The sequence below is a fragment of the Mercurialis annua genome, linkage group LG1-X (genome assembly GCF_937616625.2).
Source record: "Mercurialis annua linkage group LG1-X, ddMerAnnu1.2, whole genome shotgun sequence".
In the NCBI taxonomy this organism is placed as follows: Eukaryota; Viridiplantae; Streptophyta; class Magnoliopsida; order Malpighiales; family Euphorbiaceae; genus Mercurialis; species Mercurialis annua.
Genome location: NC_065570.1, coordinates 43,427,963 through 43,500,051, shown reverse-complemented (window position 1 = coordinate 43,500,051; position 72,089 = coordinate 43,427,963). Strand labels below are relative to the sequence as shown.

At 34.3% G+C, this 72,089-nt stretch overlaps 5 protein-coding genes across 5 annotated transcripts; 2 read left to right on the top strand and 3 right to left on the bottom strand.

The window, feature by feature from the left end:
• Window positions 1-30,467: 30,467 nt before the first annotated feature.
• LOC126669997 (uncharacterized) lies at window positions 30,468-33,583 on the bottom strand. The gene is made up of 3 exons (XM_050363652.2): window positions 33,347-33,583; window positions 31,397-33,037; window positions 30,468-30,921 (listed from the first exon to the last, which is right to left on the bottom strand). Exons 2-3 carry the CDS (start codon window positions 32,081-32,083, stop codon window positions 30,469-30,471), a joined length of 1,140 nt encoding a protein of 379 aa, XP_050219609.1. The 5' UTR covers window positions 32,084-33,037; window positions 33,347-33,583; the 3' UTR covers window position 30,468.
• A 7,559-nt stretch (window positions 33,584-41,142) lies between these two features.
• On the bottom strand, window positions 41,143-50,315 carry LOC126669986 (CMP-sialic acid transporter 2). Its single transcript, XM_050363642.1, has 15 exons — window positions 50,068-50,315; window positions 49,429-49,776; window positions 49,249-49,305; window positions 48,563-48,640; window positions 48,002-48,046; window positions 46,814-46,873; window positions 45,005-45,127; window positions 44,776-44,853; window positions 44,251-44,320; window positions 42,965-43,072; window positions 42,660-42,793; window positions 42,483-42,562; window positions 41,893-41,938; window positions 41,724-41,803; window positions 41,143-41,644 (listed from the first exon to the last, which is right to left on the bottom strand). The coding sequence occupies exons 2-14, from the start codon at window positions 49,711-49,713 to the stop codon at window positions 41,753-41,755; spliced, it is 1,215 nt and encodes a 404-aa protein (XP_050219599.1). The 5' UTR covers window positions 49,714-49,776; window positions 50,068-50,315; the 3' UTR covers window positions 41,143-41,644; window positions 41,724-41,752.
• A 1,996-nt stretch (window positions 50,316-52,311) lies between these two features.
• LOC126670515 (uncharacterized) lies at window positions 52,312-53,490 on the top strand. Its single transcript, XM_050364269.1, has one exon. It carries the CDS (start codon window positions 52,312-52,314, stop codon window positions 53,488-53,490), a length of 1,179 nt encoding a protein of 392 aa, XP_050220226.1.
• Window positions 53,491-63,769: 10,279 nt separating this feature from the next.
• Window positions 63,770-65,338, top strand: LOC126670008 (probable glutathione peroxidase 2). Its single transcript, XM_050363661.2, has 6 exons — window positions 63,770-64,002; window positions 64,265-64,341; window positions 64,492-64,553; window positions 64,634-64,752; window positions 64,840-65,007; window positions 65,090-65,338. Exons 1-6 carry the CDS (start codon window positions 63,877-63,879, stop codon window positions 65,120-65,122), a joined length of 585 nt encoding a protein of 194 aa, XP_050219618.1. The 5' UTR covers window positions 63,770-63,876; the 3' UTR covers window positions 65,123-65,338.
• A 950-nt stretch (window positions 65,339-66,288) lies between these two features.
• Window positions 66,289-69,198, bottom strand: LOC126669976 (rust resistance kinase Lr10-like). The gene is made up of 4 exons (XM_050363635.2): window positions 68,305-69,198; window positions 68,116-68,157; window positions 67,731-67,760; window positions 66,289-67,638 (listed from the first exon to the last, which is right to left on the bottom strand). The coding sequence occupies exons 1-4, from the start codon at window positions 69,128-69,130 to the stop codon at window positions 66,518-66,520; spliced, it is 2,019 nt and encodes a 672-aa protein (XP_050219592.1). The 5' UTR covers window positions 69,131-69,198; the 3' UTR covers window positions 66,289-66,517.
• Window positions 69,199-72,089: the final 2,891 nt, after the last annotated feature.

Below are 72,089 nucleotides of genomic sequence, written 5' to 3'. Positions count from 1 at the left end.
GGATAGAGGATGATGGTATAAATGAGTTGGGTTTGAAAATATGTATTTGTAGGGGGGGGGGGAGAGAATAGACCCAGCTAGGTCTGTTCATCGTCGGTGATGAACATACCCTGCTGGGTCTGTTCTCCGGCGTGATGGCGTGGCGGTTTTCGGTGTCGGCGGCGTGACAGGTTTTAATTATTTTAATTTAAAAAAATAAAAATAATTTTATATTTAAAATAATTATTTAATTTTTTTTTAAATTATTTAATAATATATTTAATTGATTTGTATTTAATAAAAAATTATTATTGACTTTTGAAATTTTAAGGAAGATGGTTCTTTTGTTTTAATTATATCATTGAGGACTATTTAGAATATTTGTTAACATTTAAAGTATTTAAAAAGGCTAATTTGATGCTTGAGGGTGTAATTAAAACCAAAAAGTATGGATTTCGATGATTGAGGGTGCAATTGAAACCGAAAAGTCATAATTTAGGTAAATTTGGTGATTTTGCAATGTGAGTGTGCAAATAGATTGGGGGTAAAAGGTGTGGTTTTTTTTAAGAGGATTAGCCTAAATTTTTCAATGGTTTTCTCACAGTATACTAAAAACAAATTTAATGTAATTGTTTTAAAAAAAAAATTGTTTAAATGCACAATTTAAGTTTACTAACGATTTTTAACGATATTATTAAAAATTAATTTATTATAAGCTTACCAACGGCTTACTCATAGTTTACTAATGGTATACTAAAACTAAATCTGTTATCACTTTTTAAAAAGGCTTAAGGTCTGAAAAACTACCGATCTTTTAATTTTTTTTCAATTGCACCCTCACCTTGTAATTTTTTCAATAACACCCTATTTCGTATTTTCGGCTTTCAATAGCACCCGACCTTGTAAAACAGTCAATTTTACCCTATTTTGTATTTTTGACTTTCAATAGCACCATAAATCATCAAATTAAACTCATTTATTGAGGACTTATTTGAATTTTTTTTAAGTTAAAAGACTTGTTTAAAAGTGTTCAAGTAGAAAAAAGTACGATTTCACCTTTAAATTTAGTTTTTTTGAAAATTTTCATCCTTATAATAATCAAATCATCTAATTTTTTTAATTTAGAGTGCTATTGAAAGCAAAAAATACAAAATAGGGTGCTATTGAAAAAATTACAAGGTGAGGGTGCTATTGAAAAAAATTTGAAAGGTCGGTAGTTTTTCAGACCTTAAACCCTTCTAAAAATGCAGATTGTTTACAAGCACAGTTTAAATTTACAAAAGGTTTACTAATAATTTACTAATGAAATAGTCAGAATTAATTTATTATAAATTTATCAATGGTTTACTAACGATATAATACTAAAAATCAATTTATTATAAAACAATTTAAAAATATTGTTTGTTCAAATGCACACTATAAATTTACCAATGGCTTTCTCACTATTACCAAACGGCTTCACGATTTACTAATGATATACTTAAAATAAATTTATTGGTATACTCTTAGTATACTATTGATAAACCAACACAAAACTATTATATATACACCAATTTTTCAGTTAAAAAAAAATACACCAATTTTCAATCAAGCAATTAGTCGAACAGGTGGTGTGCTTAAACAGAACTAATACTTTGAGCTATTTCAAAAATAATTCCTCTAATTAATCCCACAACAACCCATAGCTTCCTTAGGAATGAGATGATCTTCTTCTCCAAAATTGAGTGCAGATGTTTCCAACAGTTTATTCACCTCTATCTATAATTTCTTCAATATTTCACATCTTTTTGTGCCATCAGCCATAAATTATATATTAGATAATTTAAAAAATTACAATCTGAACTTGTACATATCAACTAGTTTAGAAAAAATGTGGAAGGAGATTAGAAATCAAAAATTTAAGGTTCAATTTTTATCCTTTGATTAACAATCAATTTTTTTTATGGCAGCGGAGATCTTCATCGTCGACAGCAGAGGCTCTGCGTCGACGATGGTGATTTTTTCGGCAGCGACAACAACCTTTGATCCAGTAGCAGGCCGTTCAGCAGCGGGGACAAGGACGTTATGGTCACGGCGACCTTTGGCTTTATCTTCTCTGGCACAACGTTGATACAGGCGGCGGAAAACGACGAGAACTTTGAAAGAAGGCAGCAGCGGCTAAAATTGGTTGCTGATGATAAGCAACCCTAGCTAAACATAGAGAAAGGAATTATAGGAGTTTAAAGAATAAAATGAAAATTGAGTGAACAGAAAATATGGCTAAATTAAAAAGAAAAGCAGATAGGTATAATTGAGAGAAAAAGTTATTATTAAAAAGAGGAAGCGTAAACCGTATTTATCAATTTTGAAACGCTTCACCGTATTTTTGAGAATAAGATTGTCTAACCCAGTATTTTGTGTAATTTACTCTAGTTACAGAGGTGGAGTTTGAACCCACAACCTCTCAATGTACTTGGAGGTGCTTTAGCCCAATCCAGCTTGGCGCGAAGCAATGGAGCAAGAACACACCACTTTTCTAAAAAAACAACACTTAGTATCTTGTTTCTTATGACCCTTCCATGAACATTTGTCACGACCCAAAACTATTGAGCCGCAACCGGCGCTAGGGAACGGGAGTGGTAGCTCCGGAACCCGTAGCAAGCCTAAAATCACAATTTATTTTTCGCAAATATAATATAAAATAAACAATATCAAACAACGAAAGCGAATGTACATATAATTATACATTTACACTAACTGTATCAAAACCTCGCGGGCTCTAGTTACCGTACCTTGTACGAACTGGCCTCGCGGTACTATATACATCAGTTAGTGTTTCAAACATCTCACCGGCACCTGGGGTCGTGGATCATATACTAAACACGTAGCCTATCAAAATGTATATAAAACAATAACAGCAGTTAATATATACAATCAAAATGAACTGCTGACTAGGCTACTATACTACTGACACAGGACCACTACTGCAGCACTCACAGAAGTCAGAAACTAACATATACAGCTGACTTCTGGACTTCAAAATTGGCCTCTAGCTAAGTCCACAAGCTAAGCACCTGAAAGACATCAAAGGTGAGGGGTCAGTATTTGGGAAAATACTGAGTGAGTTTGCATTTACTAACGGTATTATTATAGAAGTATAGCATCGCATTTTAAATCAACATTAATACAAAAATACATATGAACAAGTACTCGATCCTTTCGAAACTAAAATCCTGAAACATAACGTAACTCACTATTTTTCAAATCATACTGATTCCAATAGTCTGACCCGGGAGCGTTCACGTTCAACCACGTCAGTCAGAACATATCTCTTAATCCCAAAGAGGTGGGTCCAACCCACTGGTAGGTCCAACCTACTAGATACGGGGCTCAGGTTACACTGCAACCGAGTTCACTCTCGTATCGCATCCATATCATAGCTTTCATAATCAAACCATGCATGCATCTCAAATCATATCTTATAGTCAGACACGCTAGACTGACTCAATTACTGGTGATCACACAGCCTATTGACACCCAATAGGTAGCTAGTTTTGTTGGATCGTATACTAGGTTCTCGTACATAAAACTTAATCAAAACATGTAGCATATCAACAATTCATATATATATATATATATAGTGCGATGCATATAAACAGTATATATATATATATAATATGATGTCAAAATAATATTAATCGATAATACACGAAAGTAAAGTGCAACTCACAGTGACCGCTATCCAATCAATAACGAAGTCAATATGATAATATGCCCATGCTAGACCACGTCGGCTGACCCCACCGTTTGCTGACACGTCTGATACATATAGATCAAATACACGTTTAACACATAAACGTGAACCTTATAAACCTAAAACCCTAGGTTATAGATTTAAGTTATCCCCCTTTTGTTTCGTATTCGTTTCTCTTGATTTTGATAACTTCTTAATCGGATTCTTACTTAATCTATGAACTTATCTTGACTATTTATTATGTTAATTTTCATTTATATAATGTTTTATATCTATATCAAAACATTTTACTGAGTTTCACACTCAAATCAAGCTATCGGAGGTCCTTTTTCACTCCCGGAAGTCCCACGGAGATCCGGGTCGAGTTAGGGCACGTCGTATCACCTTGGCACGTCGTGCCCTTCAATTTTTATGAAGGGCACGTCGTGCCCTTCATGGTGCACGTCGTGCGCCTGCACGACGTGCTGAAGTGCAGCACGTCGTGCACCGACGTGTGCAGCGTGTTCCGGCGCCTCTGAGCCATTTCCGGGGCTCCAGAACTCCAAAAACTCATACCACTCCATACCCAATTCATTTAATCACTTATCTTATCATTTTGCAACTTAAAAACGTCAAATTCATGCTTAAATCATAACCACACTAAAACAGCCAACTAAACTCGATTTTTGCACCAATTTTCGAGATATTTACCTTGATTTGATTCCCAAGGATGATAGAGTTTTCAATTCTGAAGAAATCGCCACTTGAATCGCTTGAATCGGACGTCGAACGGAGAAACGGCGGCGAAACGATCGTGATCGACGATTTTTAACTTCTGGAGCTTTCTTTTCTTCCTCTGGTTCATTCCTTATTCAAATGGTAATCTCTTATATTGAATGGCTAAAAGTCCGATTTAGTCCTTTCTTTCTTTCCTTGCTACAATTTATCTTTCAAACTTTTCTTTCTTACGATTTAGTCCATAACTAAATCGTTAAACTCTTTTATTATGACTTATACGTATTACTTATATCCGATAAATAATACGATATGAACACTTTCCCGTCAAACTTATAAATTTCCATTTTTGAGACGTAGTGGCTAAATTACCACTTTGGTCCCTGAACTTCATTTTGGGCTTTCCTTGACATTTTTCCTTTTAATTCCAATTCTAACTTTAGAATTGAAATATAACCTTGATTTCCGCATAACTAATTTCCCAAAACCGACCTACTAAAACTTATTTATCTTAATTTTATCGGATAACTTTCCGATGTCGCCACTCTGGCGACTCAAAATTGGACACGTGGTCCAATTAGCTAATTAATTATTTTGGGGTATTACATTCTTCCCCCCTTATAAAAATTCGTCCTCGAATTTTCATAAAACTTGTTGGGATCTTAAAATTGTCCTTAAACTTTCCTTGACGTCCATTACTACGTGTCAGACGTAGTTTCTTCTTTTACTTTAAATCTTACCTCTCACTAATAGTTATGACTTCGTACTTATTGTTAATCGATTATCTATCTTGTTCATAGTAGCTTCTTGCTGTTACATAGTTGAGAATCTTCTCATTGCTACTTTCGTTTCATTTGTTGTTTTCTCTGAGATAGAATAACCTTGGACGTATCCTTGATGTCGTAGTCCTTGCGTCATTTCTATCTGATTGTTACTAATCATTGTCTAACATTTTCTCGTTCCATCATTTCATTCCCAGTAGCCATAGGGTTGCTACTTGTCTTCTTTATACATGAATAGTCACGACGTGTTGACTCCATCTTTAATAACGTACTTACTTTATTCACACTCCTATGAGTATTTTCCTTTCGTAATCGCAATATACAACTTTTAATCTTTACTACATCTAACGATATCATCCTTCTTTCTTACTGATTATCGTCGTTTCTTACTTCTTTCTACCGTTATCTGACTTCTCACTCCTGATTAACTAATCTCTTTCAACTTGTACTCTGTCTAGCACAGTTATTATCTCTTAACATAGCTAAACTTGATACATCCTTCACTATCTTCCATTTCTTATTCTTTCGCCTCTTTAAGCTATCATAAACTTCATGTCGTTCTATTGGTCGTGATCCTTTGTTCTTTATCATTATCTTAGACACGTAATTCACGTTACTTCTGATCGTATGGCTTGTACAGTCTCCCTTGTTCACTAATATTACTCATATTTTTACCCCCTTCACTTTCACCTAATTGTTTCTTTGGAGTTTACCTTAAATCTCTTATTGACTTTTCATTCAATGATGTTCTTCCTTTACGTCACAGTTCCTTATTCAAGATGACCTCATAAGAATCTCACATATTCCTTTAATATTAAAATCTTCTAAAAATCATTTTTATTGTATAAACAACTCCCCTTTTTCATCTTACACTTTTACTTCTTGCTTTCAAGAAGTTTCACAACCTTATTGTTAGTATTGAGAATATAGTTGACTTATAACTTCTGAAATTAATAACAAATTTCAAATTTGTTATCTTATGCACCTTATGTTTCCTTAATACTTATAACATAGTTTTAATTGTCTTAAGGAACTTAACCTTTTCTGTATTAATATCGACTTTCGTTCTTATAACATCATGACTTCCTATATGTAGTATTCTCTTATCTTCCCAATAGCAGTGAAGTGTCGTCTTGCTCTTTACTTACTGTATTCATTACGTTTTTCCTGTTATTTATAATAGTTCTGGTATTGCTACTCTCTTCTGATAATCCTTCTGACACTTCTCTAAAAATTTTCATGTCTCTAATCATCTCGAAATATTTTGAGGGTATATGAGATTTCTCATCACATTTTCTTTCATAATATCTACAATTCTTATACGTGTGTCTTTTCCTTATTTTAGAATTTCGCAGCTCGCCTTTTCTCCTTTCTGTTAATACAACTTATAACTCTTAATGTTGATATTAGTAACTTTACTTAATATCAGTTATATAACATCATAATCTCTTTCGATCTATCTAACTTAAACCTTCACTTTCTGCAAAATCATCTGTTTCGTTGTTTTGTATCTCTTTTTCTTTCTACTTCGGTATCTTGGAACATTGGCATTGATAAGGTTGTATACCCTTTAAATATCACTTGATGTTCATCATTCATATTATCATCTTCTCGTCCTTCATACTTTTAATCTCTTTCCTCCAATTATGACTTTGGACTGCTACTTCATCTATCTCCACATAAGAATAATCATTATATTTATCATTCTTATGTATTCGTTACGTTTCTTTCATCTAACACGACTCTCTGTCATTTCATCCTTTATTCTACTATAAGGATGAATATTGTATCCTTAAGTATTGCCAGTGCATCGCAGTTTAGCTGCGTATGCTCTCCAGTGATACTTCCTTATTCACATTCTTCTTTAGCTCCACTAGCTTCGTTGCAATAATTATTAACATGGATTTATTTTGTTATTGGAGTTTCTTTTACAATTCTCATTCTTACTTATTAAGAATCTTTTACTATTTGTCGCAGGGCTTTACATCAGAGTTTACTTACTGAATAAAACGATTTTTAAAACTTCTTTTGGCTGCGCAGCTCTTTTTAAACCACTTTTCATAAATCATTTAAAATTGTTAGTACAATTGTTGCTCAGAGTGATGACATCTCTCATCACCAAAGAGTTACTCAAAATCGCAGTTTCTTTTTCCATTACAAAGATATGATGCATGATCTAAAATTTTGAAAATCATTCTTCTATGCATTTCTATCGTGATTATGCAACGTTATATGCGATATCTGAGCACAACTGTACTTTAAATATCATAAAAACTTTCAAAATTTTCATAAAATCGTAAGTCTTACTCTAGATGATACGCTCTGCGACTATTAACGGCTTTCTTTATACTTATTGGGTATACTTCAAATTTTTATATTGCTGTCATTTACAGACTGTTCTTCTGTTACATTCCTTCTCTCTCCATATCCCTGATAACTCAATTAAGTTCAAAATTTTCTATTACTGTAATCACCACATCCACTTCTGCAACACTCTAAACTACGTCATATACAGACGCAGATACCGATGTTTCACATCGACTTCCTGTAAGTAATCCATCTCTTTCTTCAATTCAAAAACGTAATATAGGAATTACGTTTGCGATAATTATATGATGTGATGTTTATCATATTATTGTTTCTGTAAGTTATATTTATATATATATTTTCTTTCATTAGGCACGTATTTAATAACAACGCTTCCTATAGGTTCTCACTTTCTGAGGTATTATCCTAAAGGCAAAACCTATTACTGATATTCTACTATGCAATGCAGCAATTATATAAACACAATAATGCAAACACATAAACACAATTACTTAAAGCACGTAAATCACTAATACCTGGAGGTGCCTGGTGTGGAACGTTAGGTTCCCTAATAACTACGCCTGTGTGTCGGCCCCTAACTGTTCTACCTGAGTTTCGTCCACCTCTTTGCACAAAATAAGGGTTGGTTGTGATTCTGGAGGACGTACTGACCTAATCTGGGTGGTACTCACGTCTAAAGTAATAAGGTCGTATCGGATCACCCGACCATTCATGCTCTGTTTCAATCCTACGGGCCATTGTAGTAAGCGTGCTGAAATGTTCATCCACGTGCTCATACAGCTCATCAAACTGAGGTCCTAAACCCCTGACATATCTACGATTAATGGTCCTATTGTCTTCGTTCAGATTAGGGACTCCCTCTGCCATCCGCAGAAAATCAGTAGAGTACGCTCCTACAGTTAACATCCCTCTAGAAAAAGAACGCATCTGCCTCCTAACCTGATTTAGGGCTATCTGCGCCTGACCGTTAGCTATGTCCGCATCTTCTCTCAAATTGCGATACCTCCGCACACTTGACCAGAAATAGTCACCTCTGTATTCCTCAACATCTAACTCATCTAACTCCTCTTCTTCATACTCTTCTTCCTGAGGATTTTCCTCTTCTGCTTCTTCCTCTAATTCTTCTTCTGGATCCTCCTCAGGGTCTTCTTCAGGATCTTCTTCAAGATCCTCTTCCGGATCTTCCTCCGGTTCCTCTTCCTCTTCTTCGCTGTATTCAATCTCCGGCGAATGTTCTCTAACTCTGTTTCTGGAAGAACTACCTATCTCCGACACAGACATAAAACCATTTTGATATATTTCTGGTGATGTTCCATTATCTGCGTGGAATCCATTCTGATGGACCCCAGATGGTTCGCCCACTTCATTATGAAAACCGTTTTGAAATATAGGAGGCGCTTCCTCCCGTTCTTCCGCAGCATGCGACTGAGCTCCGTTTTGCCCAGACATGCTGAAAAGAAACAATTTCGAGCGTAAGCGACCATCTGAGCCCATTTCACACGCAATTCCAAAATCAGCTTATATAATGCTGTAAACATCTAGCATTTAATCCAACTGCACGTAATTCGCAAGCAGATAATCACTTAACAATTTCAGCGCGAGTAGCAAATACTTAACCCTCTCAATTATTCATAATTTGCAAACATGTAACCACTTTCTATATCTTAACACAAGCAACACATATTTATTTGCCTTAATCGTCTGTATGAACAGATACTATTCACTTACTAACTTAATAGTCCTGGTTCGCGCGCGTAATGCCACGTACTACTAATGCACACATAACACAATTACAGACAACCACGGTCTGACTCTTGCTGCAGTAGTTCCTAGGTATACTTACTGACAAATACTCCGAGTCAAACAAACAATCTGACAACTCTAGCAGTGGTATCTGGACCAAACTGCTCTCAAACAAGCATTGAAACAACCTTGCAGTGGTAACTGGACCAAACTGCTCTGATACCAACATTGTCACGACCCAAAACTATTGAGCCGCAACCGGCGCTAGGGAACGGGAGTGGTAGCTCCGGAACCCGTAGCAAGCCTAAAATCACAATTTATTTTTTGCAAATATAATATAAAATAAACAATATCAAACAACGAAAGCGAATGTACATATAATTATACATTTACACTAACTGTATCAAAACCTCGCGGGCTCTAGTTACCGTACCTTGTACGAACTGGCCTCGCGGTACTATATACATCAGTTAGTGTTTCAAACATCTCACCGGCACCTGGGGCCGTGGATCATATACTAAACACGTAGCCTATCAAAATGTATATAAAACAATAACAGCAGTTAATATATACAATCAAAATGAACTGCTGACTAGGCTACTATACTACTGACACAGGACCACTACTGCAGCACTCACAGAAGTCAGAAACTAACATATACAGCTGACTTCTGGACTTCAAAATTGGCCTCTAGCTAAGTCCACAAGCTAAGCACCTGAAAGACATCAAAGGTGAGGGGTCAGTATTTGGGAAAATACTGAGTGAGTTTGCATTTACTAACGGTATTATTATAGAAGTATAGCATCGCATTTTAAATCAACATTAATACAAAAATACATATGAACAAGTACTCGATCCTTTCAAAACTAAAATCCTGAAACATAACGTAACTCACTATTTTTCAAATCATACTGATTCCAATAGTCTGACCCGGGAGCGTTCACGTTCAACCACGTCAGTCAGAACATATCTCTTAATCCCAAAGAGGTGGGTCCAACCCACTGGTAGGTCCAACCTACTAGATACGGGGCTCAGGTTACACTGCAACCGAGTTCACTCTCGTATCGCATCCATATCATAGCTTTCATAATCAAACCATGCATGCATCTCAAATCATATCTTATAGTCAGACACGCTAGACTGACTCAATTACTGGTGATCACACAGCCTATTGACACCCAATAGGTAGCTAGTTTCGTTGGATCGTATACTAGGTTCTCGTACATAAAACTTAATCAAAACATGTAGCATATCAACAATTCATATATATATATAGTGCGATGCATATAAACAGTATATATATATATATAATATGATGTCAAAATAATATTAATCGATAATACACGAAAGTAAAGTGCAACTCACAGTGACCGCTATCCAATCAATAACGAAGTCAATATGATAATATGCCCATGCTAGACCACGTCGGCTGACCCCACCGTTTGCTGACACGTCTGATACATATAGATCAAATACATGTTTAACACATAAACGTGAACCTTATAAACCTAAAACCCTAGGTTATAGATTTAAGTTATCCCCCTTTTGTTTCGTATTCGTTTCTCTTGATTTTGATAACTTCTTAATCGGATTCTTACTTAATCGATGAACTTATCTTGACTATTTATTATGTTAATTTTCATTTATATAATGTTTTATATCTATATCAAAACATTTTACTGAGTTTCACACTCAAATCAAGCTATCGGAGGTCCTTTTTCACTCCCGGAAGTCCCACGGAGATCCGGGTCGAGTTAGGGCACGTCGTGTCACCTTGGCACGTCGTGCCCTTCAATTTTTGTGAAGGGCACGTCGTGCCCTTCATGGTGCACGTCGTGCACCCCCTTGGTGCACGTCGTGCACCCTTGTGGTGCACGTCGTGCGCCTGCACGACGTGCTGAAGTGCAGCACGTCGTGCACCGACGTGTGCAGCGTGTTCCGGCGCCTCTGAGCCATTTCCGGGGCTCCAAAACTCCAAAAACTCATACCACTCCATACCCAATTCATTTAATCACTTATCTTATCATTTTGCAACTTAAAAACGTCAAATTCATGCTTAAATCATAACCACACTAAAACAGCCAACTAAACTCGATTTTTGCACCAATTTTCGAGATATTTACCTTGATTTGATTCCCAAGGATGATAGAGCTTTCAATTCTGAAGAAATCGCCGCTTGAATCGCTTGAATCGGACGTCGAACGGAGAAACGGCGGCGAAACGATCGTGATCGACGATTTTTAACTTCTGGAGCTTTCTTTTCTTCCTCTGGTTCATTCCTTATTCAAATGGTAATCTCTTATATTGAATGGCTAAAAGTCCGATTTAGTCCTTTCTTTCTTTCCTTGCTACAATTTATCTTTCAAACTTTTCTTTCTTACGATTTAGTCCATAACTAAATCGTTAAACTCTTTTATTATGACTTATACGTATTACTTATATCCGATAAATAATACGAAGCTCGATATTAACACTTTCCCGTCAAACTTATAAATTTCCATTTTTGAGACGTAGTGGCTAAATTACCACTTTGGTCCCTGAACTTCATTTTGGGCTTTCCTTGACATTTTTCCTTTTAATTCCAATTCTAACTTTAGAATTGAAATATAACCTTGATTTCCGCATAACTAATTTCCCAAAACCGACCTACTAAAACTTATTTATCTTAATTTTATCGGATAACTTTCCGATGTCGCCACTCTGACGACTCAAAATTGGACACGTGGTCCAATTAGCTAATTAATTATTTTGGGGTATTACAACATTATTGGTTACAAATGAGTTTATCAAGTTAAACATAATTCTATTGACTCTTTGGATGGGTTTAGAGCACGCCTTGTTGCAAAAGGCTTTCATCAGTCTCCCAAAGTTAATTTTGGTCATACATTCGGTCCACTGATTAAATCAAGCATGGGTAGATTATGTTCTTTTCCATTATTGTTTCAAATAGACGGATGTATTGACTACTTGATGTTTCTAATGCTTTTTCACATTGAATGTTAGAAGAAATAGTGTATATGGAACAACCTCCATGATTCATTCATCCTCATTTACCTCGGCATGTGTGCAAACTTCTTCTCTCTTTTATTATCATCATGTGTACAGATTGTTAACTGTCTCATATATGTGAATGATATAATCTTGATAAGTCAACAAATCTACTCTTGTGAGTCTTTTTATTCAACTTTGGAGTCTAAACTTACACTCAAGGATATTTGATTGCTTGATTATTTCTTAGAAGGGAAGCAAAATGGTCGAAAAGTAGACTAATGTTAATGCAAAAATAGAGCACTTATTGAAATAATTAAAGAAGTACACTTGTATATAAAGGCTTGATTTCTTAAAAAAACCACACCTTGCATTTTTTTTCGTTTATACCCTGACCTTATAAAAACACCATTTGTACCCAATTTTGAGTTTTTATGTTTCATCTCTATCCAAACGCATTAAATTATACTCTTTTCATTTGAAAAAGAGTTTAAATAAATCCTTCATTTTTAACTTATATACTAATTAGATATTAATGTTATTAATAGTAAAAAATACCATCTTCTTCAAAAAATAAAAAATAATAATAATTTTTTATTATTTTTTATTATTTTATAAAATTTAAAAAATTAGTTAATTATTTGGATGTATTTGATTATTTTTTAAGTTTAAGGATTTATTTGTATTTTTAAAAATAAAAAAGGTATGTTTTAAACTCTTTTCCTAATGAAAAGAGTACAATTTAATGCTTTTAGATAGGGATGAAACATAAAAATCCAAAATTGGGTACAAATGGTGTTTTTACAAAATCAGGGTATAAACGAAGAAAAAGTGTAAGGTGGAGTTTTTTTAAGGAATTAAGTCTTATATAAAAGAATTGCTCTTTGTATAATGGCCTAATTACTTAAAAAAACCACCTTATAATATTTTTCCGTTTATACCTCATCTAGGAAAAAGTTCATTTGTACTTTTTTTTTTATTTTTCATTTTCGTCTCTATCCTAAAGAGTAGAGGTGGCCACGGTTCATAACCCGGCGGTTCCGGTTCGGAACCGTCGGGTCACGGTTCAAGAAAAAGTGGAACCGGCCCGGAACCGTCTGAGAGACGGTTCCATGACGGTTCGGAACCGGACGGTTCCGGTTCCGGTTTAGGACGGTTTAGAAAAAAAAATAAAAATAAAATTAAAATTTAATTACTAAAAAATATAATTTAACAATAAACTAACTCACGGAGATAGTATTATAAGAAAATAAATAATTTAAAAAAAAAAAAATACTAACAAAAAATTAAACTAAAACAAATATAACATATATTTTATTACAAAAGTAAATATATTATATGATAAAGATATAATATATATATTAAATATATAATATATATTTTTTTATCAACGAGTTCGACACTTAAACCGCCGGTTCCGACCCGGAACCGCCGGTTCACGGTTCAACAAATCTGGAACCGGCCCGGAACCGCCCTTTGTACGGTTCCGGGCCGGTTTTAGTCCGGTTCCGGGCCGGGTTTGACCGGGCCGGTTCCGGGCCGTTTCACGGGCTGACCCGGCCCATGGCCACCTCTACTAAAGAGCTAATTTGACCTCTTTCCATTTAGAAAAATATTCAAAATGATCCATTATATTTAACTTAAATTCTAATTAAACATTAATATTATTAATTATTTATAATGTTTTCATCATTTAATTTATTTAATTGTCAAAAATTTAAATTTTAGGGTAGAGATGAAAACGAAAATTTAAGAAAATGGTACAAATGAATTTTTTTCTAGGTGAGGGTATAAACGAAAAAATGTTATAAGGTGGGGTTTTTTTTAAATAATTAAATTTGTATAATTAAGTAATTACTGGACATTTGGCTATAATTGCTCTTTGAATATTGGGTATATTAGGCAAGCAATGCACATGGTTTTGCCTTATATATAGTCCCCGGGTAAATATCTTTTTCACCAATGTACCAATAATAGCTAATATGATTAATACAACTACAATGTCAATATGATATGATCAATAAAGGTTTCAGAAGAAACTCATATTCATAGTACGACATTTATATATATTCTTTTAAACACATAAATTTATTTATTTATCACATTTTGTACTCATTTTTTTTTGTACTCATTAATCATATTAAATGAAAGCTTTCATTTATATTTCAAGAAAAAAAAATTAGAAAATTGACTACAAATTTAATATCGGGCATTTCATACCAAAATATGTTTAGAACTTTTAAGGACTAATTACCCAATATACCTAAATTTGGCCAGGTTTACTTTTATACTGACCCAACTTATTGTTTACTTTTCACACCACCCAAAATAAGAATTATAACCTAATTGCTTTAAATTATAACTTTCTTACCTTTTTTACTTTTTTCCCTTTGATTTTGGCAGTTTCTTCTTCTTTTTCTCCGTGATTCTCGTTCTGCTCCTCCACGATCTCTGCGATCAAAGTTCTGGTGCTCCACGTTCTTACTCGCTTTCTTCCATTATCACATTCGTGTAAGTTTTCATCTCCATTATCTCATACATTTAAGTTATCTTCTTCATTATCTCCATTTTTTTTGTTTTTTCACTTATAAAAAGCCGTAAGTTTCCTTTATTTGTTTATTTTCGTTTAATTTGACTATATTAGGTACTTGCATTGTATTTTATTAAACGAATTTGATTTTGTTTGTAATTTAAGGTAACTGTGTTTTTGTTATTGATTTGATTATTATTTGTATGTTTTCTAGGTTTTCAATGTTATTTGAAATCAGTTATTAAAAATGTTTTTGTGTAATTATGCTTCTATTTCTAAAGTTTTGACATTATGTAAAATGACTTAGAGTTTGTTGTTGCTTTGTTAATGTTTTTCCAATTTGTTGCTTGTATTGAAATTTTTACTCTCTGTTTTGTAGTCTGATTTTGTTGTATTCTGTTTATCTTGTAGTTATTTGTTTTTTTGTTTGTGATTTTCAGGTTTTGTTAATATTTTGTTGAAATGGGTAAAAAGAGGGCTGGTCGTAAACCGGAAAGTAGCAGTTCAGTGCTCGATTCTGGTTCTGATACGTCGGACCGTGAAACTGTTGGCGATGAAGCCATATCCCGGCATCCTGATGATGTTGTTCCTGCTGCTGAAACTACTGGAGCAGTCGAGTCCTCACATGTTGACAATAGTGAAATGGATTTGTCGCGGAAAATTCCCAATGTTGATGTGAATGAGACTGTTGTGCAGCCTAGTGTATTAGACATTGCTAGGGAAGCAGTGGAGTCGCTTCGAAGATCTCCTAGACCAACGCTAACAAAAGCTATGATAATTGAAAGTCGGCTGAAAAGTGTTGCGGTTGCGAATGTTAAACAAACTCCTGAAGCAGAAGGTGTTCAATCTGATTCACAACAAACTGTTGAACCATTAGTGAATCCGACTGGGCGATCTTCGAAGCGTTCAAAGAAGGGTGGAGCTTCTTCTATCGCTGCTGAAATGGCTAAGCTGAAGGCGTCGTATGCTGGCAAAAAAACAGTTAAGCATGTTTCATTTGAAACTGCGAAGAATGATAGCCATGTGGAAGAAGCGGCTGCTCCTGTTAAAGAAGTAAAAAAGAAACCTCTCGTTGCTGCGAAGCGGAAAGTGGTATTTGAATCAACGGCTGATGATAAGGGCGCTGATAAAATTGCTAAGGTATGAACTATGTAACTTGTTTATTTTATGTCGATTTTCAGTATTGATATTGTTTTTGTTTGGTTGAATGTATTTTTATTTTTATTTTGTTTATTTAATTGCGTATGAATTTTCTGTCACAGAAATCTCCTAAATCGCCTATTAAGAAGAAAACTGTTAAGAGTACCGCCGGTGCTAAGAGAAAAGCTTCTGCTGAACCTTCTGAACTTGAAGAAGTATTGGTCGAGACAACGATTAAGGTATTGTGTACTTGATTTTATGTGTTTACTGCCTTTTTTTGTTATGTTTCTTATCTGTTGATGTTTGTGTTTTTTCCTTGTCTTTTGATGTATGTGTTTTGTGTCTTTATTTGTTTATGTGTAATACCCCGTGTTTTTCCGGCTAGTTCCGATGAACTTTCCAATATACCTGGATTTGTTTGAGTTGGTTTGACTTCTCGAAAGCATGGTTTGAAGGTTCATGACCTCTTGAATGATGTTTTATGATGTTTTGAGTGTGGTTTGGGTCATCGGATCGATTCTGAGCTTAAAGTTAAATTTCATATTTTTCCTTCTTGGGCAGAAAAGTTAGCGGTCGCCAACTTTAGTTAGCGGTCGCCAACTACTTTGCGGTCGCGAACTATTGTTCGCGGTCGCCAACTTGCACTGTACAGTTCGCCGTTTTTCTATAAATACCACCTTATTCGACCTAAATCAATTTTGAACTTTTCTTAAAACCCTATTGCGGCTGTCACTCTCAGATTATCATCTCCTATTGATTCCTCAACCTATTTTCTTCAAGTGTAAGTATTTTAATCAACTATTTCAACATTTAATCCCTTAAAACTCATTCAATCGACTTCTTATTAATTATTCTCTATTATATGTTGCTATAGGCTGAATTGAGTTATTATTTTTCTGGGTTTTCTCTATTGGATCATTATTAATCTATTTCAAGAGGTTGGTGGTTCTAATCCTTTGCTTTGAATTGTAGAGATTGTTAGATATTGGTTTACTTTATTACTTTGGGTGATATAGCATGTTGTATATTCTGTTTTGACTTGATTGAAATCTGAGATTTCATACTTTGGGTGTTGTTGTTGTTAATTGTTGATGTTCTTACTTGATTAGCTTGGAATCATTGTTTAGACTAAGGGCTATGTGATTTGGTATGTGGTTATGAATTAAATTATGTTTCTCTTTCTATAAAAATCTGGAAATACGTATATAAATTGGTAATAGGTGGCTAGTTAAGAATCTTACATTGGGTGACTTGAGATCATTGGCTAGACTTAAGTGTGGTACTAAATTGTAGGTTTCTATAAGTAATCCGATGTTTTAAAGGCATATAAATGTGGCTGGAAATTATCTTTTCAAAAGGGTTATTTTGATAGTTCTAATACGTTGGGCTAATTGATTGAATTGGAAATTGTTGCACAAATCGTTTATAAGTTAAGATAAGTTACCATTGTTTTGATAGTGGATTAAAAAGGTAATTTCAAATCTGAATTGGTTAGTTTATAAGTGTTCATAATCATTGTTGTATCTATTTAAAGTGATTTAACACGTTGTGTTTATTTGGGTAATCTTTTGCCAAGTGTTGGCTTAAGTGTTGGCGTGTTGTTACAATTGGATTGTTAGTGATGTTAAGTGTTGAGTTCCTTTGTTTCAAGTTAATATTATTATAAAGATATTCCGGATTTTTAAATTTGGTTTATACATTGGTTTTGGGTGGGTTAGACTTTGGTCGCCTGACATGTGGGAAGAAATTGAGCATAGTGATGACTCAGTTGACTCACTACTTTGGAATCACTTATTTGAAATAAAGTTGATTTGGGTTTTTGCCCACTCCGGTTTATGTTTTAAAGGTCGGGAACTTAACTTAACATGACTTGTTGTTGGCTTGTTATTTTATTGAGTATTGTGTTTATTTTGATGGGCTTTACCTTGACTTGTCGTTTGTGCTAGTCCTATGTGGTGTCTAGTACTCCTTAGAGTTAGGGTATGTTTTTAATTATTATTTATACCTTGTTTAGACCCGTCGACCGTTCGTACTTTAGAGACGAACCATGATTCGATTGCTTGCGAGGTTGTCACGTGGATTAGCAAGCAGTGAGTTTGTACTTACTATTTACCGCTTTATTAAGTAAATTGTTATTTTAATATATAAATATATAATGTATATGTATATTTCGAACTGTTTTTCCATTATGGCTTTTAGTTGGAACATGCTACCTAATGGGCATCATTAGGACTGCGTGCGCACCGGTATAGATCTGGGTAAGGTATATATGGAAATGTGGCAACTCGGTGTGAGCATAGCTCTCGGGACCAGGTAGAGTAACTCGGTGTAGCTCAGCTCTCGGGACTCTGGTATAAGTGTGGTCAGTGGTAACTCGGTGTAGCTCAGCTCTCGGGACCAGACCTATTGGATTGTGATATTTATTAGAATTGTGGATTAGGGTTCCAACTATTATCCGTAATATCGTTATTAAATGTTTTAAACGGTTTTAAAGGTTTTCCACTTAATAAATGTAGATAGTGGTATAAACTCATCTCAGTATATCTGACCCCGTTGTTTTCCCAATTTTCCCCAGGGTTATGATCTGAGAGAGTCTGGTGATCTCCGCATTTACTTTTCCTCGGAGGTTCCATTTATTTTAATAAAACTGTAAAACTGTTTTATTCTTAGACCGCAGTAGTAACTAGACGTCTTTATTGTTATTATATCTTTGTCGGATTGGTTCGACTGGTTTTATTGCTTTGGCATGTTATATCATTTACTTGGGTTTATGATAAATCTATTTTAGACTCGGAATTGGATAAGCTTGTTATATTAACTGATGAATATTATAACTGCTAGATTTAGGCTGAAGTCTCGATTGCCCCCGAGCATTGGTTTTCTGCAGGTATAATTGAATTGTATGTTTAAGGAAGGCTAGCTACGGGTTTCGGTACTACATTACCCATACCCTAGCGCCGGTCGCGATTCATGAAAATGGGTCGTGACAAACTTGGTATCAGAGCTTTGGTTTCAAACCAAGGCCTTATGCATGTTATGTGTTTATTATTTTGGCATGATAAGTTGATGTCGTGTCTTAGGAACTACTGCGGAATTAGGATTCGTGTCTTGTCTTTTTAAAACGTCATCATTTGTTTTCAAATTTTCAGCCTACATCCTATAGGTGGTGTCTGTCAGTCTTTATTTGGTATTGATGCTATGATTGTCAATTAATTTCACTTGGATGTTACTTGCTGTGATTTATTATGTTGAGGTTATTTCACTTGGGTGATTTTACTATTGCTTTCGATTTCTCGGGAAATCATAGGCTGGTAAATTTTTCTAAAACTCGTACTTAGGTATGATGTTGTTTGATATATTTTGGCTTTATGCCACTAATGAATTAATAACGATGGATTATTTCGTAGTACATTTTGGCTTTGGCCGTAATTGTTGGGTGCTATATACGCTAGTACATATGAGGATACATTTGGGCGTTAGTCTTGTTTCCTAATAAAAAAATTTTGGATTAAACTTTAAAACATGTTTTATGGTCATATATGGTCTGACCACATGTTCTTTAAGGGTGTTTTTTTTTATTAAGAAAAGTAATTTTGCTTAAATTGTGTTTTGACACAAAATCATAAGAGAAGTTTGATATTAAATTCTTAAAAAGTTTGATTTTTGGTTGAGTTACCAGTAAAAAGAAATTCTTGTGTTTTGAAATATTATGTTTGGTCTGGTGTTAACAAGCAATTATTTCAAAATGATATTTTATGAGATGAACCATTGTTTTAAGAATTTAACGTTGAACTTATTTTATCATGTTGTAGTATGCCAGCATTTTAAATTTTTGGGATTTACAGAATAGATGTTTGAAATCAAAGATTTCTCACTTGAGTTTTAAATTACCGTTTAGCGGTTGGTTTAAGTTGAGTTTCCAAATTTGAAAGGCTGGAAATTTTATTAAAATACTTTTCCGGATTTACAAATATTTTAAATACGTTTTATAAACAGTTGTTTTGGGTTTGACTTGGGTCACCCAAATTTAGGAGTTGAGCTTGGTAGTTGTAATGACTCGGCTAGCTCGATGATTTTTATAGTTTGAGATACTTGGGTATCCGTTTAAAAGCAACTAATAAATAAGAAGAGACTTTTACAGACAGTGATTTTGTTTTAGCCGTGGGGCTCAACAAATATTTGGAAGTTTTCATATTCGACTTTAAATTTCAAAACGAATTTTAAAGCATACTATTAAAGGATGATAAAATTACATGATGATTTTGTAATGAGATTTTAAAGAAATGTTGTGGCATGTCCCGATTTGTCTTTTAAATATGTTTGGGTTAATTGTGTTCAATGGCATGCTTGGGTGAATTGTGGTTCATAGAATTCGTAATCTGTTGGTAATAAAATTTGTTGTATAACTCGCTTGTCTGTTGGACTAAGTTGATTGTTTTGTTTTGTCTCTTCGTGCGGAGTAGCACGTGGGATGATTTATTTCATGCGGTTATAGTAGATACCTGATTTTTAGTTTGATTGTGGGTTAAACTTTGTTCAGACCCCGTGTTGATGTAGTATCAACTAAGGATAAGTTGAGTTTGCTATTTTGTTATATTGAAACGAAATCTTTGGATTTCGATATCGAGGAAGATGAGGGAAATATTCCCTTGGATTGGTTGATGATTTCTGATTGTCTTAGAACGGATATTGGAAACTCTGAACCGAGAAGATAGATCGGTGTATTAATACACTGGTGTTTCCATCAAGTCGGATGATGCGATGCGGGAGCTAGCGGTAATTTTTTTTGGGAGGAACGTATTGATGTGTTATTTCCTTGGGAATGAGTTTCAATTAGGGTTGAGGTTAGTTGGATAATTATACGGAAGAGTTGAAATGAAATTTTAGGTTAAATTGTTATAGCATCGAATGTTGCTAGGTTCAAGTTAGAAATTTTGAGGAATACTTTGAGGTTATCGAGTGCACATCTCACAGAGTGTAACGTCTAGCAAAGGTTTGATTGTGAAATGAATTTCAAAGGTTGATTTGCTAAAATATTTAAAATATTTTAACACGTAATTGTGCCCAGACATATCATGAACATGCATTTTGAATGTCACGAATAGGATTGCATTGAACACTGAGTATGTTCACTAAATAAAAGATAAATTAATAATTGATACATGCATAATAGTACATGCATCACATGCATAGAAATGATTAGGGTTAGATGCAACTCTTTGGGGATGAGAGATGTCATCACCCTGGCGCACAATTATGTAAAATGGATTTTTCGATAAAGTGTTTTGAGAAATATGTTTTGAAACGAGCTCGCGAGTCACACTGTGATAAATGTGTTTGTAAAGTTGTCGAATTTCAAATAATTTTGAAACTGTTACCGAAATGTAGCTAGACAAATACTCTGTGATGATGGTTGTGAATTTTGGACGATTACTTAGTTAGGAATCGATCTGCGTCTTCAGAACTCTTGTGCTTCTTAAAAAGTAATGATGGCTTGAGGTTTGCGCTCGAGATTTGAATTGTGCTAAAAAGCGGAATAGAGTAATTTAGAATAGAAATCTTTCGTGATAATTTCCAATTTGTGATTTAAGGATTTGTGGTTTAAGGATGTTGGTTATGCTCATGTGTGTATATACACTACGTTTTTAAAGGAAACTTTATCTTTTCAGATTTGAAATTGTCCAAGTATTTTGGTATATGAATTTAAAGGTATTTTCATAAATAAGGAGATTTGTATTGTTAAATTTTACTCTTCTGAGTAAAGGAAGGATTTTTATCAAATTAGTTTCAAAAGAAATGGTAATTTTGTGGGCTTAACGATTTCTTCAAATTGTGTTTTTATTTACAAATTAAGATTTGTAAGTGACAATAAAATTTTATTGTTTTAAAAAAAATCAATGTATATTTTCAATATGAAGGATGTTTCCACGGTTTGTGTATTTTGGAAATGGGGATAATTTGATTTTAGCAAGTTTGGATTAAAGAGGACATAAATTTTGTCAATTTACTGTTTTATAAATTTACAAACGCATTGAAAAGTAAAGGGAAAATTTCAAATTCAAAATGCGAATATTTTGAAAATTTTCAAGGGTTTATAAACCGATGGATTTTCAACGGTAAAGGTATTTCGATATTGAATGCAAAAGGAGGTGTAAGACGTCAAGTTTTTTTTTAAAAGAGAAGTGGAAAATTTGTATATAAACTGTTTTGTATTAAAAGATTTTATACCCCCAAGGGTTGGTTTTGAGCATAACTAACAATCCGGCCGTAGTAAACTGGTCGCGATTCATGAAAATGGGTCGTGACAAATTTTTATAGTCAATTGATTAAATAATTTTGAGAATTTGAGTTCAATTTGGTTATATGAGATAGTTGATTTGAGAATCGGGAATCGCGGTTAACAGGTTCGACAACCATGATTGGTTGATCGATTTTGTTAATTGATGGAATTATTGTAATGTCTTGTTATCGTCTGGGTCAGTGGTTGAACCCTTGGTGAGAGAAGCAAAATATTTTTTTAAGTTGTGAGGTGTAGTCGAGGATCATTGTAATTGATATTGTTTATTATTAATCTGGAGTTTCTATTATTATGAGTTAAATTCACGTTTTCTTGGGAAAAACGGTATGCGTCTTGTGTTTTTATGATTCACAAGTTAATGGTATTATCGAGTTGGTATTAATCATTAGGATTGGATGATTAGTATAGTATTTGATGAGGAACTGAAATATTATTTGAAGTTTACTGGGTTTTGTTATTGATTATTTCGATGTCGAGATGTTATAAGTGAAAGTAAGTAAGTGTTTTAGAACGATAGATTTTTATCAGCTATGTTTGCAGTATCCTTGTTTTGTTTGAGGCAAAAGAGCTTGCAATTGTAGAACTATAGACGAGTTAAGGGCTTGATCTTGTATTTTGATATTAAGGATTTTATAATTATTAATATTCGAGGTGGTTTTGGAAGCCATTCCGGTAAAGAGCATTTGTGACTATTAGTTAGAAAATTGTGGATTATTCAACTGTGTTGATCGAGCAATCGTTGGAGCACCTAGTTGTTAGACTCAGAATTTTGCGCATACGTGTGTTGTAACCGTTTAAAGTGCGAATCAGTATCAGATTTAAAATTCGAGGTCGAATTTTCCATAGGTTGTGGAGAATGTAATACCCCATATGTTTTTGGCGTGTTTCGTCTTGTGTTGACTTTCTCTGGGTGGAAAATTTGATTAGAGTTATCATCGAAAGAGATTTGAGATTTGTTCTTGATTATCCTAAGTATTTCAATCGAGCTTTATGTGGGAGAGTTTGTATTCCTTCGTTTGATTTCACCTAGAAAGGGCGATATCATTTTATGTTAAGTGGAAGTTAGTACTAAGGCTTTTGCGACCTTTTAAGATTGTTTGGTTATGAAAGTTGTGGTTTTGCGTTATCGTTCGAGGAACAACCTGTTGAGTTTTGCTTACGCAAGTGCGTTGGTCGTTAAGCACAGAGTACTAATGATTTTAGTCGGGTTGGTTTTTGATTAAAGATTATTCTTAAAAGATCGGGTTCGTTGCAGTGTTGTTGATTATTGTTCTTGTTACGTTGGGTATCTTGTTGATACGTTTTCATATCAGTCTTGTGCATTTGTTCAGCTAGACGTGTAGTTTTATGCTATGTTGTTCGACAGTTATATTTGTTTTAAAAATCGAGGACGATTTTGTTTTAAGTTGGGGAGAATGTAATACCCCGTGTTTTTCCGGCTAGTTCCGATGAACTTTCCAATATACCTGGATTTGTTTGAGTTGGTTTGACTTCTCGAAAGCATGGTTTGAAGGTTCATGACCTCTTGAATGATGTTTTATGATGTTTTGAGTGTGGTTTGGGTCATCGGATCGATTCTGAGCTTAAAGTTAAATTTCATATTTTTCCTTCTTGGGCAGAAAAGTTAGCGGTCGCCAACTTTAGTTAGCGGTCGCCAACTACTTTGCGGTCGCGAACTATAGTTCGCGGTCGCCAACTTGCACTGTACAGTTCGCCGTTTTTCTATAAATACCACCTTATTCGACCTAAATCAATTTTGAACTTTTCTTAAAACCCTATTGCGGCTGTCACTCTCAGATTATCATCTCCTATTGATTCCTCAACCTATTTTCTTCAAGTGTAAGTATTTTAATCAACTATTTCAACATTTAATCCCTTAAAACTCATTCAATCGACTTCTTATTAATTATTCTCTATTATATGTTGCTATAGGCTGAATTGAGTTATTATTTTTCTGGGTTTTCTCTATTGGATCATTATTAATCTATTTCAAGAGGTTGGTGGTTCTAATCCTTTGCTTTGAATTGTAGAGATTGTTAGATATTGGTTTACTTTATTACTTTGGGTGATATAGCATGTTGTATATTCTGTTTTGACTTGATTGAAATCTGAGATTTCATACTTTGGGTGTTGTTGTTGTTAATTGTTGATGTTCTTACTTGATTAGCTTGGAATCATTGTTTAGACTAAGGGCTATGTGATTTGGTATGTGGTTATGAATTAAATTATGTTTCTCTTTCTATAAAAATCTGGAAATACGTATATAAATTGGTAATAGGTGGCTAGTTAAGAATCTTACATTGGGTGACTTGAGATCATTGGCTAGACTTAAGTGTGGTACTAAATTGTAGGTTTCTATAAGTAATCCGATGTTTTAAAGGCATATAAATGTGGCTGGAAATTATCTTTTCAAAAGGGTTATTTTGATAGTTCTAATACGTTGGGCTAATTGATTGAATTGGAAATTGTTGCACAAATCGTTTATAAGTTAAGATAAGTTACCATTGTTTTGATAGTGGATTAAAAAGGTAATTTCAAATCTGAATTGGTTAGTTTATAAGTGTTCATAATCATTGTTGTATCTATTTAAAGTGATTTAACACGTTGTGTTTATTTGGGTAATCTTTTGCCAAGTGTTGGCTTAAGTGTTGGCGTGTTGTTACAATTGGATTGTTAGTGATGTTAAGTGTTGAGTTCCTTTGTTTCAAGTTAATATTATTATAAAGATATTCCGGATTTTTAAATTTGGTTTATACATTGGTTTTGGGTGGGTTAGACTTTGGTCGCCTGACATGTGGGAAGAAATTGAGCATAGTGATGACTCAGTTGACTCACTACTTTGGAATCACTTATTTGAAATAAAGTTGATTTGGGTTTTTGCCCACTCCGGTTTATGTTTTAAAGGTCGGGAACTTAACTTAACATGACTTGTTGTTGGCTTGTTATTTTATTGAGTATTGTGTTTATTTTGATGGGCTTTACCTTGACTTGTCGTTTGTGCTAGTCCTATGTGGTGTCTAGTACTCCTTAGAGTTAGGGTATGTTTTTAATTATTATTTATACCTTGTTTAGACCCGTCGACCGTTCGTACTTCAGAGACGAACCATGATTCGATTGCTTGCGAGGTTGTCACGTGGATTAGCAAGCAGTGAGTTTGTACTTACTATTTACCGCTTTATTAAGTAAATTGTTATTTTAATATATAAATATATAATGTATATGTATATTTCGAACTGTTTTTCCATTATGGCTTTTAGTTGGAACATGCTACCTAATGGGCATCATTAGGACTGCGTGCGCACCGGTATAGATCTGGGTAAGGTATATATGGAAATGTGGCAACTCGGTGTGAGCATAGCTCTCGGGACCAGGTAGAGTAACTCGGTGTAGCTCAGCTCTCGGGACTCTGGTATAAGTGTGGTCAGTGGTAACTCGGTGTAGCTCAGCTCTCGGGACCAGACCTATTGGATTGTGATATTTATTAGAATTGTGGATTAGGGTTCCAACTATTATCCGTAATATCGTTATTAAATGTTTTAAACGGTTTTAAAGGTTTTCCACTTAATAAATGTAGATAGTGGTATAAACTCATCTCAGTATATCTGACCCCGTTGTTTTCCCAATTTTCCCCAGGGTTATGATCTGAGAGAGTCTGGTGATCTCCGCATTTACTTTTCCTCGGAGGTTCCATTTATTTTAATAAAACTGTAAAACTGTTTTATTCTTAGACCGCAGTAGTAACTAGACGTCTTTATTGTTATTATATCTTTGTCGGATTGGTTCGACTGGTTTTATTGCTTTGGCATGTTATATCATTTACTTGGGTTTATGATAAATCTATTTTAGACTCGGAATTGGATAAGCTTGTTATATTAACTGATGAATATTATAACTGCTAGATTTAGGCTGAAGTCTCGATTGCCCCCGAGCATTGGTTTTCTGCAGGTATAATTGAATTGTATGTTTAAGGAAGGCTAGCTACGGGTTTCGGTACTACATTACCCATACCCTAGCGCCGGTCGCGATTCATGAAAATGGGTCGTGACATTATGTTTCTATATGCTTTATTACTTTTTGTTTTTATACTTGTTGACAAGTGGTTGATATGTTGTTGATTTTAACAGTCAGCTAAGACTAGATCAGCTTCTGCTTCTTCAAAGAAGAAACCTTCCACTGCAGCTCATGAACCTGAAATGGTTTTGAATAATTCTTCGAAAGAGGTATTATACCTTTCTTTTGTTTTGTAATGTTATCTTACTTTCATTTGTTTTAAGTTGGAATTAAAAAAATGAATTACTTATATATATGTTGATTTGTTGTTTATATAATGTTGATTTTATGTTGCTTTCTTTTCAAATTTGAAATTTAAAAAATTTCATGCATTGGTTGTATTTATGTTGCCATTGTGTTTATATCTTGTTGACATTGTTTATTTTAAGATTTATTTAGAAAAAGTCACAATGTAAATATTATGTTCATTGCTTGAATGTGTTTTGTTTAATATTTTGTTCATTTTATCTGCTAATTTTGTCAATAGATGTGGTCTCTTCGTTGGAAACTTGAAGAGATTCCTACGACAAGGGTTGATCATTGCATGAAACATAAAGTTGTTGATAAATTGAAGAACCACTTGACTGATTCGCAGCTGGAAATGTTTCGAGCGACTTGTTTTGGTTTTGTCCTGGATATGCCTTCGTGTAATTTTCAAGGTCAGGTTGTATATTCTCTGTTGGCAAGGCAGTTTAATAATGCTGGAGAAAATGAGATGTGTTTTGCTGTTGGCCAATTAAAAGTTCGATTCAGCATTGAGGAGTTTGCTATATTGACCGGTCTAAACTGTACGGGTGAAATTCAGAAGGTCGGGTTTGAAGATGGTGCCAATCATTTCGCTGAAAAGTATTTTGGTGGTTTGTCGAAGCTGAATAGGCAGTCTGTGGCTTAGTGTTTTGTGTGCAAGCGGTGGTAGTCCGATGAAGACGCTGTAAAAATTGCATTTTTGTATGTATTGGAACTTTATTTCCTGTGTGCACTTGACTCAAATCTCATTGAAGCTCATCACTTGGATGTTATAGCTTCGGAAGACTACAACTCTTACCCGTGGGGTAAAGAAATTTTCTATTACACGCTGAAGTCTTTTAAAAGTAAGGATCTTACGAAGAAGTTCAAGAATGAAGGGTACTGTAGATTGCTCGATTTTCCAATTATTCTACAGTTTTTGTTCTATGAGTCTTTTCCTACTGTTAATGGCAAGATATGCACTCTTGTCGGTAATAAAGTGCCGAGATGCTTGAATTGGAGTTCAAGTATTACCCCTATAGTGGATGATCTGCAAAGTAATTTTTATAATCAAGGATCAGAGGTATTTCATTTTACTAATATTTTAATTTTATTTAGTTTCCATTCTTGTTTTTATCATTTTCTAAGATTCTTGCATTCTTAAATATTTAAATGCAGCTACGGTTTGAAAGAATTTTGCCTATTGCTGAAGAAAAGAGGATTTTAATGCTGGATGGTTTTTTCTCTGGAAAGAGGAAGGCGAGTAGGCGAAATGTTCAGAGTTCTGTTGATGAGGAGGTTCCTGTTTTCAATGATGCAGCAGTTTCTTCTTTGTTGTCTGCATCAACAAACAATCAACAGGAAATCAACAACATGTCTAAGAGGGTTGTTAATGTTGAAAAGCAACTTAAAGTTGTTATTTCTGATATGTCTGCTATGAAGAAGGAAATAAAGACATATCATGTTGATATGGAGAAGGGTATGGCTGAAATTGGAGGTGTTTTGAAGGATCTTGTCAGCAAAATGGAACGTCATTTTGCAAAATCAAAAAATATTACGGTATAATTATATAATTTGTTTATTTTGTTTTTATACATTCTCTTAGTTTTGAAATTGATGTGTTTATATATCTTTGTTATTGTGTAGCGTAGCGACGATAAAGGTGATGATGGTGATGCACGTGACCTGTCTGGTTCTTCGTCAGAAAGTGAGGACGATAACAAGAAAAATGATTATGAGCTTAAGAAGGCTGAAGCGACTTCTGTTGTGTCGATTGTTGATGGGAAAACTAAGGATGTGTCTGCTCAAGATTGTGGAGCAAATGCCGAAAAAGCTGATGAAGATACTGGTATGGCTGATGCAAATCCAACTCAATTTTTGGATTCAGATGAACTGTTTAGTGATTCTGTGATTGCTACATTGGACGAAACAGTTGCGTCCGTTTATAAGAGTCGTGATATTGCTGCTTTAATTGAAGCTGGTTGCAAACCTGGTAATGTTTTATATATTTTATGTTTTTTTTTATTTGAAATTGTTAACATTCTTTGTTACCCTGTTTGTTATACTTTTTATTTAATTTTGTAAAAAAGAATCTGAAATCAACATCCAATCAACATTTAGCTTATGTTATTATTTTGTATTTACACATGTCATGGATATGATATCAACATAGTTTCAACACCATAGCAACATGCATTATGTCTGTTGACTTTTTTTTCTTATTTATTGTAGATGGGATTGCATTGTCTTTTAATGACGCTCTTTGCCCTTCCTCAATAGTGATTACACTGGTTCAGATGCGTTTAGAGATGTTGAAATTTTTAACTGGATTGAGAAAGGGTGGAATAGTAAACTCTGGTAATTGACGTTTATTATTCTTGTTTGTAATATACTAGTTTTGCATCTTAATATATTGATTGTTTTAATATTTTTTATGTTCTATGGTTGCCTTACCGGTAAATATTCTGTAATCAATCCTCATTTGGAAGTTGGCGGTGATGTACTTATAAAAAAGATTTTTTTCCATACTTTGAATTTTTGCGGTGGCGAACTGTCTACTTCCGTAAGTGTATTGTTATTGTTTTAGTTTTATTTTTGTTGCTTTGTTTTGCTGTGTTGTACTTATACTTCCTTTAATATGTTTTTGAATGTAACAGCATATCGATGTTATTTTTTACTACTTGAGGAAGAGGATTAAATTGATGAAAGAGAAGAAATTTAATTTTTCAACTACGGACAGCTGTTTCAGCCAGGTTTTAGTGTCAGAATATCAATCTTGGAAGGCATCTGGTTCACCAAATGTATTTGAAGTTGGGGCTGGAAACACCCTTTTTGTATACTTTTACGGTAAGTCTTGGAAAGATGTTGATGAACTTCTTTTCCCTTTGCTCGTTTTAGATCCAAATCATTGGATACTTGTGCGGGTAAATTTTGAAGAATGTAAGGTGTATGTTTACAACTCTTACAAGACCGAGAAGATTGAAAAGAATATAAAACTTGTAATAGGAGCTTTTACAGAGTATCTTCCTGTGTTTTTGAAACAAACCAAGTTCTATGAGTTGAGGAAGGAATCTGTATCATTTGCGCCATCTTCGAGCTACGACAGCAGATACAGTTCATTGTCTTTTCACAATGTTTCTGATTTGCCAACTCAAGTTAAGAGGTTAGTATTATTTATTCTGTTTATCTATAAGTTTGTATTTCATGTTCTTTTTGTGCCTTTTTAATTTCTTCTTAATTTTGTAGTGATTGCGGGGCGTTTATTTGCTTGTTTGCTGAGCGTTTGATTGATGGCAAGCGTATTCCTTCATCATTTTCTGTAGAAGAAATGAAATTGTATCGAAACCGGCTTTGTCATGGCCTGATTACATATGGGAGATGGAAGTTGGAAACCAATTACATAAGTGAGGGTGAAGGAACAGTGAAGCTTCGAAGAGAACTGAACAAGGATCCTGCTTTGAAATAGTTAGTTGAATTTGTGAATTCTTGTGTTGGTTTTAGTGTTTTTAGTTTGTTATTGTTTTTACGGATGATTTTTATTTTTATTTGAATTACTGATGTTATTTTTCATATTATTTTGAGGACAGGAATGTTAATTTGTTTATCTAATTCAGTTTATTTGAATTTGTTGTATTTCTGTTCTTCATTATAAGTATATTCAGATTATATCAACAACTTATCTACAACATATCAACATAATGTCAACACAGGATGTTGATTTATTGATAATGTTTGTAAAATGAGAACAGTTATTTATTTAATTTACAATTTATCAACATATTAACAACAACATGTAAACAGATTATCAATATAAAAGTATGACCAAGTAAAGTTTTTGTTAATCATTTGAAATATCAACATGATATTAACAATAAGTCAACATGTATTTATAAAATTGAAAATTGCAATCAGATTACTGAATATGTTATGAAACATATGAAATTCAATGACAGTACTTTTACTTGATACAAATAAGACTATTTTTAATCTCAATCATCTTTTGCATGTTTTTTTTATTGTGTCCCACCTTCTTGCAAACCGCGCATTTGTTTTTTAACCTTTTTTCATTTCCCGCCAATATGCGTTTCTTCTTCGGTCTGCCAGACTTTGTTCTTGATTCAGGAGGCAACACGATTACATCATTAACTTCTTGAGGTGTATTCCATGTTGACTTATTTGTCATTGGATAGACAGTGCTGCCATATGTGTTGATGTATGTCTCCTTCATGTAGTACTTAGAACAATATAACAAGGGATCTTTGTTGTATTTCCTAATCACAGCAATTGCATGTGCACAAGGTATTTTATCTGTTTGAAATCTTCTGCAACAGCATGTTCCTTTTTCCAAATCCACTGAGAAGGGAGTTTTTGTTTTTGTGACAGTGTATAAATTGTCAGCTGCAGGTGTGACCTGATAATATAGAATTAAATTAGGAAATCAATTTTTACCCAATCCCATCAACAACATATCAACAACATGTAAACCATATATCAACAATCTTTGTGTAATGTCATTTAAGAAACTTATGTTCCCGTTTTCTCATCAACACAATATCAACAACATGTCAACCATATACCAATAATGTTTGAGTAATGCCATTTAAGAATTTAATTTTCACTCAAGTCAAATACAATAATATCAACAACATGTAAACCCTATATCAACAATGTTTGTGTAATATCATTTAAGAAATTTATGTTCCCTTTTGCTCATCAACACAATATCAACAACATGTCAACCATATACCAATAATGTTTGAGTAATGCCATTAAAGAATTTAATTTTCACTCAATTCAAATAAAATAATATCAACAAATAACATAATGTCAACACCATGGCAACAACATATCAACAACCAAAATCAGTTACATAAAAAAGTTTTTACCGTCAGATGCAGAGATCGAATGTAGTTTTCATTCAATATTTCTTCAGCAACCCTTGTCATATCTGTCTTTAATGATCTTGCACAATTTCTGTTTGCATGAGACCATTTTTGCACAAGGGAACGTAAAAACTCGAGCATTGTCGTTATGGGCAGTTCTCTTGCAGCTATGTTTGTTGCATTTAAAGACTCGGCAATGTTGGAAGTCATTGTTGAATACCTATTACTTGAGGAATGGAGTGTCGTCCATTTTTTAAAACCAATATCAGTGAGGTACTCTCTTATCTTTGGGTCATATTTGTCAAGTTCTTCCATGTGCTTGTTGAACTGCTCAAGTGTGTATGCTTTTGCTGCCCCAAAAAAGTGTTCTCTTATTTCACCTTTTGCTCTTTTATATCTTGCCTTGACATTGTTGAAGAGATGGTAAGTACAGATGCCATGATTTGCTTCCGGGTAAATTTTTTCGATTGCATTTTCAATACTCTTATGTCTATCGGAAATTATGCACATGCCCTCTCTCATGCCGAATGTTTCTCTAATTTTCTTAAAAAACCATTCCCATGAATCATCATTTTCAGAATCTACGACACAAAATGCAAGAGGAAAAATCTTGTTGGCTGCATCTTGTGTTGCTGCCGTTAAAAGAGTTCCTCCATACGCTACTTTTAGGAACGTACCGTCCACTACCATTACAGGCTTGCAGAAACCCCAACCTTTAATTGAAGCATTTAATGATATTAAAACATACAGAAATCTTTTTTCTATTGTTTCGAGTTCAGCAACAGAACCTGGATTTGTCGTTTTGAGCGCGTGGAGATAGGAAGGCAACAATTGTTATGATTCTGCCGGATGTCCCCTCGTAAGCTCCAATCCTTTTTCTTTTGACCTCCACGTTGTTTGGTAAGCTAAGTCAACTCCATATTCATTCTTCATGTCTCGAATAATATCGGCAGGCGTGTAAACAGTTTTGACGTTGGAATACTTATTCTTTATGAAGTGTCCAATCAAATTTGATGTTGCTTGCCTTTTATTAGCCATCCTTTCCCCAACTTTACAACTGTGTACATTGTTGAATTTTCGAACAACGAACGCAGTTGACTTTTTGTTTCTCGACACCCTTAGTCTCCAGTCGCAGCCGTGCTCATTGCATATTGCAATATACTCAATTTTGCACGACTTGTAAGATTTGAACTGAAAATGATTGTTGATGGTATAGATGCTTAATATAGTCTTGAGTGTGTGCTTGTCTTTGTATTTTTGACCTTCTTCAATTTCTGTTGGCTTTATTTCATTAATCAACATGCTTTCTACATACTGACTTTGTACTTCTTGATCCTCATCTAACTGATTTCCCATATCTATCGCGTACTGAAACATATTTGAAACTGAATTGGAATTATCAACATTTGTTGAATTAAGGCCATTTACTGAGTATTCTTGCTGGTCACAAATTTCTGCATTTCTGTCAACATTTTGCTGGATTGATCTCGATGATGATACATAGAATGATATATCTCTTATTTTTTTGTGAGTTTCTATGCAAATTGGAAATTGAGTTGGATCTGTTGTTTTGCTTCTCATCTGAAAGTAGAAATCCAAAGAATCATTATCTTGAATTATAATTGGTGGATAATTTTCTTTAACCTGTATACAATGAAATTGAACAACAGTTCAAACACATATCAACATAATGTCAACAAAATATCAACAATAAATCAACAAAAACCAACATAAGAAAACAGAATAAATGTATTATGTTGAAAAACTATACTAATCAACGCAATATCAACAAGAAAGTAACAACAAATCAACAAAAAACCAACATAAGGAAACAAAATAAATGTATTATGTAGAAAAACTTTACTAATCAACACAATATCAACAAGAAAGTAACAACAAATCAACATAAATATTTATGAGTGAGTATTTAAACTATTATTAATTATTTGATACCTGATATTTGATTTGCACATATATTTCTTCTAAATCTATTTCCAGCTGTTTTGCCAATAATTGTTGAAGATTAGAGATATTACATTCTCTTGGAATTATAAGTCATTTAACAGCAAAATCTGTATACTGAAGCTTATCATTCCAAAAATCATTATACCGTACAAAAGTTGCAATGTTGTCCATTCCTGTATGGAAATCAACAATTTAACATTAAAAATTAGAACAGAAAATAGCATGATATTTACTGTTTATTATATAACTAACATTAAAAATTATATTAAAATTAAACTCATCAACAACATAGCAAATATGAATTTGTAATATCTTAACTGTTCTATTTCAGGTGAAGATTTCTTGTATATTTGAATCTGAAATCTCAGATTTGTTGTATACAACAATAAACTTGTAACTTGAGTTGAAGGAAAAGAAGAGCCGATGATCGTTAATTTGAGAGAGAACGGGAGCCGGTGATCGTGAAATTGAGAGAGAATGGGAGCTGGTGATCGTGAAATTGAGAGAAAATGGGAGCCGGTGATCGTGAAATTGAGAGAGAATTTGAGCTAAGAGGAAGAGTGAATTGATTGAGGAGAGAGAAAATAACGATTTTGTGAGTTTTTGTGCAGTTAGGGAAGTTTATATAGGAAGCGTATAAAAGTTATTATTTAACACGTGAATGGTAGTTTTCATATAGGAAAATTTAGCCCGTATAAAAGTATTTGTTTAGGGTAAGTTGGTTGTTTGGGTAAGAAGCCCAACTTTTAAAGCAAAACTCATCCTAAGACTACTCTACTTTACCATTTTGACTCGATAAGCCCATACTCCAAAGTTTGTCACGGCCGAATCCTTTTACTTTCAAAAATCGTATTTTTAGACCCTTACGAGGATGGAAATTGGCAAGTGAAACTCACTCTCCGTTAATGAGAAAGTGAAAAAGAAAACTACTCTGACATTTTTACTTTTAATCCTCATAAATATACATAAAATTTTAGGGACCCTAGATGTATTTTTTTTCTTCACTTCATCTTCTTTATCAAATTGCCGTGAAAATGATCTCTTTTTCTTCCATATCCAAAACAAAATTAAGACTAAAATACCTTCTTAAAATACATTAGCACTGATCAGTACAAACAACACAACCATATTATTCATATCTTTCTGAAATGAAGTGACTAATAACAAGCTTTTTGAACATAACACAGACTAAAATTGAGGATTCATACTCAGAAATTAGATTCCTACAGCAAATAATTGGAAACTTAATAAAACCCATGTTAAGTTATTGAACATACAAGTCAAAATTCTTCTTCTTCTTGGGTTTACTCTGCTTCTTCTTTGTAGTCTCCGTAGTAATGGATGGGTTTCGATCCTCTACATTCACCATAATAATTACTCATTGTTGATGTGGATGCTGACATGGACATATCATTTTTCATTGTTGCCGTGAAAAATGATCTCTTTTTCTTACTTTCAAAACAAAATTAGCTTTACCCATTTCGATTTCTAATCGTTTCCAATCGATCTAGCCATATGGGTTATCTTCAAATTCAATTTTAGCTAGTGTGTTGATCTCAGATTTTCAAATAAATAATGCTAAAGTTTTGTCCTCTGAGCATGCGACGGCGTAGAGAAATCGACAATTGTTGTTGAGGATGTTGTGCTGCTGATGTTTGAAGAGAAGTCTATCTGTTTATTAAAGAATCCACATCATACTACTTCAATTGCTATTTATAAATTTGTCGTTTGAAGTTTGAACTTTCAGTTTTTGTTATAATGGGAGAAGATAAAATATGAAAAACATATGTAACGAGGGAGGAAGATGATGGCAAAATAATATTTGCCAACAAATTTATTTTATTTTGCACTTTTTGTTTAAAGTGTGATTTTGAGTGAAACATCCTCAAAATTAATGCCACATCATTTTTTTTCTGTTAATTAACGGAGAGTGAGACGCACTTTCCATTTTCCATCCACGTAAGGGTCTGAACATGCCAATAATAAAAGTAAAGGGACCCATCAATGACGAACTTTTGGATAAGAGCTTACTGAGTCAAAATGGTAAAATAGAGGGGCCTTAGGATGAGTTTTGCCAACTTTTAAGTCTTAACTACGTCAATTCAATAAAATGAAATCTTGCTATTCTTTTTATAACAATGGAATAAAGAAAAACTAACGTCTCTACCAGCATGCTATGCTTGTCAAGACATTGCAACACTATCTAATGCAGCTTACTTCATAATCTGATCTGGAAACCTTGCTGATGTTGCTTCTCCAGGTTTCAACTCATAAGCACACAAGGATGTTGTGCAGATTCACAAGTGAGCACATGAGTTTTCTGTTTTACTTAGTCTGTAAGTAATCTCCAATCTTCATCAGCATTTAGCTCGTGCTTAATACAGCTCAGCAAATACAGCTGTATACAGCTCAACAAATGCAGATAGTGTGTTCTTTTCTAAGCTGATGTGTCAAGGCTTGATTCGTCCGAGAGATAGTTAGCTGAGTGAGGCAGTTATTTTTCTGTCTATAAATACAGCAATGTAGCTGCTGTGTCTGATAATCAGACTTTGTAAAATTTTCTTTGTGATTAATAAAGATTCTATTTCTTTCAGTTACTCTTATGGTATCAGAGCATTAGAAGCTCCAAATTTCTTTTTCTTAAGCTTTCAAGGCTTATTTTCTCGAGAAACAAACAATTTTTACAGTCTATAATCTATGGCAAATCTCAATCTCAGGCAAGAAGAAGCTATTCCTGTTTCAAGTCCCTTCTTTTTACATCCAGGTGAGAATCCCTCACTCACTCTGGTGTCAACGCTTCTTGATGGAGGCAATTATCACAAATGGTATAGATCAATGAGGATGGCATTGTTATCTAAAAATAAATTCAAGTTTGTGGATGGATCTATTCAAGTTCCAAGCAGAGATGATGAATCTTATGAGGTATGGGATAGATGCAATAATATGGTAATGTCTTGGCTTTATAGAGCACTTTCACCTACAATTGCTGAAAGTATTTCTTGTATGGATTCTGCTCTTGACATTTGGATGGATCTGAGAGAAAGATTTTCTCAGGGAGATAATTACAGAATAGGAGATTTACAGGAGGAGATTTACACTTTTCAACAGAACAATCTGTCAGTTACTGAATACTACACTCATCTCAAAACCTTATGGGATGAATTATACAGTTTAAGAGTTTTACCTATGTGTAGATGCAATCCTAAGTGTGATTGTGGAGCCTTAGTGCAGGTGAAGGAAAATAGGTCTAATGATCAATCCATAAAGTTGCTGAGAGGGCTTAATGAAAATTTTTCTCATGTTAGATCTCAAATTTTGATGAAGGAAGTATTGCCTCCTATCAACAAAGTTTTTTCACTATTGATTCAACATGAAAGACAGTTGAACACTCCCAGCAAGCAAGGCAATAATGAGACTAATATTTTTGCTGCAAAACTCAATTTTCAGAATCAGTATGAAACTGATTCCAGTTGCTTTGATGGAAATCAAATAACTGGTTATGAATCCAATGTTCATTATGCAAGAGGAAGAGGAACATCTTTTTACAGAGGAAGAGGAACATCAGGCTACAGGCCAAATTTCAGCAACAATTTTCAAGCTAATAAGTTGAAAATGTGTTCATATTGTGGCTATAGTGGACACACAGTTGAAATTTGTTACAGGAAACATGGCTATCCATCAGGTTTTCAACCTAAATATAGACCAGAAAACAATTTCTCTTCTCAAGCTAACTTTGTTGATTCAAGTATGCAGCAATCATATCCAGAAGCATCCACTTCTGAGAATGCTATGTGCAGGCAGGCCAATGAAATGAAGGTTACAGGGCAAGTTTTCCCCTTCACTCCTGAATAATGTGAGCAGATTATGTACATGATTCAAAATCCATCAAGTGGACAGAATATGCCTGAAGTTGCTCAAGTGAACTCACTAAAATCCAGTTTCAGTCCAGAAAAACAGGAACCTAATGCTAATCAAGGTACTGTTTGTTCTTGTCATTATAAGACCATGGCATATAAAAATGTCTGGATTTTAGACACTGGTGCCACTGATCATATAGTTTGCAACATTAACTATTTGACATCATCATTTCCTGTGAACAATGTGAATGTGAAGTTACCAAATGGGATTCTGATTCCTGTGACTCATATGGGGACAGTACAGCTGAATACTGAATTGACATTGAAGCATGTCTTATGTGTTCCATCATTCACCTTTAATCTTATCTCAGCCAGTAAACTCACTGATGATAAGAGTATTTGTTTGATTGTTCACAATGATTCCTGTTTCATTCAGGCTCTGCCTTCATGGAAGATGATTGGCATAGCTAAAAAGAGAGATGGACTTTACCAGCTCTCACAAGGGGACAAGATAGAAGAAATTTCTAATGTTGTTTGTTCAAGTAGTATTGATAATAAATCTGTAAACATATGGCATTACAGACTTGGACATTTGTCCTCTAAGGTTTTAAGGGAGATGCAGAGATTAGAACCTTCAATTATGAGTCATATGGAGCAAGCTTGTGATGTCTGCCATTATGCAAAACAAAAGAAGTTACCTTTTCCTGTAAGTTCTTCTTTTACAAAGCATATTTTTGAGTTGATTCATGCAGACATTTGGGGTCCAGTTTCTGTCAGTTCAATAAATGGTTATAAGTATTTTCTAACCATAGTTGATAGTCATTCAAGATACACCTGGGTTTTTATGATGAAGCATAAGTCAGAAACAAGGAAAAATTTGCAGGATTTTAAAGCTTTTGTTCAAACTCAGTTTAATACCAAAATCAAGACCATTAGGACTGATAATGGACTTGAGTTTATGGACAATGAATTCTATACTAAAAATGGGATTCTGCACCAAACCAGCTGTGTTTATACCCCTGAACAGAACAGTATAGTTGAGAGAAAGCATCAACATATACTTAATGTTGCAAGAGCTTTGAGATTTCAATCTTCTTTATCCCTGCAATTTTGGTCCCATTGTGTTCAGCATGCAGCAATTATTTGATTAACGGAACTTCTTCTCCTGTAATATCAAATCAAACTCCTTATGAAAGGTTATATGGCACTTTACCTGTTCTGAGTCATTTGAGAGTTTTTGGTTCTTTATGTTATGCAAGTACTATCAGTGATGGAAGGTCAAAATTTGATGCTAGAGCATTGAAATGTATTTTTCTAGGCATTCCTACTGCTACAAAGGGATATATATTTTATTCCCTAGATAATAAGAAACTTTTAGTTTCAAGGAATGTGATTTTCTATGAACACATTTTCCCTTTTGCATCTCAAACCAAAACTTCTCCATCCATTACTCAATCTTCTGCTGATGGTTCATTCTTAGATTATGAACCATACTCTGATATTCCTTCTTTATCTCAAACACCTCAAACCAGTTCACCTTCACCACAAATCACTTCTTTTCATCCTTGGAATGCAGCAACTATTCCATCTCCTCCTTCTCCCCCTCTTTTTCAAACAGATGATTTTCCTGAACTTAGGAGATCTACCACAAACACTCACATACCAGATCACTTAAAAGATTTTTCTTATAATCTACCTCCCTCTTTAAATAAACCTGCCACCAGCTCCCATATCTTAGCAAATGTCATGACATATGACAGATTGTCTGCATCTCACAAACATTTTGTGCTGACCATTGATGCCATCACTGAACCAAAAAGCTATAATGAAGCCATTAAACATGAATGATGGAAGACAGCTATGAATTCAGAGTTACAGGCTTTAGAGAAGAATAACACCTGGAGATTGACAGATTTGCCACAAGGAAAACAACCAATTGGTTGTAAATGGGTTTACAAACTCAAATTTAATTCTGATGGCACAGTTGAAAGGTGCAAGGCAAGATTAGTTGCCAAGGGTTATACTCAGCAGGAAGGGATTGACTATTTTGATACTTTTTCTCCTGTGGTGAAAATGACTACAGTCAGAACTTTGATTGCTTTGGCTGCAGTTCATGGTTGGCATTTACATCAACTAGACATCAATAATGCATTTCTGCATGGTGACCTTGCCGAGGATGTCTATATGTCTTTACCTCCAGGCTTTCATAGCTCTATTCCATCTCAAGTATGCAAGCTACAAAAATCTTTATGTGGTCTCAAACAAGCAAGCAGACAATGGAATGCCAAACTGTCATCTGCTTTGCTTGCCAATGGTTTTTGTTCTTCTGCTGCAGATCCATCTTTGTTCATAAAATCCACATCCTCTAATTTTACAGCTCTACTAGTTTATGTGGATGATGTTATCATTGCTAGTAACTGTACAAAGGAGATTCAGTCTGTCAAGGATTTTTTGCACAATGCTTTCAGCATTAAAGACCTTGGACAACTGAAATATTTCTTAGGCATTGAAGTAGCCAGATCTGCTAAAGGCATTTCATTGTGTCAAAGAAAGTACATTTTGGATTTACTTAAGGACACAGGGTTTTTGGATGCAAAACCAGTTCCTACTCCTATGGTCACTTCTAAGAAACTCAGCAAGGGTGATGGTGATCCATTACCAGATAATTTTCTGTACAGGCAGTTAGTTGGCAAATTGCTCTACCTCTGTGTTACAAGACCAAATTTATCTTTTGCTGTGCAACAGCTTTCACAATTTCTGGATTGTCCAACCACTACTCACATGATAGCAGCACATAGAGTTTTGAGATATCTTAAATCTGCTCCTGGAAAAGGTCTCTTCTTTTCAGCTACTTCTAATCTGAATTTACAGGCTTTTACAAATTCAGATTGGGCCACATGTGTTGATACAAGAAGATCTATTTCTGGATATTGTGTTTTCTTAGGCACTTCCTTGATATCCTGAAAGTCTAAGAAACAAACCACTGTGTCAAGATCCAGTTCAGAGGCTGAATACAGGGCCCTGGCCATATTGACTTGTGAATTGCAATGGCTTTCTTATCTTTTAGCAGACTTGAAGCATACTGCTCCTCTTCCTGCTACAGTTTTTTGTGATAATCAGTCTGCAATTCAACTTGCACACAATCCAGTTTATCATGAAAGGTCTAAGCATATTGCTATAGACTGTCATTTAATCAGGGAGAAACTTGCTGATGGTGTTATTAAGCTTCTTCCTGTTACTTCTGCTAACCAGTTGGCAGATTGTCTCACCAAACCTCTTCCTCCTATATCTTTCACTCAATCTACTTCCAAGTTGGGTCTTTTGGATTTATATGACCCAGCTTGAAGGGGGGGGGGGGGGGGGGGGGGGTAATGCAGCTTACTTCATAATCTGATCTGGAAACCTTGCTGATGTTGCTTCTCCAGGTTATAAGCACACAAGAATGTTGTGCAGATTCACAAGTGAGCACATGAGTTTTCTGTTTTACTTAGTCTGTAAGTAATCTCCAATCTTCATCAGCATTTAGCTCGTGCTTAATACAGCTCAGCAAATACAGCTGTATACAGCTCAGCAAATGCAGATAGTGTGTTCTTTTCTGAGCTGATGTGTCAAGGCTTGATTCGTCCGAGAGATAGTTAGCTGAGTGAGGCAGTTATTTTTCTATCTATAAATACAACAATGTAGCTGCTGTGTCTGATAATCAGACTTTGTAAAAATTTCTTTGTGATTAATAAAGATTCTATTTCTTTCAGTTTCTCTTACTATCACTTATTATAAACGCCTAGCAACCATCAACCTGTGAAAATACGACAAGGTCATCAAGGAACGATTTAAAGATGGAACGAGCACTAGACTATATTTGAGACATCATTTTACTTGAAAAAGGCAATCACAATATTTTTGCTTTTGTTGAATTGAACCGTCACATATTGTAAATGTATAATGAATACATTTAAATACCATTGTAATTTTTCAGTATGAATAAAAAGGAGCATTTCTCTCACATTGTTTCTTTAATACTTGTTCGTTTCTTTTCTGTAGTCTCGCATCATAATCTGTGTTCTAATCCTATAGAACTAACAAAAAAACATATAGCTGAAAAGATAAAAAAAGAAAGAAAAAAAAAACTCAACTGTTCTAAGGATAGAGAATACAAGTTCTAGTAATAGGATACTCTTAAGCTGAATGGCAGGCAGCCAGGGATTTTCTGATCTTCATCTAAGTCGCTAGAAGCGAAAAATCCGAGATGATGTAGGTATCTGTGTGAAGTAAAGCTTGGAGTACCACCAAGGAAGAACCGAAAAAGCAGGAAATGGATCTAAAATGTGCAAACATCGAATTTGTTTTTTTATTTTGTGATTCTGACAACCGACTTATTTCCTCTATGGTCCAATAAGTCCTGCCAAAAGAATTCCTTCCTAAAAAATTCCTGAAATAAATTTATGAGCAAATACCTTCAGCATTCCAGAGATTACTGCTTGAGCACATTACCGATTTAATTATCTCACCTTGTCAAAGTAAGATACTCCAATAAGCACTAGGTTGGAAGTAGCGGCTGTCTTTCATCAGGCCCTACACGATGACTAGTCTGAAGATGAAACAAATTAACAGAGCTTGTCAGATTCTAGTAGAGTACTATAAACTGGTTTTCAAATGGGGTTTGAAGATTGTCATCACCTCTTCATTCGCTCCAGCAGCGATATTTATGAATGCATCTTTTGTCCTGCATATAGCACAAAAAGCTAAATAATTGCAAGCAGATGATAGCTAATTTTGTTTGGCCATCGATCTATCCACAAATAAACCATTTGGCTGGGAAATGATATGATTCAATTAAGATCTCTGATGCACATTCAAGTTAGAAAAGAACAACAGATTGTTTAAAGTTTTCCTTGGATTTCTCGAGCACAACATTAATCCAATCAAGCACCCAAAATATTTAGCAAGGGATCCGACCCTCTTCCTGAAATAGGGTGCGCATCAAACCAAACCGGCCAAAAGAACCATATCAAACAAATAATGATCACTTCAGTTCATTTAATATAATCTTTTAAATATTTTGATTTTGGAAAATCAAAACAATAATATAAAATACAAGTTCTTATGAAATAATATTAGACTTTTACGTATTCAAATGGTTAAAATGTTTTACTATTATTTGATTTTAAGTGTTCTTGTATTTCGATAAAACCAAAAGTCCAAATGTACCAAACTGAAAACCGATTTCACACCGATATCCCGTAAATAGAAGGAAAAGGAAAACACACCTGTGGTCATCCTGAACATCCACTATTTCCACTGTCCCGTTCTGCTGTTCATCTTTGGTTTTCGAAAGGGCTGAAAAGAACTGAAAGAGCAATAAAGGGAAAAAAATTAAATTTGTTATTTTTTCCCTCAAAACATTAAATGATCAATCCAGTTCAATAGTTGTCTTTCAAAGTCACCTGGTGCATTGAGATGAACACAATGGAAATTCCCAACATAAAATTCATTGTCAAAGTATGACCGAACAGAGCAGCAGATGCAAATCCTGTGAAGATTGTGGCAACTGTTGAAGAGTACTTCTTCAGGATTGTATCTGTAAAAAAACAAAACAATGTTGTGAACGCATGCAATTGTGGGATTCGATAATTCCCCATAACACATAAGATCAGAAATATATAGATCCAAATCCCATTATACTTTTAGCAGATAAACATCAAATGTATCGCATATATAGGACAGAAAGGACAAAAATACAGAAGTTGACCTGCGTATTTGAAGAAAAAGGAGGACAATATCCCTTGGGCAGCATTGTTGCATATTAGAAGCATTGTAGCTCTGGAATGACCTTGCAGGATGTCAAAGCTATTGGGACCTGCGACATTCATTCATTTTATAAATGACAGGTCACTACTTAATAATCATATAAAAAAAGGCAAGAAATTTTAGTGAAGGTGCACTTTCGTGTCAAAAAGAACTTTCAATGCCAAAATTATTTTCCATTGACATTATATAACTAAATCACCGGGGTTCTTGAAACAAATAGCCATAAAATATATGTCAGTGAGCAGGGAAATATTGGAAAAATGAAGCTTAAACATGAAGGTTAAAAGACGGATTCAGTGCGACATTAGCCATAAGAAACAAAAAATAAATATGTTTTATTGGAAGACATTTAAAGTTAGAATTATTCTGAATCATCTAATTTAAAATGGGAAACAGGTATGCCTTAAAATAAATTTTAAAAGAGATGGTTCAAGTAAACTTATGTGTGCTGACACATAGCAAAGTACAAGAGATGCAATAATAATACCATAAATATATACCAAGTTACATAAGTCTATTGAGCCATTGTTAATTATTAGTGCATGATTTCAAATAGAATATTGTAAACTTTCTCCATGGTACTTTCTGAAGCTAGCCAAATAGTTTTGTGCCACATAGGAGACATCTCCAATGAAGAATTATAGTTTAAAACTAGCCCAAAATATGCACGCTTACACAATCTCATAGTTGCAAAGAAAACAATAAATTGAAACTACCACCAAATAGCACTGTGAGACAGTTTTTCAAAGAAGCAACCCACTTTACTTTTATGAATTAAAATAGTTTCACTATCCCTACCACCAAATAGCACTGTGAGACAGTTTTTCAAACAAGCAACCCACTTTTCTTTTATGAATAGATATCTGCCGGCTGAAATTTACCAAGCCTCCAGCATCTTCTGGTATCACCATTGACCATATATAGGTGCAAATTCTAATTGAAATGGAAAATGGCTTATGCTTCCCAACAGGTAAGTATAAGGTTCTCTTTGGAATAGTCATGTTTTGAGTATTTTGTCGCAATTTGAAATATCAAAAGAGCTTTCCTTTTCAATAGTCACAAGCAATAGGATCAAGTATAAACTAGAAAGCTGAATCCAATATACATAGGTCACTATAAACTTCATGGAAAGCAAACCAAACTGATGGAAATACAGAAAAGCAGGATTTAAGAATTGACAAGGTTTTTTTTTTTTCCTTCCTATAATAAAGACAGTCATGTACATACCTTTGATAATTACAGTTGCCAGAATCCCTAGAAAATTGAAGATAGCGCCATACCCGTACAAAAATAAGTTCTGAAAGCCAAAGCTAGTCAAAATTAAGATCTTACTGAAATTACTAATCAGCATCAGAAGATGAAATCCATACTGCAGATTCAACTCAAGGCAAATTGTATTTCTAAACTAAAAGTTGTTATCCTTAAAAAAAAACTAAAAATTGTTCAAAACCATACAATTTCTTAAATAAAAAGAAGCGAGATTCAAATTTCAAACCAGTAGCGGGTATCAACCAGTACCCAGGGCCATTCTTTATTAGTGATAGTAAAATGCATTTATATTTTCTAAGAAATTACAGGTGGAAACTAATTAAGGATTTTGACATTAAAATATGGGTAAAGGTTTGAAAAACAAATTATTCAATGGTATTAACATGGTGAATTGAATGTATGAGCAACGAAACACATGAAATAAACGTGAAATGATTATCTTGATTTAGCATAAAAACAATATGCTCGACCCTGACATATTACCTGAAGATATATGCTTGTCTCATACTGGCTCTTCAGAGCATACTCATTGTAGACTGAAGCCAAAGATGGGACAGTTACCTGGTGATTTCATAAGCAAGAAACAAGTTCAAGAAGGAGAAAAATCGTTTACAAAACCCATTTGAATCCAACCTGCTTGTAAAGCCAGCCCCTCAAGGTGCTAAACATGCAGGTATTACTATAACAAACAAAGAATACATAAATCACTTACGAAGATTAATGTATAAACGTATGCAATCGTTGCAAGCGGAAGATCTGTTGAAGTAGTACCTTCAGATGAAGAACGAAGCTGATTCACACTAATGCCGATGAGCAATAAAGCTAGAGCTTCCCACTGTTATGGAACAGCAAATAAGTTATTTCTTTCCGAACAAAAAACATGAAATGATATATTATATGTACCTAAAACAAAAACGTTGATGACTCTTAAAATTTATATCTATGATTCTATAACATATTTAAAAATGTGAAAGTAAAGGGGGACAGCCAAAAGTACAATAATAATCTCTATCAAAATTTATTTAGTAGAACTACTCTAATAATTTATTTTTCACTACCTTATAGGTCTATAATTATTAATGACATTGAAATACTATACTCCGTTTAAAACTAATAGAATTATATGAAATTAGATTTCAGTTTAAGTTATAAATAGTTACAAAATAATCAAATAACTTGTGTTTAAAATTAACATAAGAATATAATTATTTTTATTGTTAATTATTATCAATGAGATTTTAATGATATTGACATACTATGCTAGTAATAGAACTAATAAGATTCGAGCAAAGGGTAATCGCCGTCCTGAACTTGTGCGTTATGGTCAACTAACTCGCACTTAGCTATTTTAGTAAATTAAGGACAATACTCCCTATTTTTAGGTCAATTAACCTCAAAATATACAAAATGAACGCATTTAGGGACTGCGATGACCCAATTTAGGGGTTAATTAATTTAAAAATAGAGAGCATTGTCCCTAATTGACCTAAAAATAATAAAAAAATTGTCCTTAATTGATTAAAATAACCAAGTGTGAGTTAATTGACCATTACGCACAAGTTCAAGGACAGCAATAACCTTTGTTCAAAAAGAATCCTATAAAATTTAATATGAATATACAAAATTAAGTTCCAATTCAAGTTATAAATAATTATGAAATTATTAGTTAATAATGTGTCAAATAAATAATACATAAAATTAAAATAATTATCTCTATCAACAATTAATATAATTAAAAATTAAAATTAAAATTATAAATAATAATATAGGTGGTGCTATTTTCATAGCAACAATTGATAGGGACAAAGCAAAGTTTTTACTTTGTCAAAATCACCGTTATCTAATTTGAATAACTTTTTCTCTTTCTTGACAAAAGAAGGATAATTTTGTCAAAGGAAAAAAATTACTATAGAAATAGAGTCCCCTTAATTATAGATAATTTATTTATAATTGATAAAATAATGGCTTAATGCCTCAAAAAACCCCGACCTCTCATCCTCTTTTCAATCCTATCCTGACGTTGAAAAATTGTCAATTTTACCCCAGTTTGCATTTTTTTTCATTTCAATTGTACCCTGAAGCATAAAATTGACCTTTATTTATTTGACAAAAGTTCAATAAATTTTTTTTTAAAATTGTCAATTTAATATAAAAAGTTAATCTAATGCAAAAAGGGTCAATTTAGAGAATTTTTACCAAATAAAAAAAGGTCAATTTTATGCTTTAGGGTACAATTGAAATGAAAAAATGTAAAATAGGGTAAAATTGACAGATTTGCAACGTCAGGGTAAGATTGGAAAGGGGTGAAAGGTCAGGATTTTTTAAGACATTAAGCCTAAAATAATTAACACACATAATTATAATATAACCACTATTAAAAAATTAATATTATTATAACAAATTATTTTTTAAATCGAACTACAAATAATTATGAGATAAATAACACTCACGTGCCTAAAAACTAGTAAATCCAAAAAACCTAGCTAGGCACTATAAATTTCAGTTAGAATTTATAACTGACCTGAAGTACAGAAAATCGGCGCTTCATGATCATCTTTAGCAAAACAGCAATCACCAATACCTGTTAAGGAAATTATCAGCCTACACATTACAAAATAGGAAATAAAATTTCTGCCTTTTGGGCATAAATATTGCCACATGTGATGTCAAGGCTTGACTAGACTAAGGAGAACCACATGTATAAGATGTCAAAATAGCCTTCCGGTCTATAGCCTAATACTCATTTGTTTTCACAAATCCAGCTACCGCGAGAAAATTTGAGTATCGCAGATTTATACACAACAAACATGTATGCCAAAATACATGAGACACAATTCCAAATTACCTAAGCCCAACCTCAGAACTGTAGTGTATTTATTTATATCAAGTTTTCTAAATATCATATAGTTTTGTAATTCGAGTAAAATTACAAATTTAATTTTCCAGAGAAAAACAGTGATACCATGGTGCATGCTAACATGAAAACTTCTACCTCATATATATTTAGAATGCTGATATATACTAATAATGTATCTTACTATCTAAAATGAGCAAATGAAAAAATGAAAAATGCAATACATATAATTTAGGGTTATTGTAAAAAAAAATCACGAACTTTACACGTTTTCTCATTTTAATCACACAGTTTAAATTTTCTCATTTTCATGCACGAACTATCACTTTTTCTCAAATTCATGCACAGTGCTGAGGTGGCACTCATTCGTTGGTGTAAATGACCTCCATCTCAGCAAATTACACTAATGGAGCCGTGACACCTCAGCACCGTGCTTGAATTTGAGAAAAAGTGGTAATTCGTGCATGAAAATAAGAAAATTTAAATTGCGTGATTAAAATGAGAAAACATGTAAAGTTGGTGAATTTTTATGACATTAACCTTATAATTTACTCCCTCCATTCCAAATTGATAGGCAGTTTAGAACAATTACACGTATTAAATTTTTTTGTTTCTCTAGGTAAAATGAGTTAATTTATAGAAAAATACCAACCTTTATTTAATTGAATAGTAATTTTTGTCTTTTTGTATCTTTATTTTCTTTCTAATACATTCTACTATAATTAATGAGGGTATATATGAATATGACAATTACTCATTAAAGTACTAATTTAGTGTCTTTAATTAGGGACAAAGAAACTTGGAATATTGCCTATCATTTTGGACAAATTGAGTATATCATAAATCGCCAATTACCTTCAAATTGCTTAGCATTTTCACGGTTGCAGGATTGAAATACAGCTGCAAAATAAATAGGTATTGTTAACAGAATCAACTTTAAACAAGCAGTTCAGCTCTCATCATGTCATATTAACATTATACAACGAGTGATTGCAAGTTCATTTCAGATGACCAGAAACTTCTGGTTTTATAGTTGATGAGAAAATGGTTAACATTTATCATAACAATTATGGTGAAATAGATTCTTTAATCAATTCACCCATATTTTTGATGTAGCTAGCAACAGTTGCATCCTAATTAGCTTGTCAGGGTAAGAGCAATTTAAGAAGTATCAATATATTAAAAACTCAGTCTATTGTTACGTAGCTAGAAAATAAAATAGCAGCAGAGCTGCAAAAGTGTTACAATTACTAAAACTATCACCCTATAATTTTGCACCATTAGAAAAAGATTATTTATCTGACCCAAATGCAACCCAATGGTATGTGCGCAACATGGAAATGTGCCTTGTTAAATTGCCTATGCATGCAGCGATGCATATCTAGTGGAAAATTGAAATGTGGTATAAGATTATACCTGCATGGTGAACTTTAGATAGTTGTTGATAGCATAAAGAAAAGCCGGAACCGCCAGAAGAACATTGTTACGAGCTGCCTGCAAAAATGCAGAACTCATTATTTAGTGCAATCAGTCACAAGGTTAGTCATTGCACCAGATAGGAAGAAGAGTATTACAGTTATCATGCATCTGAAGAGTTGAGCAGTTAGATCATTACAAAAGAACCATACCCCAAAAAAACTTATTGGCATGTTTTGTAGAAGTCGTGTATATATTGTCAGCTTATTAGATAAATACTATAAAAATTATTTAAAAACCGCGAGGGTAGGAAGTTTCACAAGGTCCCAAGACCATAGACATGGAAGCCAAGAAGAATTTTCAAGCATACATGTTCGACTGTAAGTTCAAATCACTATCATGTCATAAGTCTAATCAGTTTTATCCTTTCTTTACATTGCAGTGATAAATTTAACAATCAAGCAAAATGAGCAGGATAGGTATTTAGTTTCCTCTAAAAAATTACAATTTGTTTAATTTGGTAGAACTTCAACCTAAACAGAACTGTAACTTCTCTAAGCATTGGCAAATAGTCCCAGAAGATACTGCAAATGATTTTTGATTGAGAAAGCTGATTGAATTTACAGAAAACAACAAACAAGGAGACTGTAATGAAAAATTCATCTGTAAGCAGTAACAAATAGTACCTGTACAAATATAGAAATTGAGAGAAGAGGCTTCTCTCCAACTTTCTGACGTCTTGACTGCATAATCATTACAAAAATCATTAAATTGATTTCCATCTCTAAACCGTACCAAAAGACTAATCTAATTCAATTCTTGCATCCCCATGGTTGAATAATAGGGAAAAATTTACAGAAAAGTACCTGGATCAAAAGCATAACAAGTGCAAATATAACCTTTGCAGCCTCTGTCAAGAAGTTAACACTAACTGGGCTAAATTTGAATTTCCCATCTACCTTGGACATATAAACCAAAATAGGCTGCAAACCGACAAGGATGCAGTCGCCAACAACCAAAAGCACATTAAGAGCACGTTGCTTGGATGAAATTCTACTCTTATGTCGATCATAAGCTCTCGAAACAGTTTTAGCACTGGGCGATACCAATTTGGAATGGCAAACACTGCACTCTATCATCCCGTTTTTCATCAGTTCACCTAACTCCTTTTATTACTATATCACAATACACACATACACTTGCCAAAATTCAACCTACCAAAAACAAAAACAAATCAATAAATCAACAACATTTACAAAACTCAGTCAACTACATACCAGCTCCATAACTTAAGAATCTGCAATTCAACAAAGAATGCTATAAAAATGGTATTAAATAAATAAAAGAAAGCATTTTTGATAATTTCTTTTCCTCTGATCCATTTACTAGTTATTAAAAACATAAATCAGATCTTCAATATCATATAATTAAATGAAGAAACAGTAATTGACAGATCCAAAAACAAAATATCGAATAGCAATAGTAAGATTAGATCTTGACATTACCTAATTGTTACAGTGAATATTGCATTTTCTGACAAAAATGGCGTTGCCGCCGCCGGGGAAAATTTCCGATCGGATCCGAAGAGCGGTCGCACTCTCCCGCCACCGGAGTTTTATTAAACAATACAGCAGAAATGGAATTTAGAAATTGAAAAAGGAAACAAGAATTTGAAATGCTGAAGAAAGTAGAGGGAGATGCGAAGAATATGCAATTGAAATTCTCTCCGATTTCACTGATAATTGAGAAAGAGCTAGCCAGACTTTATTTATATTTATATTTTTATTTATGGTTAACGGAAAACGACTTTAGTGCTTGTTTTTGTTATGGTGGAATTGCGTGACGGTCCAATAGAAAATCCGATTTGCATGTCGAGTTGTGAAGTCAAAGGAAGTGTGGGCGAATCAGATTTCACCGTCATATGTCATTCAGGGTGTTGGTGACGGACTAATTATTCTTTTTACGTTTTTTTAATATTAATTTTGGTAGGGTGTTTCTTTCGGTTGAAATTGTTGTTAGATGTTCTGTTTTCAAATTGGTGAGTGAGTTTGTTTCTTTTCAAAATTCCTTCAATTTTTGCAATGCACACTCTTTTTATTTTTAGTTGTATTAAAAAATTAGATCAACCTCTTTTACTTCAAATTTGCAAACTCCATCTAATTCTTTTATTATTATAACTTAAATATATTTTTATTAATTAATCTAATAAAGTTAAGGTCTATGGAAGGAGGAGAGTCTTTGTTGAAGGAAGTCCGGGAACCGGCAGAAGATGACAGGTCTACCAAGAAGGCTAAATTCAGAGAAGGGGAAAGCAGATCGGCTCCTCCAGCAGTTATGTCCTTCAAGGATAAGTTAACCCAGTCTGACAGGGAAAGGGAGGAAATTCTTGCGGGATTTACAGAAGACTTTGCGGTGGAGGATGAAGACGTTAATGTTTCCAAAGATAACGGAATGCATGAAATCTCTTTCTCTGAGAGAGTTCGAAAGGAGCTAGCAAATCAATGGCGTACTACGGTGGTCATCAAGTTACTAACGATTGGCTATCGAAATCTATGCAACAGACTTGAATCGATGTGGAGTTTCACCGATTCTTTTGATGTTATTGATCTAGAAAACAACTATTTTCTTGTGAAATTCAAGAACAGTTATGATTTGGAAACAGTCATTACTGGCGGTCCGTGGGTTATCCTTGGCCATTATCTCTCAGTTCAGGAATGGTGTCCTAGTTTTGATGTTTCGAACGACGAAATCAGGTTCATCAATGCGTGGGTTCGTTTACCGCGTATGCCAATTCATTACTACAACAAGAAGGTCCTGAAATATATTGGCTCAGTTATTGGAAGAGTTATTAAGATTGATTATTGCACTGAAGCTGCGGAAAGGGGCAAGTTTGCTCGGATAGCGGTTGAACTGGATCTTAAAAAACTGTTAGTTTCTCATTTCAGATTGGATGGGAATGTTCAATTTGTTGAATATGAATGCCTCCCCCGCATATGCTTTGAATGTGGTCGCTTTGGCCATGTTAAAGATTCTTGCCCACACGTTATCAAGAACTCTATGGTGGCGGAGGTGGAGCTTGCTGCCATTACTGGGAAGGAAGGTGAGAAACTTGGTGGCGGAAGCAAAAATGGAAGCCCTAAATTTGGGCCTTGGATGATGGTGGGGAGAAAAGGAAAATTGGTAGGAAATAACGACATTCCTAAAAAGGGGCAAGGATCTTCTGTTGATCAAGGAAAACATATCCCTAGCAACAGATTTGATATTTTGAATATGGAAGAAGCGGAGAAGGATATGGAGGTTGAGGAAATACAGCCGACATCAGAGGAAGCTAATTGCTCAATCAGTAATCCCAAGATAAAATCTAAAAAGGTTAATGCCAACGAATCTCATGCAAAGAAAGACAAGAGTGTCCCTAGTCAACTACAAGATTCTGTCCATAAGCAGACCACGGTGAACAGCCCAGGAAGCCCAATTGCTAAAGCCAAAGCCCGGTTTGTAGTGAAAAATGCAAGCACGTCCCTTAACACCATGCAACATTCAGTGGTTACTGTCAAATACAACTCTAAAAATCAAAATCCTAATATCCCACCTGGATATATGACACCAGCGAAAGAAAGTAAGGGGAGTTTAGAAGTGATGAATATTGACCCTGGACCTATGGATAAAGCCAATGAGCCTGCAAATATTAAGAATATGCCACGATGACAGCTCCAATATGATGATAGGGGATGATATGACAGGAGTGGAAAATGGGAGAGTCTTTGATTCTGAAGACATGGAAGGGATTTCGCATATCCTGTTATAATTATGCCTCTAGTCACCTTCTCTTATTTTTGATGTCTGACAATAAAAAGATTATGGTGTGGAACGTTCAAGGAGCGGGATCTAAAGGTTTTATGAGAGTTTTCAAGAATTTCTGCCGAAAATACTCTTTTGATATCATTGGAATTCTTGAACCAAGAATTAGTGGTGTCAAAGCTTATCTTTTCATCAAAAACAGTGGCTATTTTTATTCCCACAGAGTAGAAGCGGTGGGATTCTCAGGGGGTATCTGGATTATATGGAATCAAAAATATGATATTGTTGTGTTGGACAATAATAAATACTTCATTCATTTGAGAATTGTCGATGGCACCGAGACGTTTTTACTTACCATTGTTTACGCTAGCCCTAACGCCACGCTAAGGCAACACTTATGGACTGATTTGAATGTTTTAGCTACTTTGATAGCGGAACCTTGGATGTTAGGAGGTAATTTCAACGCAGCTTTGTATGATAACGAGAGGAAAGGGGGTGCTTATGGTAATGGTGGTGGGTGTAGACAGTTTAGAAGCTTTTTTGAAAGTCACAGTTTAATCGACCTTGGGTTCTGCGGGTCTCAGTTTACTTGGAAACGAGGTACCCTTTTCAAAAGACTGGACATTTTTATCTGTAATGATAGGTGGACTTCAAAATTCAACTACTTTTACGTCCTTCATCTTCCCAGAATCCAATCCGACCACAATCCCATTTTTATTCAATTCAACAAGCAGCACCATCTTTCTTCAGGACCTAAGCCTTTCAGGTTTCAGGCGGCGTGGATTGGAAATGATGGTTTCAAAGACCTTGTTCGTCAAAGCTGGAATAATGCTAGTTCCCTTGCTGATTCCATAGAGAATTTTGCGGTCCAGGCGAAACGATGGAATACTACAGTGTTCGGTAATATCTTCAAAAGAAAGGATAATCTATTGTCCAGACTCTATGGGATTCAAAAAGCTAGAGAATTTTATTACTCGGATAAGCTGAATGTGTTGGAGGATGAGCTTAAGAAGGAGTTGGATACTACTTTCTATCAGGAGGAGCTTCTGTGGATCCAAAAATCAAGGAACGATTGGGTTATTGACGGAGACTGCAACACGAATTATTTTCATAATAAGGTGAAGGATTGAAGAAGATTCAATAATATTCGGGTTCTTCAAGACTCTGAGGGTAACATTGTAGAAGACCAAAGTCGTTTGAAGCAGATGGCGACTGGGTTTTTTTCTATTCTCTATACACAAAATAACAATGCTGATAGGCCATTCCCTGTTCAAGGATGTTTTCCTTGCATGAGTAATCAGCTTGTTGTTGACTTAGCTAACCCAGTTCGGTTAGCAGAAATCAGAGAGGCTCTATGGGATATGAAGCCTCTAAAAGCTCCCGGAGAAGACGGTTTGCATGCTATGTTTTTTCAAAGTCAGTGGGACATTGTTGGTGGGAGTGTGCAACTTTGTGAAAGGAATTTTTGCCGGAAATAATATGCCAGATAAGGTTAATCATACGCTTATTACTCTCATTCCGAAGTGTGCAAATCCTATTTCGCTTAAGTCTCTTAGACCTATAAGCCTTTGTAACGTGAGCTATAAAATCATTACTAAGGTTATATTTAATAGGCTTAAGGTTATTATGCCACACATCATTAACCCGGCTCAAACTAGTTTTGTAGCGGGTCGGCATATAACCGATAACACAATCTTGGCTCAAGAAGCTTTACACAATATGCGAATTAAAAAAGGGAGAAAAGGGATTATGGCTATTAAAATCGACTTAGAGAAAGCTTACGACAAGATTTCATGGGATTTCCTTAAAGATACCCTCTCTGAAGTTGGTATTCCAGCTTATCTTTCGAATGTGATCATGATGTGTGTTACTACGCCGACTATGAGCATCCTATGGAATGGCTGCCCCTTACAATCCTTTTCTCCGTCATGTGGATTGCGGTAAGGAGACCCGCTCTCCCCCTACCTATTTGTGCTTTGCATCGAAAGACTAGGGCACCTTATTAATCAAGAGTGTGCCAATCGCCACTGGAAGCCTTTGAAAATGAGACGAAACTGCCCTGAACTTCCTTATCTTTTCTTTGTCGATGATCTCCTTTTATTTGGTGAGGCGTCCCTTGAGCAGGCTGATGTGATTAACAAGGTGCTGTCTACTTTTTATGCTTCGTCAGGGCAAAGAATTAATAAAGAAAAAACGAAAGTTCTCTTCTCTCGCAACGTTGACGCTACTTTTGGCAATGCTATTGCAGCAAAATTGGGATTTAATATTACCTCCGATTTAGGTAATTACCTGGGCATTCCTCTTTTGCATGGACGTCTTACAAGAAGGCATACGTCTAACATTCTGAAGCGGGTTAAGACAAGATTTGCTAGTTGGAGAGCGAGCTCTTTGGCTATGGCAGGCAGGGCCACCTTGGCCAAATCTGTGCTAGCTGCCATTCCCCTCTATTCGATGCAAACGCTTGCTCTCCCTAAAGGTAAATGTGATTATATTGAGATGTTGTGTAGGAAATTCCTATGGGAAGCGTCAGACGATGTTAAGAAGATAAGCCTTGTGAAGTGGGCAACTGTTTGTCAACCCAAGAATCATGGGGGTCTTGGTTTCAAGAATATGGTATCTATGAACAAAGCTTTACTCATGAAGCTTGGTTGGCAAGTTCTCGCTAACCCGGAGGCTTATTGGGTGAAAATGCTAAGGGCTAAGTACGATTTTGATGCTAATAATTATGCTAATCTTAATAAAGTCTTAGGTGCTTCTCACCTCTGGAAAGCTCTCAGCAGGATTTGGCCGAATATTTGTAATGGTGTGAGATGGGCCCTTGGAGATGGGTCTAAAATTCGTTTTTGGCTCGACCCGTGGCTTGGTGATGATGAGATTCGTTTAAAAAGGGCGGTTAATATGGTTCCTGGGGATGAGATGGAAGCTACTGTTAACTCTTATGTTGATGAAAATGGGGTTTGGCGGTGGGATAAATTCTCTAATTTATTGCCTAATTCTTGCTTAATTACGATTGCTAAATTCATTCCCCTTAAACATGGGTATGGAGAAGACCAAATTTTCCAGGGCCACTCGTCGTCAGGGCTGTTCACTACGAGCTCGGCTTATAAGAGTTTGGAAGCTAGCACATGGGATGATGAAGATGTGTGCTGGAATGCTATCTGGAAATGGCCGGGCCCTGAACGAATCAGACATATGTTGTGGCTTATGTTTCATGGTAAACTTTTGAGTAATGTTGGACGGTTTTGTAGGCATATCTCGAATGATAAGTCCTGCTCTCGATGCTTTGCTTTAGAGGAAGACTTGGAGCACATTTTTCGCAGCTGTATTTATACTAAGCAGTTGTGGCTGAGAATCATTGACCCTAATGCGAAGGAGAAATTTTTCGGGTTAGATTTTAAAGATTGGGTGCTGCGTAATCTGCTGGGAAAGGAGAACGTTAAGAAAAATGTGAACTGGAGATGTATTTTTGGTGTCTCGCTTTGGCGCATCTGGCTTTGGAGAAACAATACGGTGTTTGGTAATAGGAAAGAAGCCATTAATGTGGTGGGTTGATGATATTTTTCAAAGAGTCGGTTATATCCAACAGGCCCAAGCAAATCGTCATTTTCTTTCAGGTGTTCCTCGTGGTAGACAGGACATTCAAGTCGGATGGACTTTCCCGCCTTCATCTTGGTACAAGATCAATACTGATGGGGCTTATAGCTCGGCGACGGGCATAGCTAAAGCTTGTGGTATTATCAGAAATGATCTTGGGGGATGGCTAGCCAGCTTCTCTGCTACGTTGGGAGAGGGATCATTTATGGAAGCGGAGCTGCGTGGTATCTTTATTGGGTTGCAGTTAGCTTGGAGGATGGGGCTTCAGAAAATTGAGCTGGAAGTTGATAGTAAGGCTGCTGTGGACATGATTGTGAAGCAATCAGGGGTTGGCCACTTTTCCAATATTGTTGGCGCAATCAGCGAGTTGCTTAACATAAATTGGGAGATAAAAATGAAGCATGTTTATCGAGAAGCGAATTTTGCGGCAGACCACTTGGCTTCGATGAGTGATGACTACATTATCGGCTGATCTTATCACGAGAACCCGCCCTCGAGCCTTCTACCTTGGCTCAAACACGACCGTTATGGCACCTTGTATGATAGGAATATCAGTTTCTAATTTTGCTTAGACTTTGCCTCTTTCCCCTGTAACAAAAAAAAATATTTTTATTGGATGCATGTAGAAACTGTGACATTTAAATATGAGATTATTACATTTAAGTAATATTTTATTTATTAAATTTCATTATACAATTTACAAATATGGAATAATATAACATCAACCATTAAACCATCCAAAAAAGTCAATAATTTTCAAAAATACACTCTAAATGTAAATATTTCATCTTTATCTAAATTTTTTTCGCTTTTTATGCTTTTAATTTTATTTATAAAAAATACATTTTAAATACATATTTTATATCTAAAAGATACATCTCGATACAGAGCAAATAAAACAAAATTTTATAGATGACGAGCAAAAGAAATTTAACTACCGAGTGAAAGTTATTAAATGTTGGATGAAATGTTTTTTTTAAAAAAAATATGTTTTGACAAAACAATTATCGTTATTGGGTTGTTTTTTTTTCCAAATAATATATATTAAAATTAAAATATAGCAGAACCTCAAAGTGTAAGTAAAGTTGGTAAATAGTTCTTCTAATTTATATGATGCTCTGGTTAACCGTTTGGACCGTCCAGCTCTGTCCGCTTTGGGCCGAGTTTAGACAATAATTTTTTTTATCTCAAGCTGGAGTGTTGATAAAATATGATATTTTATGGGCAGATTTTGTGTTTTCATTTTTGTTTAATTTCTCATGTAAAACTGAAAAAGTTCAACCTAAGCTTGTATATATAACATATAGAGTGCGATGGCCATGCATGTGTGGCTAGAAGTAAAGAATGTATTGAAACTATTTGTTCTATAATTGTTACTCCCTATAAAAGTAAATAAATATATTTTTGTTGAAAAAACTAAATAAAAACATTTAAAATATAACTAAAAATAAAAAATAATTTATATTACGAGTCAATTCAAAATACAAATATTTTTATGGTAATTTCCTAGAATACACTATTCGCTTACTTATTTACACTTTTTTTTAATGGTGTCTACCTTCTGAACCGGTCCATGAGAACTGCAAAACAGGGTAGAAGCTAACTTGACGGTGGTTGTCCGATTAACTCTCCGATACTAAAGTCAACATTTTGAGTACATGAATGTAATTGTGTGTTTAGGCATATCTCATGCTCCTTTTATAGTAGATGATTGCATACCTAGCAGTGTTGCAGTAGGAAAGTGAATCCTACTTTTTAGGGTTTGACCCTGATTAGGAGTAATCTTCCTTATTCAGATATGAGTCCTATTTAGGAACGTCTTTCTAAATAGTCTCGTCTTTCTAAGTTAGAGCTTATCTTCCTAAGTTGGAATTGACATCCAAATAGGAAAGATACTTCGAGATTGTGTATTAGATTTGGCGATCTATTCGAATCTCAGGATCGACGCGCTTTGTCCGAGTCCTCAAGGATTCGGTCTTCATCCTGTTGAATGAAATCATGGCGGATCCTATGGATTCGGCCATCTTCCTTATATATTTAGTTCTTCTGGCGGGAGTCCGGTATCGTCTGAGAGTGGATCTCCTGCGACTCAGCTCCATTTTAATTAAGATAGGATTTCGTATCCATCATTAGCTCCCCGCAAGTGAGCTAAAATCTTGGTATTTATGCCTAAGTAAATTTTAGCTTTTTTAGGGCTGAGTTGTTTTATATTCTGGCGAGTCGTTTTACTTCTCCAATAAGATTTTATTTTCTCTTCTTTTGCCACGCGTCGCTTGTTGATGCTTTGTAATGATTTGCCGTCATCTTGTTCCTCGAACTTAAACTGTTCGTGTTTCTTTTCCCATTTCCACTTATTTCTGAAAGCTCTCCATTTTCACTTTGAGATTATTTTCATCTTCATTTTCTTGTGATCTTTCTGCATTTGTTCGTTTTTTCAGTTTGAGATTTCAGGTACCTTTATATTCTTTGTTTGAGCTTTAAGGGTTTAGAACAACTCCTTTGCTTACTTCATCATCTGTATTTTCTGATAAATATTCTGGGAAATTACTTTTGTTGTTCTTGGTGTTCTTGTATATTTCTCTTGTTTGATCTTGTTCTTTGTCAATTTCTGGATAATTCCTGTTTGTATTGTGTTGCTCTGAGATGGCGTCTAGTAGAGCCAAAACCGAGTATGCTGCTATGGCCATTGCCGATTCTTGCCTTCGTAAAGATGAAGTTTTAGATATTTATTTTAAGTATAATTTCCCGTCTCATTATAGAGTCATGTTGCCTGGAGCTCATGAACCTGCCTTTGGGTCTCCGGGTTCGTCTTGCAGGGCGATTGTTTTTTAGGAACAGTTTGCTGCTGGTCTTAGGTTTCCGTTGGATCCTTTCTTAGTAGAGTTGTGTAGAGGTTTGAGGATCGCCATAGGTCAGCTATATCCAGGTACCATTAAAGTTAGTCTTGCTTTCATAAAAGCATGTAGGCTTCGGGGTAACGTTTTTTTTTATCATTTTGTAGAGTTGAAAAGTTGTGATAATTGTTTTATTTTTGCCCTCGGTAGGAAAGGTCGGTCTCGTATTTATTTGCCGTGTTTAGATAACGATTGGCGGAGGGAATTCTTCATAGTATATCATAGCTTTGCCTTTCTTCATTTTCCAGATGGTTTCTCTATTTATCGGATTCAAAATTATCCATCTCCTTTGAGTTTGTCCGAGTCGATTCTCGCCTTCGACTTGTCTTTTCATAGTATTTTCCAGCGTCCAGTTTTAGACGTTTTGGTTAATAGTCACCTTCGATGTCGATGGCTTCCTCTAGAGGATCCTTCGCGTGGCTTGGCAGATCTTCATTATTCATTTCTTGAAGGTATTTTTCTTTATTATTTCCTTTTTCTTTTGTAGGATGTCTTCTTCCTTTGACGATTTGCTTTCCGGCTTCCAAGTAGATTTGGATGTTCCGATGGGCGGTCCCGAAGTAGATGTTACTGCTGAGCCGGAGCCAGAAGATGAGGCTCAGGTAGCTTTGGTTTCTGCTGGAGCGATTTTACTTACTGGCGATGGAATAGTCGTCGTGGCGGAGGGCAACGCGATTGAAGAACTTTTGAATGATGAGATCGTTGCTCCTATCCCCCCTTGCTCCGGTGAATTTGGAAGAAGAGGCGGGAGTAAGTTTGAATAAGGCTATTATCTTAGACTGCGAGGAAGTTTCCCCGAGTCGAGGCTCATTAGGTTCGCCATCTCGGAAGAGGCGTCGAGTTGAAGAGTCTTCTTCCCAAGAGAATCTTCCTAGTAGTCCGTCATCCGCCCCTAACTTGGTGGAGTGGGTCGAAGGTCATGATCCGGCTAGTTTGTTGAACCCTCGGGTTCTAGACGAGTACATCAGGACTCTAGTGATTCCTGATGATATAACTTGGTTTGCGTCCAAGCCTGGTCAGGAGCTCTCGGACATTGCTTGCTTCCACGGCTTTTCGGTAAGTTGATTTTTGTATTATTCCTAATATAACTTGGTTTGCGAATCGTCCCTTTTCCTCTCTTTTTTTATGGTAACTTGTTTTTTTTTTAACTTCTGATTGTAGGCCCTTCAGTCCATACTGTTATTAAATGACTGTCGGCAATGTGCCGAAGAAGAAGTTGGGCATCTCTCTTCTCTTTTGGCGACGTCTGAGTCTGAAAGGGCAAAGTTAAAGGCTTCGCTGGAAGAGCATGATTCGCTTGTTTTGCAGCTGAAGGCCCAAGATGCGATTAATGATCGCCAGGTCAAAGTGATCGATAAGAAAACTGATGACCTGATTTGGGAGATTGAGGAACTCATTCGGGAGATTGTAAAGTATCGTAAGACAGATTTTATTAAAAATTGAATTAAGATATTTCACTTGATATAAGTTCACGTCCGGTTCACATCTAGTTGATTTTTGTTTGTATAGACTGTCAAATATATTTCACTTAAAAGAGATAATCAATATGATTATACTAAATCTCAAATTATACTATTACATTGTTGTATTAATTTTTCTTTTGAGTTATTTGCTTAATGCAAACATTTCATTTTTATATCGATTTAATTTCAATTTTTAAAACGTTGCATCGCACATTTCCACCTTTTATTTTTTTTGCATTGTATGACATATTTCTGTTTTATTACATCGTTTGACACAAAAAACACAGTTTTTACACATTTTGTTGTTTTATATTTGCTGAAAAATGACGATAAGCTATAAAATGTAAAAGCGCGAAAAATTAGCATGTGCGATATAATATTTTAGACATAATATTTTAAAAAATGTGGTTAAATTGCTTAAAAACTAAAACATTTGATTTTAATATGCAAATAGCCATTTTTACTTTTCTACTTAATAGTATTCATTTACATAATTAACCATATTTATGTCTATGTTGAATTAAGATACTACAAACAGGTTTAGTTGTCCATAGATTCAATATTCAATAAAAAGCAAAAAAAGAAGTCAAACGATGGGAAATTAGCTGAGCTAAATAAAGAGCTCTAATCTTATTAGCTTTGAAAAATTGGGCATTAGATATGCAGAAGATCAAATACAACTTAATGGGGGTACTAATAAAAATACTGAAATAAAGTAGAGAAATTACCAATCTAATTACTACTTCCTAATTCCAAAAAAAATAATAATATATGCTCCAGTTCTTAAGTCATTGTTGCCCAGCTAATCCATCCACCTGCACCGTGGCCAATAGCAATTGGTATAACACTAAACTAACAACCCACTAAATTCATCAATTCCACACTAATATAAATATCTATTACAAATAAACTATTTTTTTTTTGGAACAAATCAATTGATTAACACATTACTATAACAAAATTCAACATAGCGTCTGTATTAATTGCTCCTCTCAAAAATCTAATTTCCTAATCTTCTCATTAGATCTCCAAAATTAAAAAACCAGTTTTGCAGAAGAAACGTGTATGAGTCATTGATAATGACTAAATAACAAAAATAGAGATTTGTGATGAGTGATTTTTGGAGATAATGGGGAAGAGAAGAGAGTGTGAATAAGAAAATAGAGTATTGGAGAAAGGGAAGAAAAAGATGTAAAAGAGACGGGAAAGTGGAGGGAAAAAATTGAGTGTATGAAGTGCACAATAGCAAATGTAGAGCAGGGTTAATTAAGTAACATGCAAATGAAAGGGGTAGAGCTGAAAATGAAAAATTAAAAAAGAAAGATTTCTGCTAAAAATATTATGTTGAGTCACTAGCATAAACTTTTTAGATTTTAAAGTATATGGTGACATTTTCTCTTTATTTTTAAATATGTTTATAAATTAAAAAAATAAAGACTTGATGTTAAATGTTTAAGTTAATTATCGATCTATTGTTTAATTTTTTTAACTGTCACTTATCACTTAAATTAAATTTAAGAGTGTAAATATTTGTAATTCCAATACTTAGTCTATTGACTAATTTTTTAAAAAAAATATCTAAATATCCATAATTTTTTCTCTCTCTAAAACACAATTTAAAACTTTCAATTAAAGATTAGTAATTTTTAAATATTTTTAAATATTTTTCATTTTAAAAACAAACCAACTTAAACTGGAGTTAATTTTTTTGTTTTATTTGTACATATGCAATAATTATATTAGATTTTCATTTAATGATAATTTCCTACAATACACTATTTTCCATTTTATTTATAAATTTACCTACTGACTTTTCTTCTAACTTTTTTTTTTACAAAAAATACCTTTTTTTTAATTTCACAATTACCTATTTTTCACTTTGTAATGATATATTCTTTTTTTTTATAGATTGTTTTTCTGGTATTTTTTTATCGTATTTTTAGTGTAACTATGGTATATTATAGTGTATCTATTGCGTTTTTTTAGTGTAATTATGGTGTTTTTATAGTGTAACAATAGCGTATACATAATGTATTTATGGTGTTTTTATAGTGTAACAATAGTGTATATATAGTGTTTTTATGGCATTTTTGTGTACCATAAAAACACTGCAAATACACCATAAAAACTTCAAATACACCATAAAAACTGCAAATGCATCATAGATATACTAAAAAAAACGGCATAAATACACCAAAAATATAGATATACCGAAAAACACCAAAAATACACTATAAATACACTATAAATACACTATAACGTAAATATATTATAAAATCACTACAAATACACCATAAATCAATTTGTTATTTACAAAATCAGTAGAAAAAAACAATCTATGAATAAGAGAAAGATAAAATAATTATATGAATAATAAACAATTTTATAAACAAAAAAATTATAGATCTACAATAATTTATTTACAAAATATTTAAATCATCACAAAAAACCTAAAAAATTACACAAATCTAAAAATGATGTCGAGAAATCCATATCGCGAACGGAAGAGACGAACGGATTAGTGCGAACTGAAAAACGAACGGAAAAACGACCAGAAATGACGAGAAATCCATCAGAAGTAGACGAACGAAAAGACGAACGAAAAAGCAACCGAAAGAGACAAACTGAAAATCAAACGAAAAAGAAGAAGAAAATAGCAGATAATTTTGAGAGAGAAGAGAGAGAAAAAAAAGTGGCTACGTAATAATTTAATCTAAGTCTTATCTATATATAAAGAGTATTTTTGTATATAAATTAGTAAAATAGACAGCGATGGAAATTATGAAAAAATGGCCAAAATTGTAATAAATAAAATGCAAAAATAGAGTATTTTGTAAATAATTCCTTCCATTTACCGTTTATTTAAATTGATTTAATCATTAAAATAATGAAATTGATAAGATTACAACTAATCTTTTTAATATTATTATTTTATTTAATTGATAATTGATGAATTCATAATTATATCAGGTTAAAAAAATACAAAAAAAAAACAGTTGTAGTGTTCCTTTTGTTTATCATTAAAATAATTTTTGTATGTTAATTATTCGCGTGTAATTTAGCCCGGGGAGAAAAAAGTTTCTAGATCTACCACCAGTCGTATTAACTGAATGCAATAATTCGTATTAACTGTATGCATCAAATGACAATTATATTCTTCGATCAAAATTGAAATGCAATAAACTAATCAAATAATTTTGTTTGAATGGAATGATTTGATTTGATACGATATAATTAAATTAATAAGGTTTTAATTTTTCCTTTTCACATCATTCACACGAATAATATTGCCAAAATTTCTGCCTTCTAACATCTCCTTTTTTATAAGCTGTTCAAAAAAGAAAAAAAAATTCAACGAGAAGATTACACGCACATCAAATCAAACTGCCAACGCACAACTTTTAAATGCCCAACAGAATCAGTTACTACTAATATCTTACATTTCGTCAACCTTCACAACCTTATTATTACTCTTATCAGCTCTGATAAGAAAGTTTATATTTTATTTGCAAGAATTAATATTCTAATAAATATTTATATAAATGATAGCTTATAGGTTTAAGCTATGAATTTCACCAACTGGGTTTTTCTTGGTCTTGCTGTTTTTCTCTTTTATAGCTACCCACTTCCATTTTCTTACAAGAATATGGCTGAAGAATCATCAAAGTCTATCTATGATTTCACTGTTAAGGTAATGCTTCACCTTGTTTCAATACAGTTTTTCCAATTTTTAATCTTTACGGCTATGTTCGGTTCATGGAATAGGTTATGCTTCTATTGTTTGACTTATTTATTTCCTAAGTTTGGAGTTCTGTTGAATTGTATGTATGTATGTATGTATGTATTTTGTTAAAGAGGATTTAGAAATTCATCTACTTTTGCTTAGATCAATGATCATGTCTGAACTTTATAGATTAAGATTCAGATTTGGTTGTGATAGCATTGAGTTGCAGGATATTGGTGGAAATGATGTGAGCTTGAGTGAATACAGTGGGAAGGTTCTTCTGATAGTGAATGTTGCTTCCAAATGGTAATTCAATTAATTTATGTTATCTGAGATTCATATTGTTTAATTTACACTATTCAAGTTGATTGTAATGTCTTGAGGATTCCGTGTTCTTCCAAACCTATCTTTTTGTTGTTACAATTGAATTTACTGAGAGTCAAAAACTTTTTGCAGTGGATTAACACAATCAAACTACAAGGAATTGAACGTCTTGTATGAAAAATACAAAACTCAAGGTTCGCGTCCCATCCTTGTTGATATAATATGGCTTTCAAGTTTAATCCTTATGCATATATTTTCTTTATGATTATGGCAGGTTTTGAGATCTTGGCATTTCCTTGCAACCAGTTTGCTGGACAAGAACCAGGAAGCAATGAGGAGATCCAAGAAACTGCATGTACAATTTTTAAAGCTGAATTTCCAATTTTTGATAAGGTACTGCCTGATCCCAAGCACCTAGCTCTTTAAGTAAAAAGATGGATGTAAATCTGTTCACGTCTTTTCTGTTTTCTGCTGTTGTAGATTGATGTCAATGGAAAGAACACAGCACCCCTCTACAAGTTTCTTAAATCGGAAAAAGGTGGATATTTCGGAGACGCCATTAAGTGGAACTTCTCTAAATTTCTTGTAAACAAGGAGGGGAAGGTTGTGGAGCGATATGCTCCGACTACTGCACCCCTTAAAATTGAGGTATGTATATTAATTTTTCTAGCAAGGATTTCCAAGAACTTAATCTTATTGTGATTCATTTAATTTTTCATTTCCTTTGCAGAAAGACATTCAGAATCTGTTGGGAGCATCTTAAGTAAGAAGACCAAGAATCTTTTCTCTTATCAGAGTCTTATAGTGCTTTAAAGTTCAATGGTGTAATATCTTTTATTACAGAGATTGGGATGTTTTGCGTGAGGAGAATTTGATATCCTGGTTTGGATAATATAAACTATCTGATTAATCAACCTCGCATATGGTACTTGTGTATTGATTGGTTAAATTGAATAAGTCGATGTCCTATTATAAGCCATTTTTGATTTAGCCTTGAGGGTTGATCATACGGTTGAAATAAAAAAATAATCTAAAATGAAACTATTGGAAGAGCCGTTGTCAACTGCTGAATTTCATTTAAAAGTTCCAACAGCGACATCAAAACACTTTACTTTTATTGTTGATCAAGATGGAAACATTTGTATAATTCTTTCAGTTCTTGGTGTGAGACAGGTTCTTTGTTGATATGCTAGCAGAGCTGTCTCTCCTGTATCCATGGCTACGGAATAAGAGGATTAACTTGATATTTAGTAATGCTCGATTCTCCGAAACGAATAATTTCCATTTTTGGTGTGATAGCTAGCGATGTTTCATGCTTTTATTAGTTTTCGAATTCCTCAGAAGTTTATGCTGGTAGCTTCAGTTGATATACTGATCTGATCGGTATGAACGTACTTGTTGCCTCACAGTTACGCCTATGATGTGGGTTGGTGTGGCTGTTATTTAGATTGCAGTGAAAAGGTTTCCATACAGTCTGAGGCTACTGTAATTCTTATATGGAGAAGCCCTGGCAGTTTACTAATTTCGTTTTGTAGTATGAGTTATTGGGTTCTTACTAGCTTATTTGTAACAAATTAAATTTTCTGTTATAAAAAATTCGTGACGCCCTTTTCAGCAATATTTGGCTGCAGATTAACCATAAGGAAGCTGCAAGCAAGCTCTAGTTAATGTGATTGCTTCTGATATATCCTCAGGCTGTTCTTTCTTTCTTAATGCTGTTGAGCTCACCTAATGTTGATCAGAATCAGAAATTCTGCTAGGTGTACAAGTTTTACGTTTTCGGTAACATGATTAAATCTCATAGGAATCAAGTATCGATTTGGCTGGTAAACTAGAGAGACCAATTATGCAGATTCTATGCATAGCCAGCTTCATTTTCTAGTCTTTTCCTGTGTAGTGATTTTGTTAGTTGTACTGAACTTATGTAAGTTTGTGAACTTAAATGTTATTTAATTTAAATATTACAGACCATTATCAATAGAGGTATAGTCGAGTCGAGCTGGTATTGTCGATTCCCAATCAGTGATGACAGTACACAAGCTCTTGTTAGAAAAAGTTTAAGCAACTTCATTTCCTCGAGCATCTTGGTTTCAAATGTAGTACGTCCGATTACTTTATGTTTGTACTTGCTCGTGGCAATGATATGGCTGTACTACCATTATAAGGCTGGATTTTGAATTAAGCTGCTTGATTCTGTAGTACACTCGGTTGATGATTCTCCTTCAACCATCATCCTCGGCTCCTCTGGATACAGAACAGGCCTAGGTGGCAATCGCAGACTTTCTAAATCTCCTTCAAGCATTTCTACAACTTTGTTCATCGGAGGCCGATCAGACGGCTGCATTTGTATACACCATAATCCTGTTAGAATCATTTTCCTTACTACTATATTTTCCTCCTCTGTTGATTCGCTTATTTCAAACTTTCCTTTAGAAAGTTGGTCATAAACCCAGAATGGATAGTAAATTTGACTTGAATTTTCTGCGGATGCATTCACCTTCTTCCGTTTCCCTGCCATTTCCAGTAGCAACATCCCAAAACTGTACACATCTGCTTTGTATGAGACTCGTCCGATGTTTTTGTAGAACAGCTCCGGCGCCATGTAACCTATAGTTCCTCGTGCTGCTGTAAGAGAATCAATGGTTCCCTTTGTCGGATAGAATTTAGCTAGACCGAAATCAGAAATCTTTGGAATGAAATTTTCATCGAGAAGTATATTATGTGGCTTGATGTCGAAATGAAGGATTTGTATGTCACAACCTCGATGCAGATATTCAATGCCACGAGCAACTCCTAGAGCAATCTTATGCAGCATTTCCGAGCTTAAAGAGACCGATCCTTCTGGAGCAAATATAAATTTATCAAGAGATCCATTAGACATGAAATCGTACACAAGAGCACGTTTTGACCCCTCGACACAGAATCCAATTAAAGTTACGATATTAGTATGGTGTATCCTGCCGATAGTAGCAACTTCGCTCATAAAATCTTGTCCTCCAGATTCAGGCTTCTTCAACATCTTGATGGCTGCAAACCGTCCGCTGCGAAGCTTTCCTTTGAAAACAGCACCAAAGCCTCCTTCGCCCAATTTTTCCTTAAATCTTCCGCTCATTTTCCGAATGTCAAAGTAAGTATATCTTACAGGCATTAGGTTGTTGTGACTCTGTAGAAATTCTTCGATAGTATCATATTCTGATAAATGTCTTTTTCGCCATTTGTACACCAAAAATGCAACTATAAATGGAGTCCCACAGATACTTCTTACGACAAAAATTATTGCTGTATAAAAATGTAAAGTGCGTTAAAACTTATGGATATATTTTCTATCAATTTTCTAAATAAAATTAGACTTTTCAGTTAAGGGTGCTTACCAATGCCGGGGAGAAATATTTGGAGCAGACCTGAGTGAAAGAAAATGGAACATTGAACTATCTTTTTAGAATAATAGTGATTAGAATAATAATTTTTTAGAAAAAAGTGAATTATTTCCTCCCTTGATATTTAAGTATATATTTGGATTCTTAAATGACCTATCATTTTAATCAATTTAATAACTCTTTTCCGTTATTAACATCATGTATACTTTTTCAATGTGAGCTCTTTCTTTTGGAATAAAGACCGTAGATTGAATGAACATGATACAAATCGTGTTAAATGATCATGATCCCTAAGTATTACACCTATATATGCAACTTAAAATATGGAGGAAAAAATAATTATAATGACTTAATTATTTTGAGAAAGACAGAAACTTACTTGTGATTATAAAGTGCAGCACTTGGACAAGAGGTTCTCTATCTTCGAAAACAATTCAAATCAGAACTTTGAAATATTCTAGATCATTAATAACTCTATGCATAGACTTGTAACATGATACGTCAATTTACATTATGATTAGAGTTGATTATTAAAAACATTAGACATAATAAGATTATGATTCCTTACTGTGTTCGCATTGTATATGGTTTGCGCTGTCAAGATAGCATGATCCATAATCGCATTTTTTACAGTTGATGCTGAACCAAGAAAGCTCGAAACCATATGCAAGATCGTTGTGAATTTGAATGAAGGACATGTTCATCTTCTGATAATCCTTATGACCTGGGAGCAGGCTCACCATTTCAATCCTGCACGAGTCCATCACATCGGACGCATCCATACCGCCTATATTCACATAGGAATAAGAACCATTTCCCTCGCAAGATCCCATATCTTTGTACAGAGGGGATAACACTGGTTTTGGACACTTTATGAAATATATCATCTGCACTAATTTAGGTTGTTTTCCCGACACAGAGTATGAATATGGAAAAGTTCCGTCTGGATCAAGCAAAGCAGAGCGAGGCATGGATGCGCAATCACGGGGATCAACACCAGCATCCGCCAGTCTGATTGTGAAACTATCGTAGTTGATTGCCTTCACCAAATATTTCTTATGACCCTCTAAGTGTAAGCTGGCAGTCGAATTGTTTTCACAGGATAAGTTATAATCAAAATCACCGCAAGTGATCGGATCACTTTGCAGTCGAAAAGGGTAAGAAATGTTGCGGATGTCACCGCATGCTGAAGGAATGCATATATCATCTTTTGAACAGCTGCAAGCTAGAAGGCGAAGCAGAAAAAAGATGAGGATTTGATTAAACATGTGTGAGATTTTTTTACTAAAAATGCAAGCTACTGGCAGTGTCAGTCTCAGTTTCTTCACGCCAATCTGCCCACGAGGATACAATAGAAGCAGCTGGGACTGGGAATGCTTCTCTGGTTCGTCCATCTAGGCCCTTGCAACGTACAATCTTGGAGATGGATGATTTGCTCCATCATGCACTAGCCGATGTACAGTGTACTCTTTATAGAGTCGGGTCCATGGATCCCAAATAAAAGATTTTCTACCCATGCATACATGTGAAATCAGCAGAATAAAACTAAACATACCCTAATTAATCAAAAGGTGCAGCCCCAACATGTCAACATATAAACTACAAATTTAAAAAATATTAGAAAACTACTCTTACATTTTATATTGAACACTTATAACAAAAATTCTAACTAATCAATCCAACTGAAAGTTACGGTTATTTTTTATTTATTGAATTTTTAAAAATTCATTTTTTTATTGTTAATTTATAATCTAATCTATGTATATAGTTTTATTTAGTGGATTGTTATTATTTTTTGATGAATTTAATCATATGATTATATTAAACCATGATTAAAAAAAATCTTAAATCTAATAAATTATTGTTTTTTAATTATCCAACTTGATATATAATAATTGTTAGTTTTTAGTTATTATGTCAATATTATTTAGCTAAAATTTAATATATAGATTCTATAATTTAAATCATACCATAATATGATCTTGAGTCATTTAGAGAGAATTAACAAAAACTTGCCAAGTGGTACATTAAAATTTTAAAATTGGTACACCAACTACCAATTTTTTTCAAATCCATACACCGTACAAAAATCCGCTAAAAAAAGCTGACATGTCACAATCTGATTCGTTATGACGTGTAATTATCTAGTTGCAAACTCAGCAATTTTCACCAAATTTTTGAACGGTGTATGAATTTGAAAAAAAGTGATAGTTTCGTGTGTGCAAATGACGATTTTTAAACGGCGTGATGAAAATGAAAAAACGTGTAAAGTTGTTGAATTTTTATCAAATTAACCCAATAAAAAACAATACAATATTTTTCACAATATTAGTTTTGAGATTTTAAAAAATTAATTATTAAAAAACTATAGCATTCATGAATCTTCGCGCTACGCGCGGGCATCAACCTTATATTATTATCAATATGAACCCCGCCATGTAAAAGTCCTGGATCCGCCACTGGATTCATGGTTTGATGGAAAGTTCAGTAAGAACAGTGGTGGCTAGGCAAATTGTTAATCCTTTTTCTCAGGTTTGGAATCTCATGCTCCTCTTCGGATCATTTATTTTATTTGGAATGTTGTGCACAATAGAGTTACCGCTCTTAATTTTCTAGCTAGACGCAATATTTTCTCGTTAGAAAACGCTTTGTGTCGCTTTGTGGTTTGTTGGAAACGCAAGAGCATAGTTTCATACACTATGGTTTTGCTAGAGATGTTAGGTGTGGTATTCTTCAGAGATTGGATGTTGTCTGGGTTCATCCCGCTTCTCTTATAGCTAGACATACTATAAAAACATGTGATTAGCGACGAAAATATCCTTCGCTAATCACGTATAATCCGTCGTTAAATCGGTCGCAAAACAGATTTGCAACAGAAATTGATGTCTGTCGCAGATTTTGCGACGGAACAGTCCGTCGCTAAAATAAAAAATCCGTCGCAAAATAGGCATGCCAGGAGAAGAAAAATGAGACATTTTGGCGACGGATTTAGTGACGGATGTTTTCCATCTTATCATGTTTAGCGAGAGACATATCCGTCGCTAAACATGACCATTTTGAGACGAAATCATGCAGTTATAGAAATAGCAATCGATAGCCTCAACCGGCAACCTTAGACATTTAACTAGCTTCTTTATTTCAACAAATTCTTCGGCATCTTGTTATCTTCTAGGAGAAGCTGTTGTACAAATTCACTTATGTCATCTACCAAAGATACTGAGCCTTGATTTCGACATTTGATGTCCAACATTTTTATGGCTGCGGACAGAGGTAAGTGTTTTCTATTACCAGGGATATTGGTTCTTCGGCCGTACACATCATATCGTAAAATGTCTGAGCTTCATTATTCGGGGACTCATCCGTGATTTCTGTACCGGTAGCATCGATAACCATTCTCTAAATGGAAATGAATTTGTCACCCCCTTATTTTCATAGTCAAATTCATTATTATTTGGTAGCTGTGCAATAGGATGGGAATTTAAAACGGTTCACTCCCTTTGAAAAACTCATACTTGGTAATTTTCAACAAACCCTTTCTGCAAAATATATAATTTCACCTTGTCGACATCTCGATAACTCGTATTTCTGCATCCTTTCCTAGCCAGGGGCATTTAATATGTACCACACTCATACACGTGGGATGGTATAAAGAGAAATTCACAAACTCCTCTACGTGTTCAGTAAACCTTAGGTATAGCGACCCGGCCAAGAGTCGCCTATACATCCAATTGCGGTTTGGATCCATTTTTGTATCACGGACAATTAAGGGGGGGTTTTCACTCAACAATAGAAAATTTAATTGTAATTGATTGCTTTAAAGGTAGGGCCCTATTCCATTCGCAAAACTGGCGCCTCGTATTTCAACCACAATATTCGGCACCTTTCTGGCGCCGTTCTCTTTTAGTATGCTATTTAGTATATGCGTTGTATCGCTAATTATATATTCCGTAAGGAATAAGCGTTACAATACATATAATAAATATCTAGCCGGAGAACAAACGCTGAAACGACCAGAGATTTATGGGCGATATGGATTAATATTTTGGGATCCTGGGAGCGCAAATCCCAAATTTGTCTATGAAGAGAAAATCGAGTTATATTCGCATTTGTAATGCGATGATCATTGGTTCGACTATTTCTCTACCGCTACTAGACATATATGTTTTTCGTGATCGAATTATGGAAGCACCATTTTTGTGAACTGTACAAACTGTACAATCCCGTGTTGTTCAATCTCTTGAATACATGGGACAGGAACTCTATGGTTAAGATTACGAATTTATTCGGTGGAAATAAAATTGTGGTTAAAATTGTTGAAACCTCTAGTTTAACTAAATGAAAACGAAAATTACA

Excerpts from the sequence above, each read along its gene's own strand:
- LOC126669997 (XM_050363652.2), bottom strand. The coding sequence starts at position 32,083 with ATGGTAGTGGACGGTACGTTCCTAAAAGTAGCGTATGGAGGAACTCTT. Across the intron at positions 30,922-31,396 it reads TTCGATCTCTGCATCTGACG|GTCACACCTGCAGCTGACAA; the intron begins GTAAAAACTTTT and ends CTATATTATCAG.
- LOC126670008 (XM_050363661.2), top strand. The coding sequence starts at position 63,877 with ATGAATTTCACCAACTGGGTTTTTCTTGGTCTTGCTGTTTTTCTCTTT. Across the intron at positions 64,003-64,264 it reads TCTATGATTTCACTGTTAAG|GATATTGGTGGAAATGATGT; the intron begins GTAATGCTTCAC and ends ATTGAGTTGCAG. Across the intron at positions 64,342-64,491 it reads GTGAATGTTGCTTCCAAATG|TGGATTAACACAATCAAACT; the intron begins GTAATTCAATTA and ends AACTTTTTGCAG.
- LOC126669986 (XM_050363642.1), bottom strand. The coding sequence starts at position 49,713 with ATGAAAAACGGGATGATAGAGTGCAGTGTTTGCCATTCCAAATTGGTA. Across the intron at positions 48,641-49,248 it reads CAATTTCTATATTTGTACAG|GCAGCTCGTAACAATGTTCT; the intron begins GTACTATTTGTT and ends GCATTTTTGCAG. Across the intron at positions 42,563-42,659 it reads TGTTCATCTCAATGCACCAG|TTCTTTTCAGCCCTTTCGAA; the intron begins GTGACTTTGAAA and ends TTGCTCTTTCAG.
- LOC126670515 (XM_050364269.1), top strand. The coding sequence starts at position 52,312 with ATGGGAGAGTCTTTGATTCTGAAGACATGGAAGGGATTTCGCATATCC.
- LOC126669976 (XM_050363635.2), bottom strand. The coding sequence starts at position 69,130 with ATGGACGAACCAGAGAAGCATTCCCAGTCCCAGCTGCTTCTATTGTAT. Across the intron at positions 68,158-68,304 it reads CCATATACAATGCGAACACA|ATAGAGAACCTCTTGTCCAA; the intron begins GTAAGGAATCAT and ends TTGTTTTCGAAG. Across the intron at positions 67,639-67,730 it reads AATATTTCTCCCCGGCATTG|CAATAATTTTTGTCGTAAGA; the intron begins GTAAGCACCCTT and ends ATTTTTATACAG.